The sequence below is a fragment of the Labeo rohita genome, unplaced genomic scaffold (assembly GCF_022985175.1).
Source record: "Labeo rohita strain BAU-BD-2019 unplaced genomic scaffold, IGBB_LRoh.1.0 scaffold_213, whole genome shotgun sequence".
NCBI lineage: Eukaryota > Metazoa > Chordata > Actinopteri > Cypriniformes > Cyprinidae > Labeo > Labeo rohita.
Window position 1 is genome coordinate 47,508 of NW_026128363.1, and position 62,553 is coordinate 110,060.

The 62,553-nt window shown below is 39.7% G+C and overlaps 2 protein-coding genes across 7 annotated transcripts; both read left to right on the plus strand.

The window, feature by feature from the left end:
- The first annotated feature begins 6,531 nt into the window (after positions 1–6,531).
- Positions 6,532–60,231, plus strand: LOC127159380 (uncharacterized). 6 transcript variants are annotated; one of them, XM_051102232.1, is made up of 9 exons: positions 6,532–6,637; positions 7,156–7,497; positions 7,704–7,937; positions 11,229–11,570; positions 11,777–12,010; positions 13,810–13,857; positions 13,956–14,048; positions 23,821–23,844; positions 60,113–60,231. In XM_051102232.1, exons 1-9 carry the CDS (start codon positions 6,565–6,567, stop codon positions 60,151–60,153), a joined length of 1,431 nt encoding a protein of 476 aa, XP_050958189.1. In that variant the 5' UTR covers positions 6,532–6,564; the 3' UTR covers positions 60,154–60,231. The 6 variants fall into 6 exon arrangements, with proteins under 6 accessions (XP_050958189.1, XP_050958188.1, XP_050958186.1 ...); XM_051102231.1 differs by lacking the exon at positions 23,821–23,844 and adding an exon at positions 42,608–42,631; XM_051102229.1 differs by lacking the exon at positions 60,113–60,231 and having other exon boundaries at positions 23,821–24,055.
- On the plus strand, positions 29,802–31,814 carry LOC127159382 (uncharacterized). The gene is made up of 3 exons (XM_051102236.1): positions 29,802–30,239; positions 30,330–30,612; positions 30,727–31,814. Exons 1-3 carry the CDS (start codon positions 29,983–29,985, stop codon positions 31,384–31,386), a joined length of 1,200 nt encoding a protein of 399 aa, XP_050958193.1. The 5' UTR covers positions 29,802–29,982; the 3' UTR covers positions 31,387–31,814.
- Positions 60,232–62,553: the final 2,322 nt, after the last annotated feature.

The window sequence follows — 62,553 nt, forward strand, 5'->3', positions numbered from 1 at the left end:
GTATGTCGCCATCAGAGGCACTTCAGTATAAACACACACAGAGACTGAATCACAGAATTAGAGGGTCAAACGCTCTTCCTGCTTATTCCCATGAGCACAGATCCATCAACAGAATGGGTTGTTTATTTAGTTAAAAGCAGTTTCAGATTTCACATCCATCCATGCATGAACACAACATGTATGCACATTTGTGTGTCCAGAGAAAAAGCTCCTAACATAATCTTAATTATAACTCAGACAACATTTGGAAGAAAACATGTCTGACTAAGAAATAGGATATAAAGGAAAAGGAAAGAAAATTATTAAATGGAACATGTAATGTAATATTGCATACAAAAAGCATTCTCGTCGCTTCATAAAATTCAGATTGAACCACTGATGGCAGACTATTTTGATGATGCCTTTCATAATTTTCTGGGTCCTGACAGTGGTATTTACATGGCAGTCAATGGGACAGTCACAAACCTTCCAGTTCTCATCCAAAATAACTCAAATCTGAAGACGAACAAAGCTTTTACAGGTTTGGAACAACATGTGGGTAAGTGATTAATGACAACATTTTCATTTTGGGGTGGAGTAATCCTTTAAGTCTGGGCCACGTGACAGTTTGCAAATAATGTGATGATTTTTATGTATGAGAGAGAAAAGACTATTGTTTCATAAATTAATTTAGTTTCTTCTAAAGCAGTATTGTGATTAAGTCTCATATAATAGTACTGTGATTAAGATCACAAGAGTACTCACATTCTGCTGCAGTTATGCTTACTGCAATTTAGTTGTACTCAACAGGATGTAAATGATTTAATTGCATTTCCGCTCTGACCAACATGCCAGTGTGTTACTGCTGTGAGATATGATATCATGCACTCATGCACATGGGTAACAAACATGGAGGAGCAGAAGAAACCCGTATTTGTTCTGCTGTATATACACTACTGTTTGGGTACAGAAAAGTTTGGGTCTGTAAGATGTTTTAAATATTTTTGAAAGTCTCGTTATCAAGTCTGCATATATTTGATTAAAAATACAGTAAAACAGCAACTGTAAATTATTACAAATTAAATTAACAGTTTTTTTTTTTTTTTTTTTTTTTTTTAAATATGTGATTTATTCCTGCAATCAAAGCTAAATTTTCAGCATCATTTCTCCAGTCTTTAGTGTCACATGAGCCTTCAGAAATCATTATGATATGCTGATTTTCTGCTCAAGAAACATTTATTATTATTATCAATGTAATGAAAAGTTATGCTGTTTAATATTTTTGTGGAAAGCATTTTTTTTTTCAGAACATTTACTTGAAAGAAAAAAAAAGAAAAGCAAAAAAAAAATAAATAAATAAATATATATATATATATATATATATATATATGTAACATGAATGTCTTACCTGCCACTTTTGACCAATTTAAAGAGAAAAAAAAACAAAAACAAAAAAACAAAAAACAATTGTTGTGTTTACTGAATTTACTGATTTACTGAAAAGCTGTGTAGAAAAGATTTTTAAAGTATCTACTGTGGAGAATGAGGGGACTTTTCCCCACAGCAAACACATGAATAGTTAATGTATACAATAAATATAAGTATATAATAAAATAATTAAACTATAAATAATTATTAAATTGTATTGCCCAGCCCTACTGTGCTATTACTTTTGTGCTTAAACCAAAATAAATTTACAAATTTTAAATTATTTTAAAAATGACAGAAATTAGCTCTCTGAATCATCTGAGTGTGTCAGATATAGGAGACACACAAAATGTGCAGAGCAGTGGGTCCCCAGGACCAGGATTGAAACCCATTGCTCTAGCGAAGTTACTGCTGGAGATCAAGTGCAGGTGATCTGTCGGCTTGTGCATATAGATAAATCCTCTTAAACAGAGGATACAGCAGCCTGATATGTACACGTTATACACTGAGACCCGAGTGACTACACACATACAGATAAAGACTGACATCAGTAAAAAAAAAGTTCAAAACGAGCTCAACTTCTCATCTTGATAGACTATTATGAATACAAAAACTAGGAGTGGCTATTGCCTCATCTCTAGTTGACCATGTTGACCATTGCCTTATCCCTAGAGAGAAGAGAGACAGATCCAGTCAGCAAAGCTAATGGCACTTAATCCCAGACAGAGAGAGAAAGTCTAGTGTACTCACTCACTCATGTTGAGAGCCAAACTGATATCTTCATCTTTGGAGAAGACGAGGATGAGGAAATAATAACGTGTCTGAACCTGTTTAATGGGCAGGTTGAGACTAATCTGGAAAATAAAAGGATCAAGACTGGGTCAAGGATCAAGAATAAACCCTCTAAATAACCATGAAGCAATTCGATTTACATCCCTGCTAAAAATAAAAAATAAATAAATAAAAAAAAAACATCACAGAAATTCTAACAGTTTCCACTACAAATACCATTACAACCAGTACAAACCATCAACTTGTAACCATTAAAACAATAAAAAAAAAAAAAAAAAAAAAAAAAACATTAAAAAAAGAAGTGTAGTGTAGTGTGTTTTGGGACATATTCCATTAGGATTTGGTGGTTTTAATAAGCCACCAATAGAAGATTTATTTATTTATCTATCTATTAAATAAATAAATAGGTACTTTTTAATTTTCAGAATTCAGAATGTATGTATAGTGCCACAATCAATCAATCAATCAATCAGTCAATCAGTCAATAATAAAAAGTTGCTAATAGAAATAGCACAAGTTTACCTAAACGGGGAGTCATCTCAGTTATCACCAGTAAAGTATGGAGTGCCACAAGGATCTGTCCTAGGTCCTCTGCTATTTTCAATATACATGTTGCCCCTTGGTAATACCAGAAAATTGAAGATTAGTTTCCATTGTTATGCTGATGATACTCGACTATATCTCTCAACAAGGCCAGATGAAATTTCTAAATTTTCGAAGTTAACAGAATGTGTTAAAAATGTAAATGATTGGATGACCAATAATTTTCTCCTTTTAAATTCAGATAAGACAGAGATTTTACTTATTGGACCATAAAACAGTACACAGAATCTCTTGGATTACAACTTGCAACTAGTCAGATGTACTGTTACTTCCTCTACAGTCAAAAATCTGGGTGTTATATTAGACAGCAACAGCATTTTTCCATCTTAGAAGCATTGGCAAGCTACGAAACATGTTAACTGTTTCTGACACAGAAAAGCTAGTTCATGCACTCATGACCTCTAGACTGGACTATTGTAATGCACTACTAGGTGGTTGCCCTGCATCTTCAATAAACAAGCTACAGATAGTCCAAAATGCAGCTGCTAGAGACCTTACCAGGTCAAGAAAATATGATCCCCAGTCTTCCAATCTCTGCACTGGCTACCTATTAGGTTCTGCATAAGTTACAAAATATTAATTCTTACCTACACTCTTAAAAATAAAGGTGCTTTAAAATGTTCTTCACAGCGATGCCATAGAACCATTTTTGGTTCCACAAGGAACCATTCAGTCAATGGTTCTTTAAGGAACCATCTCTTTCTTACCTTTTTATAATCTGAAGAACCTTCTTTCATTACAAAGAACCTTTTATGAAACAGAAAGGTTTTTCAGATGGTAAAGGGTCTTTATGGAACCATTTAAACAAAAAAGGTTCATGAAGCACCTTTATTTTTAAGAGTGTATAAGGCCCTTAATGATTTAGTTCCTGTGTACCTAACTAGTCTTCTAACACGCTACAATCCATCACGCTCCCTAAGGTCTTTAGTCAAACATCTCTTTAGCTAAGCATTCAAATAATGCATCTCATAATCTTGTACTGCAGTTATATCTTATGAACATCAAATGCACATTATTTTTCTTTAGTTTGGGTTGAACAAATTATTTTTGCTTGGTTGGAACAGCAGCTACACTAATTATGTCCCTATTTGTTCCTCTGTTTCTACAAGTTTCAGTCTGGATCCAGAACACCTAAGAAGCGGTGATGCCAAACCCTCAGAGGACCTCGGATGATACCAACCCTGAAACAACTTACAGCACTACCGAATTCTGCTATAAGTTCGATTGCAACATATAATTCATTACTGTTAATAGTGTTCATCATCTGTTCGTTTATGTCATTAACTGATTTTTACCGTACATCTCAGACATTTACCACTAGTTACCTACTACTAAATATATTGTTGAAATTTAAATTTTCTGTAAAGCTGCTTTGCAATGACAAGCGCCATACAAATAAACCTGAATTGAATTGCACTTAAAATGTCATGCTGCGACACCAAACAGGACTACAAGTAGACGCCAAACGCCAAAGAGTCTTCCACACTGTTTCTTTAAGACATAAGACGTAAATGAAAATACACACTTTCATATGGCATAAAACATACATTATTTTTAAAACATATATTAATCTGATTATTTTAGGTCTACACTGTGCCTTCTAATTCATTTAAAGGGGTCATCAGATGCTAAGTTCACTTTTTCATGTTGTTTGAACATTAATGTGTGTTGGCTGTGTATGTACAAATCTACCCTATAATGATAAAAATCCATGCAGTGGTTTTTAATTAATCTGTAAAAATAATATCCCCTTTTTCAAATTGAGCCATTTTCAAATGCCTGTCGTTGTGGCGTCACACCCACAGAGGTCGCTCCCACGATAGTTGATTGACATGAGCGTCTTACCTCAGATCAGCTGTCACAGCCCACCCTCTTTGTTAGACAAATATATCCCCGATTGAGTGATTGAGGTGTTTTGTTGCTGGATGTAATAATGAACATAGTGGTCATCATTTACTCCCGACATCTGAGCCGCTGAAGATGTAGTAGATTACGTTTGTTTGTGAAAGGAATGCGCCTCCCGATCTACATATATCCGTCTATGTTTGCGTGAATAATTAAATAATTAAAGCTTCACTTACAGCAGAAGTGAGTATAAGGGGGTTTTTTTTTTATGAATTTTTGCGATCGTCTTTCCTAATAATGTGCTAGTTAGCAAGTTTAGCGGCTAAACACGGGTAAATGTGGTTAAAGTAAACAGGCTCGTCTCTCCACAGAGAGAAGAGAGGGGCGGAGCGAGCAGAGCTCATTTGCATTTAAAGCAGCCACGACCAGAATGAGATGATTTTTGCGGAGCTAATTTTGACAAGGTAAAAAGGGTGTTGTTTTACACAATCATTGAGAATTTTTAACCAAAGTATATTAGAGACTTTTCATTAAGACCCTAAAGAATCATATCAACTTGTGGAAAATGGGCATCCGATGACCCCTTTAACATTTCATTTGGATTAAGATCAGTCGGAATGATTGAGGTGGGTTTTCAGTCTAACTGAGCCATTAGTCCAATTAATAATTGATTACCTGGGTGCATATAAACATAATATTAAGTTTAGGTTCACTTTGGTGGGGGGAGATCAGTGATAAAAGTGAAAAGTTAGGGTTAGGGTTGGGGTTAGACTAAAGAGTAAACTCCTTGTGTGGCAGCAGGAAGTGACGCCTGCTATCTATCTATCTATCTATCTATCTATATATATATATATATATATATCTATATATATATATCCATTTACTATATTTGATCAGCTCAAATCAAATTTGAACCCCAGGACATCTAGATAAGATGTGAGGCTGAAACATGTATAGATGCCTCATTCGACTACTCCAAGCATGTAGATGCATCCGCCCTCTTGGAATGATCAACTTGACATCATTCACCATAATAATCAATGAATATTCGAAGATCCCACAGTCATGCACAGCTGTTGGTTGCAGTAGAGATGCATTTCGAGTGCAACTTGCTCTTGAGTGTTCACAGCCATTCCAGTATGGCGGAAGGCTGAAGTATAGCAGCCCATAGAAACAGACGCTAATAGGGCATCTAGCTCTACATATCTATGGCTGAAACTGTCTGATGTTACTATGGCAACAGATTGGTAGAGCTGTGCTGATGGAGATCTCGTGTGATGATCTTGAGTAATGACAGAGATTTCATCATCTTAGTACAAACTGAGCTCCTTTATCAGGAAAAAATGTTTTTACAATCTGCAATAATCACTGAGAGCTTTGTTAATAAAGTTTTACGCAACACATGCAGGGTTTAAACTGATATTAAATATCCTAATGACAACTGGTTTATTTAGCAGTTTTTTTCCTGTATATTTGACTCACAACAGAGGTCATTTTGTCCCTCATATTTTTGTTTCAGTGGATTAATGCGAGGAAAAACAAAAAAACAAAAAACAAATCTTTAGACATCCTAGATAAACTTTGATGGTCACTTTTCCAGTGGAGTTACAGGGAACATCATCCGTTACAGTTTTGTGCCAGACCTCACTGATTAAAACTTGAGTAAATATTGACAGAAGATAAGTAAATATTGACAGAACAAAGAAACAAAAACAACTTATTAACATACTAAATAATGTCTTTGTGAAAATGTAAAACTGCAGAAAAATATTCAGTGGAAAATTCTCACTTTGAAGGAAAGACAAACTTGCAGAAAAGCAAAAAATCTTGTGACCTTATACAAAACCTCAAACTGCAAATGATCTCAACTTCCTTTTTCACTCACAGAAACTGCAGTAAGTGTATTAATATTGTGAGATGAGTGTCAGTCGGGCTCTTCTGGAAATGATTCTCATCTCTGGGCTGATGCTGCTGCTGCAAACTGCTGAATGTGAGTAACGTTCACATCAAACTCATGCTGCTGATTAAATTATATATATAAATATCTTCTATATATCTTTATTATTTTAAGTGTTTTGTTTAGTGTTTTAATTGCCTTTAACAATATAGAGTCAGTGGAGTAATTAATTTGTGAGACGGAAGAGATTAACTTCCAGTAATTGAGTTTAGCATTTGCGTTAAAGACACATGAAGTCAGAAGTTGAAGTTTGTGGTTTTAAGTTCATTATGTAAAGAAGTCTGAATTCATCACTCCCTCCTTCATCTGAATAAACTCTTCTTAGATATCTCTCTTTGTAAAGATTAACAGTATAAACATATTACTTTAGCTTGCAAACTGCGCTAACATTTTATTAAAAATGGTTCAGATACTTTTCCTCTGTTTCTTACTTTTTTTACAGCTCTCTGTCTAACTTCCTCTTTCACTCTGTCAGTTTCACTGTTCTTCCCTCTTTCTTTATAAACACATTTCTCTCTCCCCTTTTTGTGTGTGTGTGTTTTTTTCTTCAGGTCTGGATCGGTTCTGCAGGTTAAATCAGTCTTATCCCTGTTACGCAGCTCTGGGACACAAACTCAATGTGCTGATGGTGCTGGACACTAGTGAATATGACATGAAGATACAAAAGAGAATAAACAACAACAAAGAAACTGATCCAGTTTGTAGAGTAAAATATGGCAGGATGAAAAAGAAAGAATGTGATCTTTACAGTAACAGACCTGAAGTTTCAGTCATTAATGGGACTCTGAAAATAAACCGTGTGATCAGAGCAGATTCAGGGAATTACACAGTAACAGTCGCTCATCACTCATATGGCTCCCAAACATCTAGAGATCTTCAAGTAAATGTTGAAGGTACAGAAACTCTCATCAGACTCATTACAATCTCATGTTCTCCAAAGATCTCACTCTATCAAATAAATCAGCTGAATCCCTGTAAAGGTTTTTATTCCTGTAGCACACAGTAAACACACTACATACTCCAGTAATAGTATGAGTAGTGTGGAAGAACTACATTCTCCTGTGTTTATCATGTGACTGTCATGTGTCCCTCCCTCCAGCTCCTATTGGCTCAGTGGAAGTGTCAGTCAACTGCTCCTCCAGTGGGGTGATGAGGGCGTCCTGCTCCTCTGAGGGCGATCAGCTCCTCTACAGCTGGACTCTGAATGGAGATTCACTGATGGATGGAAACTCCTGCATTGATCTGAATGAGGGAACTGATGGAAACATCACCTGCAGTGTGAAGAACCACGTCAGTCAGGGACAGAAGACCATTAATGTCAAACCCTGTACTGGTGAGTTTTAGTACATGAATGTCCACGTACTTGCTAAACAACAGCAACAAGAGACAGTGATGTCATAGAAGAACCATTTTTAGTTCCACAAAAAACCATTCAGTCAAAGGTTCTTCAAAGAAGCATCTCTTTCTTACTTTTTTATAATCTGAAGAACCTTCTTTCACCACAAAGAACCTTTTGTGAAACAAAAAGGTTCTTCAGATGTTAAAGGTTCGGTAACACTTTACTTGAAGGGGTGTGCATAAGACTGACATAACACCTTCATAATTGTGACATGAGACATGTCATGAATATGAAGAAGGTTTTATGCATGTTTATGACAACTGTCATTAAGTGTCATTTGCTCAGTTTTTAATGCAAAGATGACATTGTTCGAGATGCCTTTGTTATGACAACTTGACATAAAGTAATACATCATAACCTGTTGGTGTCATTGTCATGACAACTTGACATTACCAAGACAATGTTGTCCTATACGACAGCTATATATGTTATATATATATATATATATATATATATATATATATACTATATATGTTGTACTATATGACAACATTTATACAGAAAAATATGAAAGTGAACTAAAATTTTGTTGTAAGGAAATTAATAAAAAAAATGCATGTGCATCTGTTGGGCAATTATTTGTTATCAAGTCAGATAAGAAGGATAAGTCTATTAACTGTCCAAGAAAACTGGATTCCAGTGATTGAAAAAAAAAAAAAAAAATAAATAAATACAGCACAGTCCTTACAGATGAATGGCGTGCCTACAAGAGACAGCTTACCCAGTACAGATATCGTCAATATTCTGTCTGCCATAAAAGACACTTTATTGATCCAGGGACTGTTGCTCATAATCAGCATATTGAGCATGCATGGCAGAATTACAAGTTGGAAATAAGTGATCCTGGACCACAAAACCAGTCTTAAGTGGCAAGGGTATATTTTAACAATAGCCAACAACATATTGTATGGGTCAAAATTATCGATTTTTTTCTTTTATGCCAAACATCATTAGGATCTTAATGTTCTATGAAGATGTCTTGTAAATTTCCTACCGTAAATATATATCAAAAACTTTTTTTGATTAGTGATATGCATTGCTACGAACTTCATTTGAACAATTTTAAAGTCGATTTTCTCAGTATTTTTATTTTTTTGCACACTCCGATTCCAGATTTTCAAATAGTTGTATCTAACAAACCATTTATCAGTGGAAAGCTTATTTGTTTAGCTTTTAGATGATGTATAAGTGTCAATTTCAAAAAATTGACCCTTATGATTGGTTTTGTGGTCCAAAGTCACATATGGCGTCATAGAGGAAATCGTTTTTCACACAGTGATAGAGTGGCACCACTGGTTAGGTGGGCGCCATTACGGTGGTGTCTTGGGGAGACTTTTCCATGATGTAAAAAAAAGCATGTCAAGAAAATATAACTGTGTGGGATGCTGTACTTAACTTTTTTTGCAGTGATATGGACCAAACTCTGCATGACTTAACCCACCATTGTACTGTTTTCATTTAAATTTTTGGGTGAACTGCTCTCCAAATGCAATAAAGTACAATTTTATAAATTTTATTTATTTATTTATTTATTTATTTATTTATTATTATTATTATTGGATGATTCAATTTATTTCTATAACACCAGTTGATCTTTTTTACAACATTTGAAATGGTCTATGATCTCACCTTCTGTTGGAGGAAACTTAAAAAAAAAACACATTATGAATTGAAAAACATCCATGATGCTGTTATAAAATAATTTATTAGCACTTAATGACATTATAATGACAAATTCAACTCGTACCACTGTAGTTCAGGTCAAGAAAAATATTAATGACGCTGTTATAAAATTATTTGACAGAGTATTAGCCTTAATGACATTTTAAGGATACATTTTTACCACTGAAAAAAAGTGGTCAGAAAAAAATTCATGACACAATTATAATGGCCCCATGACTGTCAAAACCAACCAAATGACAGTTTAATGTAATGTTAACCCATAAAGCTAAGTAGTTTATTAAGTTTGATAATGAATCTGCTATGTCATGTTTATGACAGATTTATGAAAGGTTATGATGTCTTGGTAATGTCAAGTTGTCATAACAAAGGCATTACAAACAATGTCATCTTTGCATTAAAAATGACATAAATGAGCGAATGACACTTAATGACAGTTGTCATAAACATGCATAAAACCTCCTTCATATTCATGACATGTGTCGTGTCACGATTATGAAGGTGTCATGTCAGTTTTATGCACACCCCTTCAAGTAAAGTGTTCTTTATGGAACCATTTAAATAAAAAAGGTTCTTCTATGGCAGTGGTTCTCAATCCTGGTCCTGGGGGTCCACTGCTCTGCACATTTTGCATGTCTCCCTTATTTAACACACCTGATTGAGATCATCAGCTCATTAGTTCAGTTCTTGGATCTCTCTCCTAATGAGTTGATGATCTCAATCAGGTGTGTTAAAAAAGGGAGACATGCAAAATGTGCAGAGCAGTGGACCCCTAGGACCAGCATTGAGAACCACTGGTCTATGGCATCGTGAAGCACCTTTATTTTTAAGAGTGTATATCTCTGGTGCATATTTTGACAGACTGTGATGTACTTTTTAGTTGCTTCTTAAAAGAAGTTTATATGTATTTTATGTGTTTATTTACTTATTTTTCAATTTTTCACTTGATAAAATAAACAGACAAACAAACATTTCAATCCAAAATCAAAAGAAATTATATCTGAATGAATAAAATAAGGACTATTTTACAACCATACATTTTATTTGTTAAGTTGTCTTGGTCTTTAACTACAAAGCCAAACTAATTTCAAAAGAAACGTGATATGTAACACATCACATTTTGTTTTGGTCTTGCTGGGATGATACAATCACCCAAAAGACAACAAATACTGGTCCACCAGCACACCAGCATCCCAAGCTGGTCCCAGTATAACAGTATGTTAGCATCTGTGGTAAAGACACGTGAAGTCAGACGTTAAAATTTGTGGTTTTAAGCTCATTATGTGAAAGAGTCTGAATTCATCATCTAAATAAACTCTTCTTAGAAATTTCTCTTTGTAAAGATTATAAACGTATTACTTTACCTTGCAAACTACGCTAACATTTTATTAAAAATGGTTCAGATACTTTTCCTCTCTTTCTTACTTTCTTACAGCTCTCTGTCTAACTTCCTTTTTCATTCTGTCAAATTCACTGTTCTTCCCTCTTTCTTTATAAACACATTTCTCTCTCTCTCTGTGTGTGTGTGTGTGTTTTGTTCTTCAGGTCTGGATCGGTTCTGCAGGTTAAATCAGTCTTATCCCTGTTACGCAGCTCTGGGACACAAACTCAATGTGCTGATGGTGCTGGACGCTAGTGAATATGAATGGAAGATACAAAAGAGAATAAACAACGACAACAGTAATGATCCAGTTTGTAGAGTAAAATATGGCAGGATAAAAAAGAAAGATTGTGATCTTTACAGTAACAGACCTGAAGTTACAGTCATTAATGGGACTCTGATAATAAACCGTGTGATCAGAGCAGATTCAGGGAATTACACAGTAACAGTTGCTCATCAATCATATGGCGCCCAAACATCTAGAGATCTTCAAGTGAATGTTGAAGGTACAGAAACTCTCATCAGACTCATTACAACCTCATGTTCTCCAAAGATCTCACTCTATCAAATGAATCAGTTGAATCTCTGTGAAGGTTTTTATTCCTGTAGCACACAGTAAACACACTACATACTCCAGTAATAGTATTAGTAGTGTGGAAGAACTACATTCTCCTGTGTTTGTCATGTGACTGTCATGTGTCCCTCCCTCCAGCTCCTATTGGCTCAGTGGAAGTGTCAATCATCTGCTCCTCCAGTGGGGTGATGAGGGCGTCCTGCTCCTCTGAGGGCGATCAGCTCCTCTACAGCTGGACTCTGAATGGAGATTCACTGATGGATGGAAACTCCAGCATTGATCTGAATGAGGGAACTGATGGAAACATCACCTGCAGTGTAAAGAACCACGTCAGTCAGGGACAGAAGACCATTAATGTCAAACCCTGTCCTGGTGAGTTTTATTACATGAATGTCCACGTACTTGCTAAACAACAGCAACAAGAGTCACAGCGATGCCATAGAAGAAACATTTTTGGTTCCACAAAGAACCATTAGGTCAAAGGTTCTTCAAAGAACTATCTCTTTCTTTCCTTTTATAATCTGAAGAACCTTCTTTTGCCACAAAGAACCTTTTGTGAAACAAAAAGGTTCTTCAGATGTTAAAGGTTCTTTATGGAACCATTTAAACAAAAAATTGATAAGTACTTCTATGGCAGTGGTTCTCACTGAGGACTATTTTACAACCATACATTTTATTTGTATTGAGTTTTTCATGACAGTTAAATTAATTAAATTGTCATTACTGTAATGTTCAAAATGTATTTATTTATTTTTTAAATTTTGTAATTGCAATTATTTACAGTCATCATTGTTTTTTTTTATTCTTATTACTGCAATTACATATGTTATATTTCTCTCAGGCACATTTCATGATGATAATATGATTATTTTCTAAATATTATATCAATTATAATTAATATAATTTTTGCAATAATGTACTGAGAATGTATAATTTTTTTTAATTTTTGTCATACGTCAGAAATGATAGTTGAAGCATGTCATAGTGCCAAATGGTTTAATGGCTCTAAAAACATTCAATGAAACATGAACGCAAAATATTACTTACAGTTAGTACAGTTTGTCAGATTTTTAACTGAAATGTGAACTGGACGTGTCCTACCCTGCTGAAAAATCCAGCATTGCTACTCACCAGCATAAGGTATGTTCTGCATGCTGGGGCCAGCTTGGGATGCTGGTGTGCTGGTGGACCAGTATTTGTTGTCTTTTGGGTGCTAGTATGATCCCAGCAAGACCACAACAAAACGTGATGTGTTACATATCTTGTTTCTTTTGAAATTGGTTTGGGTTTGTAGTTAAAGACCAACACAATTTTCTAATTAATTCTAATAAATTATTCAACAATGAGAAACACTTGTTGCTGGTTACATGTTTACACGGTAAAATCCCCAGTGTTAAAGAAACACTGTTCAGTTTTCACATGGTCCTGATCTATAGAGTGTCAAAGTAACACTGAATCAGTGTTGTAGTTAGTGAAATAAAGTAGATTCACTCTACAAGTGATGACTGAGCATTAGTGATGACACCAGGGATTAACAAGCAGAATCACTGAGAATAAGAGGAACAGCAAGAACAGAAAAAAAGTGAAAAGGTGAGCAGAAACACATCAACCTCTGTTGGTTTTCATATCTTTAAATGAAGTTGTTATACAATGTACTCAAGCTCTTTTTAACTCATTTTAAGTGATTTGTGCACAGATTTTATGAAACAGGGGACAATTACTTTGATGCTTTGAAATGTTTTACCAGTTTGCCAGTGACATTGAGTAATAATGTAATCATTGCTAAAGCAATTAAAATGTTCAGTTCTACTTCAAGTCATGTAATTCAAAAAATAATGTTTTATCCTTACATTGTTTTTCTGTTGCATCATTAATCTGTTAAATAGAGAAATGTGCAAGCAAAAACTATGTTTGTCCCCAAAACACTACATGCATACAGACAACTGGCCTACTGACACTCAACCCTGCAAGACCATGTTGGTGAACCAGAATCACCAGCTCCATTTTGCTTGAGAACAGCATGGATATACCAGCATAAACCAGCTTGGACCAGCTTGGAATCCATGCTGGTTTATGTTGGATTTTTTAGCAGGGTAGACAGATTTCATGATATTCAAACAAATTGGTTCTCATAATTGGCCATGTAATACTTCAATTATGTTTTATTACAGGACCAGCTACTGCAGCTGTGACCTCTAGTTCGACCTCTGCAGTGATCAGTAGCACACACACATCAGAAAATTATATGAGATTAACTAAACACACTGCTGGAAACATAAAAGATGGGTTTTGATTTCTGTCTGATTGTTGTTTTCAGTGTCTGTGGTGTTTGTGCTGGTCTGGTGTTTTCAGATGATGGTTTTGTTTGGTCTGTTAGGAGGTTTTCACATCTACATGAGACACACGTCAGGTGAGAGACATTTATGATCATCATTTTGACATTTAGATATTAAGAGTGTGAAGACGATGATGATGATAATGTGATGGTTTTAGGAAAGAAACAGGAAGATCAGAATCTGAGAATGAGAAGATTTAGAGAGCAACATAAACATACAGCAGAAGATTCATGAGATCAGCAGCAGATCATCACATCTATGTGAAATGATTCATAATATCACAGATTCACACATGAATCCACCTACATCTGTCAACAACAGAAGATCCTACAGAATAAAGCCAGGAGACATTTTCTACAATTATAATTATGAAGCTCTTCTTTAAGTAGACTGTTTTCTAGACATATGTTTATTTGTAACAGTTCCCTTTCGATACTACACTCGTACTGCGTCGCTAGACGCTATGGGAAAAGGTCCTTTTTCCTTCTCGACTGAAGCCTTTTTCATACACGCAGTGAAACTGCACGGCATTGGATCGTGCAGAGAAACGAAACGAACCAATGACTCGGCAGCGGTGCTGCACGAGCCTATGGCGAGAGAGCCCGCCGAAGCCCGCCAGAAGGGGCGGAGCCACTGGCTATATAAGCGGTCATCTCGCCATAGGAACCCAGATTTCTTCTCCTTCAGCGACGACTCTTCGCGCTACGAGACAGAAGCCCTCGCCGTTGACACGCACCCGCAGCGGAGTATTCAGCAGCTGTTCGCCGCTCTCGTCGCCGGCTGCATCTGCTCCCCTGCCGCCATCCGGCGACTTTTTTTCTGCTAAAAGAGCTACTAAAAGAGCAAATGCCGCGCCGTTTCTGCCGGAAGTGCAAGGCTCCCTTGCTCGCTTCCGACTCGCACGGCGAGTGCGTCTCCTGTTTGGGGCTTCCCCATGCGGAGGCTGCACTTAAAGAGACGGAATGTCCCCATTGCGGGGATATGAGTCTCTCCTCTCTGCGCTCGCGGATAGCGTTCTTTTCAGAACGCGATTCCGCACTCGCGCCCTCCGTTTCCTTCTTCACAGGAGCCTGTGAAGAAGAAACAGCGGGGCAGAGGATCTCAGCGCCCGGAGTTAGACGAGCTCACGTCAGAGAGGGTTCTCCTGTGCTTTTCGCCCGCCCAGACCTGTGTCCCTCGGCAGCCGCGAGTGATATGGTCTCCTTCGGCGGGAGCGAGGATGACTTGCTGGACAGCATGTCATTGGCTGCTTCAGATGCTGAGGAGTTATCGGGCTCTGTCAATGATCCCGCCCCCCCTGCCATCTGCTGATACCAGCGACTCCAGGACAAGAACTGGCATGGACGCCGAGCTCTCCGCGTCCTGACCAGAGCTGTGGACGAGCTGGGACTGGAGTGGTCTCCCCCAGAGGAGCCCCCACGCAGCCTCCTCGATGAGTGGTTCCTGCCGGGGCGCCCCCAGGCCCCTCGACAGCGAGCTTCTCCGTTCCTCCCTGAAGTTCACGAGGAACTCACTAAATCCTGGCGCGCCCCCTACTCTGCGCGCCTGCGCCCTTCGTCTTCCTCCGCCCTCACCTCTGTCGACGGCGCCGAAGACAGGGGATACGAGAAGCTACCTCCCCTGGATGGATCAGTGGCCGCCCACCTCTGCCCGCCCACTGCCATCGGCTGGAAGGCAAAAGCTTCTCATCCGTCCAAGCCGTGTAGGACGACTTCGGCCCTCGCCGGACGCGCCTACACCTCGGCCGGACAGGCTGCCTCAGATCCTCCAAGTGTTCCAGGCAAAACTTCTCGCGCAGTCAGACAAGTCCCAAGCCTGCACCGCCCCAGCAGCCTGCGAGATCTGCGCCGTCCGCTTCCGCTGCTGCCGCAGCCCAGCCAGCCAGGGCCGAGCCGAGACTGCCGTCCCGCTCGACTAAACGCTACCCCTTCCCCAAGCGTCAAGGGCCGCGACCCAAGCTGGCACTGGACCCGGCGCCTCCGCCGTCATCCTGATCCAGGCGAAAGGAAGAGGAGGGGGAAAAGTCTCGCGCTAGCCGGACCGCCCCCCCAAAAGGCCTCTGTTAAGCCTCCAAGCACCTCGCTTAATGCTGGGTGCCGAGGTCGATGTGTTTTATGTGAAATCTGTTGTACAAACTGGGTCCAACCTTCTTGTGCCCACACAACCTATCGCTGTAATAGCGAACAAAATAAAACACAAACATTTTCAAAAAGAGAGCAAATTTCCTCTTCCAAATACAAAGGGTGCCTCATCTCAGCCACCCGAACCTATAATACCTCTGGCCACTCGGGTGGACGCCTGGCAGGCTATCCCCGGAGTGTCAGAATGGGTCATGGGGATAATAAAGGAAGGCTATTCACTCCAGTTCGCTCGAAGGCCCCCGCGCTTCAGCGGCGTGGTCCCCACCTCGGTAAGGAGCAAGGACGCGCACGTCCTACGCTCAGAGGTGTTGACATTGCTGGGGAAGGGCGCCATAGAGATGGTCCACCCAGCTCAGAGCGAGTCAGGCTTTTACAGCCGCTACTTCCTCGTCCCAAAAAGAGATGGAGGTCTGAGACCCATTCTCGATCTGAGGCTTTTGAATCGGGCCCTCATGAGACGGCCGTTCAAAATGCTAAACTTAAAGCAGATCCTCTCGCACATTCGCCCAGGGGACTGGTTTATTTCACTGGACCTAAAAGATGCGTACTTTCACATCCAGATAGCCGCCCATCACAGACGATTCTTGAGATTCGCCTTCGAGGGTGTGGCTTATCAATACACGGTCCTGCCCTTCGGCTTATCCCTGGCTCCCCGCACGTTTACGAAGTGCATGGACGCAGCTCTTGTCCCTCTGAGACAGAAGGGAATCCGCATCCTCAACTACCTCGACGACTGGCTCATTCTGGCCCAGTCCGAGACGGAGCTACTATCTCACAAAGCCCTTCTCCTCAGCCACCTGGAGTGCCTGGGACTCAGGGTCAACTTGACCAAGAGCGCGTTGCGTCCCAGCCGGCAAATCTCGTTTCTGGGAGCAATTTTCGACTCGACTCGGTCAAGGGCTATGGTCGTGCCGGAGCGAGCTCTGACAGATGCCCCCAACAAGGGTTGGGGGGCGCTGTGCAATGGCAGCCCGGCTTACGGCCTGTGGTCGAAAGCGGAAGAGGGGTTTCACATCAACTGCCTGGAAATGCTGGCAGTATGTCATGCCCTCCACTCATTCCTGCCAAACCTGATGGGACACCACGTGCTGGTCCGATCGGACAACATGACGGTGGTATCCTACATAAATCGCCAAGGAGGTCTTTCCTCCAGACGTCTCTTCACACTGGTGAAGGGCCTTCTGGAATGGGCTCAGCTCAACCTGGCCTTGCTGAGGGCGGTTCATGTACCGGGCAGACTGAACCAAGGGGCGGATATGCTATCACGAAGCAATGTTCCCTCAGGAGAGTGGATGCTTCACCCACAGACGGTTCAGAAAATCTGGGAGATCTTTGGCAAGGCAGAGGTCGACCTCTTTGCCTCAAAGGACAACTTTCATTGCCCGACATATTTCTCCAAGGACAGGGATGCGTTGGCTCACGACTGGCCCAACCTCCTTCTGTATGCTTTTCCCCCGACATCCTTGATCCCTCAGGTTCTCAAGAGAGTCAGGGAACGGGCTCACAGGCTCCTCCTGGTGGCTCCTCTGTGGAGGAACCAACCATGGTTTTCAGAACTGTGCCAGCTGCTTTGCACAGCCCCCTGGCCGATCCCCCTGAGACGGGACCTCCTCTCTCAGGCGAACGGAACAATATGGCACCCCCAGCCCGGTCTGTGGGCTCTGCACCTCTGGTGTCTGGACGGGATCCTGGGTACCTCCCAGAAAACGTCCTGAACACGATCTCCCAGGCTAGAGCTCCGTCTACAAGACGCCTCTATGCCCTTAAGTGGTCTGTCTTTTCCACCTGGTGTTCTACCCGTGGAAAAGATCCAGCCTCCTGTGACATATCAGTGATATTGTCTTTCCTCCAAGAGCTGTTGGACAAAGGCCGCTCCCCGTCCACACTCAAGGTCTATGTGGCTGCTATAGCGGTTTTTCACGCCCCGATAGCAGGCCGATCGATTGGCAAAAACAACTTGGTTGTTCAATTTTTGAAGGGGTCCAGGAGGATGAATCCTTCTCGTCCTCACACTATCCCTGCTTGGGATCTGTCCACCGTCTTGAGGGCTCTGAAAGGCCCTCCCTTTGAACCATTGACAATGGTGGACCTTAAACCCCTGACGCTTAAGGCCGCCCTGCTGCTAGCCTTAGTGTCGGTGAAACGTGTGGGAGATCTGCAAGCACTCTCCATAAGCCCCTCCTGTCTTGAGTTTGGGCCAGGAGACTCCAAAGTCATCCTGAAACCAAGACATGGGTATGTACCTAAGGTGCCCTCCACTCCGTTCAGGGCTCAGGTTGTTACGCTTTCTGCGCTCCCTTCCTCAGAAGGTGATCAGGAGTTGAGCCTGCTCTGCCCGGTCAGGGCATTGAGAATGTACATCGAGCGATCCGCCCCCTTTAGGCAGTCGGAGCAGCTCTTTATCTGCTTTGGTGGCCGCAGCAAAGGGCATCCGGTCACAAAGCAGAGACTCTCTAGATGGATAGTTGATGCTATCACGCTAGCCTATTCCTCCCTGGGCCTGGAATGTCCCGTTGGAATACGTGCCCACTCAACTAGAGGCGTCGCCTCTTCTTGGGCGTGGTCTAGCGGTGTGTCTATTGCAGAAATTTGTGCGGCGGCCGGCTGGGCCTCGCCGTCCACCTTTACTAGGTTCTATAGCCTAGACATTCCCGCCTTACAAGCGGGAGTCCTTCTGCATAAGTAGTCACAAGAGGAGGGCCTCCGGCTGGGCCGGGTTTTTTTTTACTTGTCATATTTAGGCCCCTCTGGTGCCTTGACATGTGTTTGGCCGTTCTCTCCATGGCATGGCGTTTATGGAACGGTTCCCATAGCGTCTAGCGACGCAGTACGAGTGTAGTATCGAAAGGGAACGTACTCGGTTACTATCGTAACCTCGGTTCCCTGAGATACGGGAACGAGTACTGCGTAACATGCCATGCCATGTCGCTGCACGACCTAGTCGTCGCTTCAGTCGAAGTAACCTGGGTTCCTATGGCGAGATGACCGCTTATATAGCCAGTGGCTCCGCCCCTTCTGGCGGGCTTCGGCGGGCTCTCTCGCCATAGGCTCGTGCAGCACCGCTGCCGAGTCATTGGTTCGTTTCGTTTCTCTGCACGATCCAATGCCGTGCAGTTTCACTGCGTGTATGAAAAAAGGCTTCAGTCGAGAAGGAAAAAGGACCTTTTCCCATAGCGTCTAGCGACGCAGTACTCGTTCCCGTATCTCAGGGAACCGAGGTTACGATAGTAACCGAGTACGTTTTATTGCTTATTTTATTCACTTGTTTTTATACTTTGAATGATCGAGCAGTATTTTATGTCATTACACTTCTGTTCATTCATGATCAAAGTTTATTTCTCATTCCTGCTCTTGCTCTTTTACTTTATTCTGTGACTTTTGGTTGATTTATTTCATTTACAGTGTCTGTTTAGATATTTTATCAGTTTGAAGACCTTGATCCATGTCTTAGTTTTGGGGTGTTTTTTTTTTTTTTTTTTTTTTCTTCTGTTTGCATGTGCAGGTTTTTTTAAAGGTGTATTTTAACATGTTTAACCACATTCATGCATTTGCATAATATCTTTGTGTCATTATAGAATATTAATTAACATACCGTTGTTTAGGAATTGTAAATGGAGTCTGTGTTGAATATGTTACACTTTTTTTTGTTAAATGAAAATAAAATGCTTTGAAATGTAACTACAGTCAAAAGTCACAAGGTCATTAGATTAAAATTTTTATTTATAGTCACTTAACAGTCAGTTTTAACTGACAGAAAGCACACATCAATGAATTTAAACACACATAGTGACATAGAATAAATCTAGACAGAAATCAAATTAATTTTAATAAATGGGTTCAGCTGTAATGTCTTGATTATGTATGCATGGTAACCCTTGTTTCCTGATGGAGGAAACGGAGACTTTGTGTCAAAGTTCTGATGCTAGGGGTCACTCTTGGGAGTCCAGACATCTTTGACATCATTAAGAAAAGGCCAATGAAACTGGTGAGCAAAATTTGCATAGCAGGCCACAACCAGGAAATCTGGGTATAAATAAACCAGCGTGGCATTTGTTCACTCGTTCTGTTCTGAGAAGTCTAGAAGCGTCTCAACCCACTCAGAGGCAGTTCAGAGTTGTGGCATGTGGGTCACCTCAGCTGGAGCCTTTTCTCATTCTGAGGAAAAACAGGAACAAGTAACAGCTGAAAGTCATGGTAGGTAATGTTGGGAAAGCATCTTTTCCTTGATGGATACTTCCCTGTAATCCCTGGATTCTTGTAGCGAGTTCCTCTGCTGAACTCAGCGACATAAGAGTGCTTGAGTAGTTAATGGTAGTCCAGGTTTCATAAGAAGAAACTAGACTGGACTAAATAAATGCACAGTATCACCTCAGAGAGGGGAAGGTGCTAAGTGCAAGCTCTACACCCTACCAGCCTCATGAGTTCAAGAGCTGGTGCTCAAATCTCTGGATGAATCTCATTCCATTTGCAGATAGTAGAACCTGTCAAATGTATTAGGTGTAGCCCATCCTGCAGCTCTACAAATGTCCACTAGTGCAGCACGAAGTAGCAATGCCTCTGGTCGAGTGCGCCCTCATTTGAACTGTTTGAGGTGTTTAGATAAACGTTTTCAGTCTGATTGTGCCATCAAACATAAACTCTCAAACTATAGCTCAAATATCCACCTTTTTCTTAAAAGGTAAGCCTGTGGGTGAGACGTCCAGTTCATTAGCCACTATAGGGAAATAATGAAAAGAATAACAACATGCTGTAAACAGTAAAACTCTTTTCACTACAAACCAGTGTGCTCATAATTAATACAATACATTAAAATAATATGGTAAGACACCAGTTTGCAATATCAAGCAGCAAATCGAGCTGTTTTGTACAGATAAAAACAGCTGGTAGCAGATGAGACCGGAAGCCAAACCCAAAATTTACAAATGACTGCACCCACTCTTTAGGTAAAAAACCAAAAAGGTGGATAGGATATGTGCATGTGAGGTTTTGAACGAAACAACACTGTATGGTGTAATTAGGTGTTTAATTATATTTTCAATACTTGGTCAACTTAAATCAAATCTGAACCCCAGGAGATTCAGGACATGAACCAGAGGCTGAAACAGGCTGGTTACTATAGCAACACATTGATAGAGCTGTGCTGATGGAGACCTCGTGTGGTGATCTTGAGTAATGACAGAGATCTCAGTGATCATTTCACTACAAACTCAGCTTCTTTATCAGGGAAAACGTTTTTACAAACTGCAATAATCACTGAGAACTTTGGTAATACATTTTTAAACGTCACATGCAGAGCTTAAAATTGACATTTCAACTATCCTTATGATAACTGGTTTATTTAGCAGTTCTTTCTTGTGTGTTTGTATCACAGTGCAGGTCATTTTGTCCCTCATATTTTTGGTTCAGTGGATTATCTTCAGTGCTCAGTTTTCCAGTTGAGTTCAACATTGTCCATTATGATTTTGTGCCAGACCTTGTGGATTCAAACTTGGGTAAAAGTTGACAGAAGACATGCAAATCAAGGCAGATTTAGTTTTCTTTAGTAGATTTAGTCAGCAGTAGTTTTTATCCTCACGACAGACAATTTTGCAGCAATTTTTGTACCTTATTGGCTTGTGCAAAACGATAAACACCAAACTGCTTCAGTAGTGAGCTCTCAACTTCCTCTTGTCTCTCACAGGAACTGCAGTAGGTGTATTAATATATTGTGAGCACAGATGAGTGTCAGTCAGTCTCAGAGCTTGCACTTAGCACCTTCTGTCAGAGACAGAAGTGATTGTGTGACTGAAGCAGCATCAAACTCTTGGGCTCTTCTGGAAACTGGACTTTAGAGAAATGATGTTCATCTCTGGACTGATGCTGCTGCTGCAAACTGCTGCATGTGAGTCACTTTCACATCAAACTTATCAAAATCAGTCTGCAGTAATGTAGTAATAGTGTTTTCTGTTTTGAGTGTTTAAAAGTTTTATGTAGTGTTTTATTAGTGTTTTCTTTACAGTGTAGCATCAGTGGAGTAATTAATTTGTGAGATGGAAGAGTTTAAGTCACAGTAATAGAGTTCAGTATTCGCTTTACAGACACATGAAGTCAAAATGTGAAGATTGTGGTTTTAGGTTCATTATATTCATCTCTCCCTTCATCTGAATAAACTCCTCCTAAAATTCTCTCTTTGTAAAGATTAACAGTATAAACATATAACTTTACCTTGCAAACTAAGACAACATTTTATTAAAAATGGTTCAGATATTTTCCCACTGTTTCTTACTTTTTTTTTTTTTTTTTTTTTTTTTTTTTTTTTTTTACAGCTCTCTAACTTCCTGTTTCACTCCTTCAAATCCACTGTTCTTCTTTCTTTCTTTCATACACATTTATCTCTTTGTGTGTTTTGTTCTTCAGGTCTGGATCAGTTCTGCAGGTTTAATCAGTCTGATCCCTGTTATGCAGCTCTGGGACACAAACTCAATGTGCTGATGGTGCTGAACACTAGTGAATATGACATGAAGATACAAAAGAGAATAAATAAAGACAACAATAATGATCCAGTTTGTAGAGTAAAATATGGCAGGATGAAAAAGAATGAATGTGATCTTTATAGTAACAGATCTGAAGTTACAGTCATTAATGGGACTCTGATAATAAACCGTGTGATCAGAGCAGATTCAGGGAATTACACAGTATATCTCTATCGTTCAGATGGCACAGACACATCTACACTTCTTGAAGTAAATGTTGAAGGTACAGAAACTCTCTCATCAGACTCATTACAATCTCATGTTCTCCAAAGATCTCACTCTCTCAAATGAATCAGTTGAATCTCTGTGAAGGTTTTTATTCCTGTAGCACACAGTAAACACACTACATACGCTAGTAATAGTATGAGTAGTGTGGAAGAACTACATTCTCCTGTGTTTGTCATGTGACTGTCATGTGTCCCTGCCTCCAGCTCCTATTGGCTCAGTGGAAGTGTCAATCATCTGCTCCTTCAGTGGGGTGATGAGGGCGTCCTGCTCCTCTGAGGGCGATCAGCTCCTCTACAGCTGGACTCTGAATGGAGATTCACTGATGGATGGAAACTCCAGCATTGATCTGAATGAGGGAACTGATGGAAACATCACCTGCAGTGTGAAAAACCACATCAGTCACGGACAGAAGAACATTAATGTTAAACCCTGTCCTGGTGAGCTTTAAACACATGAATGTCCACCATATATATAAAAACCACAGCAACACCAATAATGCAAAACAGTCAGTTGTCTTAATTGTGCTCTTAATTCTTAAAAAGTGTCATTAATTTGATTAGTTTGTTTTATGTCAGCAGTGAATTGTGTTGATGTGGTTCAGAGAGAGAAAGCAGGTGATTCTGCACTGATGTTTTATTACAGGACCAACTACTGCAGCTGTGACCTCTAGTTTGACCTCTGCAGTGATCAGTAGCACACACACATCAGAAAATGATACGAGTTTAACTAAACACACTGCTGGAAACATGAAAGATGGGTTTTGATTTCTGTCTGATTGTTGTTTTCAGTGTCTGTGGTGTTTGTGCTGGTCTGGTGTTTTCAGATGATGGGTCTGTTTGGTCTATTAGGAGGTTTTCACATCTACATGAGACACGTCAGGTGAGAGACATTTACGATCATCATTATGGATTTGACATGAAAATATTAAGAGTGTGAAGATGATGATGATAATGTGATGCTTTTAGGAAAGAAACAGGAAGATCAGAAACTGAGAATGAGAAGATTTAGAGAACGACATGAACACAGCAGAAGATTCATGAGATCAGCAGCAGATCATCACATCTATGAGAAATGATTCACCTGTTTTTAAACTTCTGTTTGCATGTGCAGTATTTTTTAACATGTTTAACCACATCCATGCCGTTTTCTTCACAAGATCTTTGTGTCGTTATAGAATATTGACAAACACATCGTTCTTTTGGAATTGTAAATAGTCAATGCTGTATTTCTTATGCTTTTTGAGTAAAATATAGTTTAAAGAAGTTTTAAAATAAAACACTTTGAAATGAAACTGTATTTGCAGTCACAGGCTCATTCTTTTTTTTTTTTTTTAATAATCTGTGTAACGCCAAGCCAGCAGAGGGAGCCTTGACCCATGAACTGACTGTTGCTGCTCCCTCTGCTGCCTCGTTGGTAACTTCCTGTTTGGTGGCCATAAAAGGAGGCCATATTCAAACAGACACCGCAAAGTATTGTTTTGTTCTTGCAGACTCTACCAAGTGTTTTTCTCCTGTTTTCTCCTGTTTTCTCCTGTTTTCTCCTGTTTTCTCCTGTTTTCTCCTGTTTTCTCCTGTTTTCATTGCTCTGTTTTGTCATTGCCACAGTTTTGTTGTGTTATCATAGTTTGCTTTTTGTTTCACGCCATAGTTCTGTCTAGCTTTGCCATTGTTCCTTGCCTTGTTTATTTGTTACTTTTCGGACTGCTCTCTTTGGTTATTGGACTGTGCCTGTTTTGTGGATTACGCTATTGTTTTGTCTTCGTCACACTGTTTGTTGGATATTGACCCTGCCTGTTGACTACGATCTGGTTATTAAAGCTCGCACTTGGATCTTATACGCTTCCTACGAGTCCTCATTACAGAATACTTCGCCTCCCAAAGATCCAGCGGCTTTCAAAAACACAGATCACCATGGATGCAGCATCACGCCTCTTCCACCTCCACCAAGGTAACCGGCCCATTGAGGATTATGTGACTGATTTTTGCGACCTGTGCTATTTGGTATCTTTCAACGATGTGGCGCTTAAGGACATTTTTTGCCACGGATTAAATGAACATATTCATTTTTACCTGCCTGGAGGTAAAATTAACTGGTCACTGGAAAAATATATTGATTATGCTCTACTATTAAGTGGATCACCTTTTACTGTTGGGATTGCGGATGAGGGACCCTGCAATCCCACAATAACCCCCATATCACAGCCTTCTCACGCCAAGCCTGCCAAGCCAAAGCCTGCTCAAGTCATGTCTACCAAGTCAAAGCCTGCACTCGTCACATCTACCAAGTCACAGTTCGCTCACGCCATGCCTGCCGCTCCAGGGCCGGCTCACGCCATGCCTGCCGCTCCAGGGCCTGCTCACGCCATGCCTGCCGCTCCAGGGCCTGCTCACGCCATGCCTGCCGCTCCAGGGCCTGCTCACGCCATGCCTGCCGCTCCAGGGCCTGCGCACGCCATGTCTGCCGCTCCAGGGCCTGCTCACGCCATGCCTGCCCGTCCAGAGTCTGCATCTGTCATGGCCGCCCTCCTACAACCAGCTCACAAGATGGCCGCCATCCCAGAGCCAGTCAACAAGATGGCCGCCATCCCAGAGCCAGTCCACAAGATGGCCGCCATCCCCAAGCCTGTTCACAAGATGGCCGCCATCCCCAAGCCTGTTCACAAGATGGCCGCCATCACCAAGCCTGTTCACAAAATGGCTGCCCCATCTGAGCATCATCAAGTCAGAATCATCTCACCCAAATCAAATCAAGTGATGCCTGATCCTCCGGTGTCAAGTCAAGTCAGGGCTACACTTTCTGTGTCAAGTCAAGATACAGCTGTTCTCCATGAGTCAAGCCAAGACACAGCTGTTGTTCTCCATGAGTCAAGCCAAGATACAGCTGTTGTTCTCCATGAGCCAAGTCAAGATACAGCTGTTCTCCATGAGTCAAGCCAAGATACAGCTGTCCTCCATGAGTCAAGCCAAGATACAGCTGTTCTTCACGAGTCAAGCCAAGTCACAGCTGTGCCCCACGAGTCAAGCCAAGTCACAGCTGTGCCCCACGAGTCAAGCCAAGTCACAGCTGTGCTCCACGAGTCAAGCCAAGTCACAGCTGTGCCCCACGAGTCAAGCCAAGTCACAGCTGTGCCCCACGAGTCAAGACCAGTCACAGCTTTTCCCCACGAGTCAAGACAAGTTACAGCTGTTGTTCCTGAGTCAAGCCATGTTGTTCCTGAGTCAAGTCGTTACAGCTGTTTTTCTTGAGTCAAGTCAAGTTGCAGCTGCGTTTCCCGAGTCAAGTCAAGTTGCAGCTGCATCCCCTGAGTCAAGTCAAGTTTCCAAGTCAAGTCAAGTTACAGCTGCGTTTCCTGAGTCAAGTCAAGTTTCCGAGTCCAGTCAGGTTGCGGCTGTTGTTCCAGAGTCAAGTCAAGTTACAGCTGCTGTTCCCGTGTCAAGTCGTTACAGCTGTTTTTCTTGAGTCAAGTCAAGTTGCAGCTGCGTTTCCCGAGTCAAGTCAAGTTTCCAAGTCAAGTCAAGTTGCAGCTGCGTCCCCTGAGTCAAGTCAAGTTTCCAAGTCAAGTCAAGTTACAGCTGCGTTTCCTGAGTCAAGTCAAGTTTCCGAGTCCAGTCAGGTCGCGGCTGTTGTTCCAGAGTCAAGTCAAGTTACAGCTGCTGTTCCAGTGTCAAGTCAAGCTGCAGCTGTTGTTCCAGCGTCAAGTCAAGTTAAAGCTGCGTTTCCTGTGTCAAGTCAGGTCAGAGCTGCTCTTCCGAAGTCCAGTCAAGTTACAGCTATTGCTCCTGTGTCAAGTAAAGCTATAGCTGTAGCCCTCAAGTCAAGCAAAGTCACAGCCGTGGTTCCTGAGTCAAGCAAAGTCACTACCGATCTTCATGAGCCAAGCCAAGTTACAGCAGATCTTCATAAGCCAAGTCAAATTGCTGCTGTTATTCCCAAGCCAAGTCAAGCCACAGCTGACCTTCATGAACCAAGTCAAGCCACAGCTGATCTCCCTGAGCCAAGTCAGGTCACAGCTGTTCTTCACGAGTCAAGTCACGGCAGGCCTCCCTGAGTCAAGTCTGGTCACTGGAAAAATATATTGATTATGCTCTACTATTAAGTGGATCACCTTTTACTGTTGGGATTGCGGATGAGGGACCCTGCAATCCCACAGTAACCCCCATATCACAGCCTTCTCACGCCAAGCCTGCCAAGCCAAAGCCTGCTCAAGTCATGTCTACCAAGTCAAAGGCTGCACTCGTCACATCTACCAAGTCACAGTTCGCTCACGCCATGCCTGCCGCTCCAGGGCCGGCTCACGCCATGCCTGCCGCTCCAGGGCCTGCGCACGCCATGTCTGCCGCTCCAGGGCCTGCTCACGCCATGCCTGCCCGTCCAGAGTCTGCATCTGTCATGGCCGCCCTCCTACAACCAGCTCACAAGATGGCCGCCATCCCAGAGCCAGTCAACAAGATGGCCGCCATCCCAGAGCCAGTCCACAAGATGGCCGCCATCCCCAAGCCTGTTCACAAGATGGCCGCCATCACCAAGCCTGTTCACAAAATGGCTGCCCCGTCTGAGCATCATCAAGTCAGAATCATCTCACCCAAATCAAATCAAGTGATGCCTGATCCTCCGGTGTCAAGTCAGGGCTACACTTTCTGTGTCAAGTCAAGATACAGCTGTTCTCCATGAGTCAAGCCAAGATACAGCTGTCCTCCATGAGTCAAGCCAAGATACAGCTGTTCTTCACGAGTCAAGCCAAGTCACAGCTGTGTTCTCCATGAGTCAAGCCAAGTCACAGCTGTGCCCCACGAGTCAAGCCAAGTCACAGCTGTGCTCCACAAGTCAAGCCAAGTCACAGCTGTGCCCCACGAGTCAAGCCAAGTCACAGCTGTGCCCCACGAGTCAAGACAAGTCACAGCTGTTCCCCACGAGTCAAGACAAGTTACAGCTGTTGTTCCTGAGTCAAGCCATGTTGTTCCTGAATCAAGTCGTTACAGCTGTTTTTCATGAGTCAAGTCAAGTTGCAGCTGCGTTTCCCGAGTCAAGTCAAGTTTCCAAGTCAAGTCAAGTTGCAGCTGCATCCCCTGAGTCAAGTCAAGTTTCCAAGTCAAGTCAAGTTACAGCTGCGTTTCCTGAGTCAAGTCAAGTTTCCGAGTCCAGTCAGGTCACGGCTGTTGTTCCAGAGTCAAGTCAAGTTACAGCTGCTGTTCCAGTGTCAAGTCAAGCTGCAGCTGTTGTTCCAGCGTCAAGTCAAGTTAAAGCTGCGTTTCCTGTGTCAAGTCAGGTCAGAGCTGCTCTTCCGAAGTCCAGTCAAGTTACAGCTATTGCTCCTGTGTCAAGTAAAGCTATAGCTGTAGCCCTCAAGTCAAGCAAAGTCACAGCCGTGGTTCCTGAGTCAAGCAAAGTCACTACCGATCTTCATGAGCCAAGCCAAGTTACAGCAGATCTTCATAAGCCAAGTCAAATTGCTGCTGTTATTCCCGAGCCAAGTCAAGCCACAGCTGACCTTCATGAACCAAGTCAAGCCACAGCTGATCTCCCTGAGCCAAGTCAGGTCACAGCTGTTCTTCACGAGTCAAGTCAAGTCACGGCAGGCCTCCCTGAGTCAAGTCAAGTTACGGCAGACCTCCCGGAGTCTAGTCAAGTTAAGGCAGACCTCCCTAAGTCAAGTCAAGTCATGGCAGACCTCCATGAATCAAGTCAAGAAACGGCTGTCCTACCAGAAACTTACCAGGTCCCCTCTGAGCTCCCAAGCCCCGCAGAGCCCGCGCTCCCAAGCCCCGCAGAGCCCACGCTCCCAAGCCACGCAGAACCCACATTCCCAAGCCACAAGTCCACAGCATCCACACCCTCTAGGCCAACAGACATCCCACTATCTACTGTGCTGCCTGTAATGGCCGTTGCCATTTTCAGTGTGTGGGCTGCACACTGTGCTCCAGAGGCCTCGTCTGTCCACGAGTCTGCCCCAGAGGCCTTGTCTGTAACGCCAAGCCAGCAGAGGGAGCCCTGACCCATGAACTGACTGTTGCTGCTCCCTCTGCTGCCTCGTTGGTAACTTCCTGTTTGGTGGCCATAAAAGGAGGCCATATCCAAACAGACACCGCAAAGTATTGTTTTGCTCTTGCGGACTCTACCAAGCGTTTTCCCCTGTTTTCATTGCTCTGTTTTGTCATTGCCACGGTTTTGTTTTGTTATCATAGTTTGCTTTTTGTTTCACGCCATAGTTCTGTCTAGCTTTGCCATTGTTCCTTGCCTTGTTTATTTGTTACTTTTCGGACTGCTCTCTCTGGTTATTGGACTGTGCCTGTTTTGTGGATTACGCTATTGTTTTGTCTTCGTCACACTGTTTGTTGGATATTGACCCTGCCTGTTGACTACGATCTGGTTATTAAAGCTCGCACTTGGATCTTATACGCTTCCTACGAGTCCTCATTACAATCGGTTAATAGAAACAGAAAGCACACATCAATTTAAATGTAAAAACAAACAGCATATGAAAACAATAAATCTAGATAAAATAAAATAATTTTTGAAAATGGGTTCAGCTGTAACTCTTGTTTCCTCCTGCAGATGTCGCTAATAACGAAGAGAGTGTATTTGTCTTTGAAAGTCAGTTATAACGGTTATATATGTTAATAACTGATTCGAGCTACATGCTCTAATGCAATGGTACTTTACAGTTTTTTACAGACGCTAGGACACATTTCTCAATACTTTGGTCACTTTTGCAAAACTCTTCACACAGTGAGCACAACAGAAGTCTATGTGGGCTAAACTGAGGATCAATTATCATTGTTTTGGCACAAAATGCATTCAATGACTACATCTCTCAAATTTCATGAATTCTTTTCTCACTCAGACACAACAACTGCCAAAAATCTTTGTAGGTACAGGACATTTTGCACGTGCTTACATACTGTTTTCAAAACTGTTAAACTTGTGTTCAAAACAATAACAATGCAAAACTGAATAAGACAGCAAAATTCAACAGCAATATTTTATTGAAACATATTTTAAATCTTAAAATGCAGTTTAACCAGCCACAGCTGATTCTCATTGTAGATTAACATCTACACAGGTGTTACTCTTTCAATTTCATTACAAAAGGAGACAACTGCTGAATAGGTTTGTATTGTGATGTAAACATGGACCCAGCCAGAAATAGAGAAGTGGCTGAAAGAGGAAGAAGAGTGGCTGGGAGGGGGCGAGGAATACGTATGCGTGGTGGAAGAAGAATAAGAGGAAGATCAAGAGCTGTAGTCTCAGATGAGATCAGAGCTACTGTAATTGATCATGTAGTAAATCATGGTCTCTCAATGAGAGAGGCTGGTCAGAGAGTGCAGCCAAATCTGCAACGCTCTACAGTGGCATCTATTGTTAGAGTTTTCCGGCAAACCAACAGGTAACTTGTATTCTGCAAGGGCATTTGACTCAGTTGCACATTTCAGAAGTAAATAAACTTTTGTGTAATTGTTTTTGCATTTCTGCTTAGGACTCAACGGTTACCTCACACAGGAGGGAGAGGAAGGATGTTCACTGATGTGCAGGAAACTGCCATTGTTGATATGGTCATCAGAAACAATGGGATAAAACTCACTCAGATTAGACACAGAGTCTTGGCAGACAATGTTACTTTTGCAAATATTCACAGTGTAAGCATAACAACAATTTCTAGAGTCCTTAAAAAACATCAGGTCAGGATGAAACAGTTGTACACTGTGCCTTTTGAGAGGAACTCTGAACATGTCAAGCAACTCAGGAACCGATATGTCCAGGTAAGATCACAATAAAATACAGAACTGTTTTTGAACAAAACCAAACACACACAAAGACGATTTTTACAAATTTACTACTGTAACAGCTTATGTTGCCTTGTGAATTTATTTTAGAGAGTCATGGAGATTGAAGGCAGGCAAACACACCACATTTTCATCTTTGTTGATGAGGCAGGTTTCAACTTGGCCAAAACACGGCGACGAGGGAGGAATGTGATTGGGAAGAGAGCCACAGTGAATGTCCCGGGCCAGAGGGGTGCCAACATCACAATGTGCGCAGCAATATCCACTGATGGACTGCTGTTACACAGACCACTAACTGGGCCATACAACACTGAACGGCTCCTTGCGTTCCTGCATGATCTCTATGGAAGGGTTGTGCTAGGTGAGGAAAGGGATGCGGAGAGAAGGAATCAGCCAACATTTATAATTGTATGGGACAATGTGGCATTTCACCACTCCCATGCAGTCACCGAGTGGTTTGCGGCCCATCCCAGAATGGAGTCACTTTTCCTCCCACCTTACTCTCCATTCCTCAACCCTATAGAGGAATTCTTTTCCTCATGGCGGTGGAAGGTTTACGACCATCATCCACATGATCAAATGTCCCTCCTGGATGCAATGAATGCTGGATGCCTGGACATATCAGCAGAAGATTGCCAGGGATGGATCAGGCATGCCAGAAGATTCTTTCCTAGGTGTATTGCCCTAGATGACATAAGATGTGATGTGGATGAGAACCTGTGGCCAAATGGAGAAGACCGAGTAGATTAGCATTACTATTGTATCTGTATCAGTGCGTGGTGTGTATACAAATTCTTGTATTTTGGAATTTACTTAGTGCAAAAAAAAAATAAATAAATAAACAACATAAAATATTGACGAATTCTGCATCATGTCTGATTCATTCCAGTAACATATATTGCAGTTATAAACAATATATATTGCAATTATAAACAGAGATGTGTCCTTGTTTTACACAAGAAAACACTGTGTCATGCTACATGTTGTTAGTGTTTTTTTAGGTCATTGTTTTGTGGGTGACAAAGTGTGTTTGTCAGCTGTCAACCTTTGCTAGTGTTCTGGAAGAATGAGTTTATTTGAGACCTGAATAAAGTGTTTTGGTAGTTGTAGTGCATTTTGAATGTGAAATGAACTGCTTTGCCAAGCTGAAAGTCGGTTAGGAGAATTGTGTGAAGAGTTTTGCAAAAGTGACCTAAGTATTGAGAAATGTGTCCTAGCGTCTGTAAAAAACTGTAAGATAGTTATTTTCTGTGGCCAAGAAAATACCATTTCTTAGAGTTGATATAAAAATTATACTGAAGGTTCGCTGGGTGAACAGATTAGTTGATGGAAAATTAATTCTGCTACAGTTACTACTGGCAGCTGATATAGATATCGTGACACTGATCTAGGTAGTTTCTAATAGTTAGGAATATATGGTTTCTGTTTGGTTACCATAGCTAAAACAATGGAGTTTGGACTGCTTGAATGACATCCATGTTAACTGTTTTGCAAAAGGGTGGGGTAAATGTGTCAATCCAATGAGAAAGGGTTAACACATTTGCAAGACGTGTCTTCTGCTCTGCTGAGATAGTGATATATATATATATATATATATATATATATATATTCACACTCTGCATCTCTCAGATTGGCTGATGCACCCATGCCTTCTGTGCACTTTGAAATGGCTTATATTTTGCATCACAAGTTCATCACAGAGCAAACTGTGTCTTAGTAAGTGAGAATGTGTTTAGAGTTTTGCCAAAAGAGTGCAAACAGTGTCTAAACTGCCTAAACTTGTTTAAGGTTTTGCAGAAAGAGTGATTTATTTGACAAATTGGTTTAGGCTATTGAGAATTTGGTTTAGAGTATGGGGTTTAGTGTTTTAGCAAATGTGAAAAACATTAAACAATAATCTGTGGTTGAAACATAAAGTTGCATGTCATGTTTTTCTGTGTGGATAAATCTGTACCTGGACCTTCTGCTGTGTTTACTGAATGGACTTGAGATAAACATTGTATTTTCCACAAAACCCAACCCGACAACTGAAAATATAGATCATTTTTTAGACTTACTGTGTAGTGAATCTTGATAAAGCAAGAGCTTGAATTTGATCGCTGATGTAGGTCTACTCTCTCATTTATTCATGAATGAATCAATAATCTAATAATTATTCAGTAATTATTAATTAATAATTTGTTAATGTAACTAAAAATCATCTGTAATGTAGCTTATAAAGAAGTTTAAATAAATCAAATTGTAAACCATGAGATGAACGCGGTGTAATGAGTGCAGCTGTAGTTGTCATTTCCTCCTGCAGGTGTCGCTCTCTACATGAGCAGCTCTGAGCAGCTACAAACTCAACGTGCCCCATGAGTCTCAACTAAACTGAAGATCAAGACCAGGCGGGCTGAAGGTCAGTATCACCTCTTTATTCACACATGAACTGACTGGACCCAAGTCAAACACTACAAACATCATCACACTCAATGACTTCTGTAACACTCATATGTAGATGCTCCAAACACAGACAGATAATGTGCTTACAGGTGAAGAGTTTACAACGTTCATGAAGAGAAATGGCATTCAGCATGTACCATCAGCTGGAGAACACTACTGCTGTGCCCTGTGTTATCTGCTGGAACGCCACTCTCTCGTGAACGCGGGTATGACAGTTAGCTGAAGCTAGAGATTACAGCTTTTTTAATGTGGATACTTTTCTTACATAAATGCATCACATCGCTTCAGAAGGCCTTTATTAACCCAACAAAAATAAAGTCCTGCTGAAAATGCTGACCACCATTTACTGCTATTATGAAGTTTGGAAGAACCAGGACATTTTTTAATATAACTCTGATTACATTCATCTGAAAGAAGAAAGTCATATACAACTAGAATGGCTTAGAGGGTGAGTAAATCATGGGGTAATTTTCATCTTTAGGTGTACTATCCCTTTAAGAGGGAGGGGCTGTAGTATCCTAGAATAAGCACTAGATGTAGTTTTTGTATTACAACTGTTGTGTTCTTACTTGGTAGTTTAGCTGAAGAAGATTTTCCATGCGGGAGACATGGGGCCTGTCCAAATACCCACATTTTCAGTCTTGGACACTTAAGAGCACGTGCACGCAACAGGAAGTAGATGCGCAAGACTGTCACAGGTCTTAAGAATACCAAAGTGTAGTGCTCTTAATGCACACTAAATCCACCGCTGTGGAGTGCTATTCAATGCTAAGTGTATCCCATCATGCATCATGTTCTGGAAATAAATTGTGAGACTTTTTACAGAGATCTTACAAGATGTTGTGGAAACCCTTTCAGTGTAAATTAAATATTAATAACAGATATTACATTAATTTTGGTAGTAAAACATAAAGTGTTGCACATTTTAATGGTGCAAAGATGAGTATGTGTATTTTGTACAACATTAGCAACTGCTTTTTATCACTTAATTAGAAGCAACACAATTACTAAATTGTGTCATCTGTTATAGAAACTACTGATCAGACGTTAACTTAAAATAGAAAGTACTGAAAATCAAAATAAAGCTCTGTAAACACTTGCATTTTTCTAACACTATAAGTGTGTCCCATTGGGTAATGAAAAATTCTACACACACTTTTGGTTTTCACACCCACTTGAACACTTGGGCCAAATACAGGAAATACATCATATGAGTAGACAAGTGGTCAAGTGCAAAGACCACAAGTGTGAGTATTTGAAATGAGCCCACACAGTGTTTTGGCTAGTTGCATAAACTGCTTAGAAATTCATAACTTTTTGTAATTCTCTACAAAAAGGTAGATTGGTCTAATTTGAATCTGAAAAGTAAGACTGATGTAAGTAAGACTTCCTGTCTAATGCTAGTTGATCAAACTAGTTTAGACAATGTCTTAACATTGTGACTATGTTTATGCAACTGTCCCTTTATATCTGTTGCTGTGATTGCTGCACACAGAAAGTAAAGTGTTAACTTCAACTCATTACAAGTAACAGTGTGATCTACACTGAAGATACTACATCATGCAAATATTAACCAAAAAACAGGGGGGCAGTCAATCAATGTGAGGTTCAGGTAGTGACATTAGGTGAAGTCAAGTCAAGTCAAGCTTTATTGTCATTCCGCTACATGTGTGGACATACAGTGGAACGAAATGTTGTGTCTCGCAGGACCACGGTGCTACATAAATAAACATAAATATGAACATGCATACACTAGACGTAGAAACAATTTTTTAAAACTATACATGTAACTATACATAAACTATAAATAATTGACAATACATACACATAACCTAGGACAGACTATACAAGTACTTTACATAATAACTGTGCATGATAATGTGCAGAAGAGGTATTTACAGGTTAAGAAGCAAATAGTGCAATATGATTTGTGGTGCATTGACAAGTAAACATTTGTCAAGTCCTTATTAGGTCCTTGTAACGTGGAGGGTTACAGTTTTTCTCAATTGCTAAAACACTATAACCAATCTTTTGAACTAAAATTTCAAAACCATAATGCCATTTTTCAAACAGCACACCCATTTCCCTGAACTATAAACACTATTCCCCTGCTTTAACACATGAGTCAGATTTGGTGAACTGTTACTGCAAAACTCTGCACACAAATCCCTACATTTCTCAGTGCTTACACCATGTGGTCATTTAGAAAGCACTAGCATTCAATATTGTTCACTCAAGTCTGCAAAGTTTGAGCTCAATTAGCACACAATTACTCAAAATTTATCACACACCAATCAGAACCTTCGATAGAGATATAAGGGCCAAAGTCAGTTTACAGTTTGTTGCTTTTCTCAGATCAGAAAAATAAAATTCTCAAAACTACTTCTTCAACCTCCACATCATCTAGTCACTTGTGCACATCATAAAATGGTTCTAATTTTTTTTAACAAGTTGCATTACATGTATATAGTTCTCTGTGCTATAGTCTTACCCCTCAAAACATCAAGTCATTAGCTCATTGTATATGTCTTTGCAGTAAATGCTAAATTTTTGATCTAGTTGTCATAAACTGTCAAGCATATTCTACACATTTCTATTAGAATTTTTGTAAATTTGCCATGAATTGTTCAAGTGAATATTGACTTTCACTAATGTGGAGTCTACAGATCAACCAACGATAAAGCAGTTCTCTGAAATAGCTCAAAGGTACATCTCAACATCTCATGAACCTTCAATTGGAAAGCATATACAGACAGAGAACACAAGAGTTACAAATTCTGACAGTGGACTTTCTAATTTATATTTCCGCCTTTGCCCATATTTTCTTTTTCTTTTCTATTTCACAATGACTTTGTAATGTATTTATATTTTATTTTATTTTTTTATGTTGATATATATATTTTATATATATATATATATATATATATATATATATATTATTATTATTATTATTATTATTATTATTCCGTCAGACCACTAGTAAAAGTGTAACTGTGAATCCTATCCGGTCTTTTTCAATCAATATCAGTATGCAGATACAGTAATATGCAATTTCAAAGACGAAGAGTAGGAGGTGAAAGAGAAAGAGGAGGAGAAGGAGGAGGACGACGACGACAACAACGTGGAAGAGAAATAGGAAGGGCAAGGGCAAGAAAACAAGCAGTCTTATGTATTTTAGTTGATGCGTGCCAGGGTTGGGTCAGGCATGCAAGAGGATTTTACCCCCGCTGCCTGTCCAGGGCCAATTTAGTCTGTAATGTTGAGGAGGTTGCTGGGGCAGAATAATTATTTTTGTTGTTGTTTGATGTTTTGTGCTGTACTCTACAGTACAATAAATTAAGGATTAAAACACTTGCAATGTGTACATTTGTTGTGTCCATCATCAAAAGTTTTACCAGTTTTCGTAGTATTGTTTTGAATTGATCTTCTCAGTGTGTAAAACTGTGTTGTAGTGTGTGTGTGTGTGTGTGTTTTTGAGGGTTTGTGTGTCATGTCTGAGAGCAAAGTTTGTTTTTTTTAGCAAGATTGAGTGGTTTTGAGTGGAGAGCTTCATTTTGACCTGAATATAGTAAGTTCGGGGAATTGAGTTAGAAGTTACGGATTTGTGTTTAGAGTTTCGCAAAAGCGAGCCATAATTTCAAGAAATGCGTTTAAGCAATTGAGAAAAACTGTAATAAGAAAGTGTCTGGTGCATAAAGAGAGAAATGAATGTTTCTACAGGTGGTTTGTCTAGCCCACTCACCTGTATGTAGTGTTGGGGGTACGCATTACAAGTAACGCAAGTTACGTAATAATATTACTTTTTTAAAGTAACTAGTAAAGTAACACATTGAACTTCTAAGAAAATATCTGAGTTACTTTTTCAAATAAGTAACGCCAGTTTCAAATAAGTCTCCTGTGGGGAAATTGGGAGTAAACATGATGTTACTGTATTCTAGACTAAATGTGAACATGCATTAATTCATCTCACTCACAAAAACAGATTCAGTATTCCTCAAAATGAATAAAAACAGTGAAATGCAAACTCAGAATATGACGCAACCCTGCAATAATTAAATATGTTAAATAAAACAAATAGCCTTTATGTATTTATTCTCATTTTATTAACCAGTGTCTTTGCTGCTGACCTTCGATGATGCAATTCAACCATAATAAGCAAAAATTACTTTAAATAAACTAACATTTGTGCTTTTTTATAGCTGAAGAGTGATCTCCTGCATAAATGTACTTTTCTTTCAGCCTGAGGTGAATTCATTTCACTTTTGGTGTAAAAGAGCTTTTACATTAGAATTGTTTTATATTGAAAGCAATGAAGCAAGCCCTGCCCAGATTTAAAAAGTAATGTAAAAGTAACGTAATGCATTACTTTCCATAAAATGTAACGAAGTAACATAATTAGTTACTTTTTCAGGGAGTAACACAAAATTGTAATGCATTACTTTTAAAAGTAACTTTCCCCAACACTGCCTGTATGTAGCACACTCAGAGGAGTACAATGTTTTCTGTGTAACATGTAGTGTTAATAGGAAAGTGTCTGGTGCATATACCGATGATCTTTGCAGCTGTGTTCACTGTCCGTTGTAGGGTCTTGCGGTCAGCAGCACTGCAGTTCCCATACCAGTTCCCGTACATTCAATGGTTCCCCTGTAGAATGTGGTGAGGATGGGTAGAGGGAGACTTGCCCTTTTCAGCCGGCGAAGAAAGTGTAGGCGCTGTTGTACCTTCTTGGAGAGTGACGTGGTGTTGGTGGTCCAGGTGAAATTCTCTGTGATGTACACCCCCAGGAATTTGGTGCTGCTGACTCTCTCCACAGCCGAGTTGTCGATGGTCAGTGGGGGGTGGTCAGCAGAGTTCCTCCTGAAGTCCATCACAACCTCCTTTGTCTTACTCACATTGAGGGACAGGTTGTTAGCGCCACACCATTTCGCCAGCTGAGCCACTTCCTCTCTGTAGTGTGTTTCATAGTTGTTGCTGATGAGACCTACCACCGTTGTGTCATCAGCAAACTTGACCTGTCTTGAACTTGTAAAAAATATACATATTAAATATTGCAGTTTGCATGCTTTCTTTCATTGTGATTATACTGGCCAGGTTTACAAAAGTTGAATTAAATTGACAGCATATCTATTCTTAGTGCTGTCTAGTGCATTTAGTGCAAGAGACTGCGATTGTGGAATGCAGATTCCAGAATTTTCCCGATTTTTCTATCGAAGGCCACGTGACCAGTCCGCCTGTCGATCGCTTCTTCGCGATCTCCGGGACCTCATCTACGATATGACATCTCGTTTTGGCCTTTCGGATAAAGGGTCAGCTCATGAAAAATCTTCAAAGTTGCAAAAATTTCTTGCAGTACCACTTTCTACCTGGGCGCTGTCGCTCCATCAATAAAATTTGGAACTTTTTGGAATTCAGACATCATAGTTGCAATGGCATTTAGTTACACTGCTGATAATAAGTTTCTTCAAGAAAGTGATCAAAAGTGTACATAATACAAACATAACAGTGGGACAGCCTTTTTGGAATCCAGACATCATTGATGGAATTCCACCTGGTTACTGCTGGTAGAGATTTTTTTTTTTTTTTTTTTTCAGTAAAAAGTGTACATAATACAAACATAACAGTGGGACAGCCTTTTTGGAATCCAGACATCATTGATGGAATTCCACCTGGTTACTTTATTTAGGGCATCTGGAAACAAAGATTGCATTTTTTCAACTGTATTCACATGTATCTGTGATGATCATACTGGCCTTGCACTAAAATAAACATGGAATAAGGTGAATTGCAGTTTTTCTCGATTGCTATAGCACTATAACCAATCTTTTGAACTAAAATTTCAAAACCATAATGCCATTTTTCAAACAGCACACCCATTTCCCTGAACTATGAACACTATTCCCCTGCTTTAACACATGAGTCAGATTTGTTGAACTGTTACTGCACACAAATCCCTACATTTCTCAGTGCTTACACTATGTGGTCATTTAGAAAGCACTAGCATTCAATATTGTTCAGTCAAGTCTGCAAAGTTTGAGCTCAATTAGCACACGATTACTCAAGTGGAAACACTAGGAGTCAAAATGTATCACACACCAATCAGAACCTTCGATGGAGATAAAAGGGCCAAAGTCAGTTTACAGTTTGTTGCTTTTCTCAGATCAGAAATAAAATTCTCAAAACTACCTGTTCAACCTCCAAATCTAGTCACGTGTGCACATCATAAAATGTTTCTATTTTTTTTTTTTAACAAGTTGCATTTGCTTTGGTACATTCATGCAACTGATTATGCAACTGATTTGTCAGCGGTTTTCTTACATTATCAGTTCCTATTGTCATGTTGTTCAAAATGTATTACATGTATACAGTTCTTTGTGCTATAGTCTTACCTCTCAAAACATCAAGTCATTAGCTCATCGTATATGTCTTTGCAGTAAATGCTACATTTTTTATCTAGTTGTCATAAACTGTCAAGCATATTCTACACATTTCTAACATCTTATGAACCTTCAATTGGAAAGCATATATAGACAGAGAACAACACAAGAGTTACAAATTCTGACAGTGGACTTTCTAATTTATATTTCCGCCTTTGCCCATATTTCCTTTTTTTTTTTATTTCACAATGACTTTGTAATGTATTTATATTTTATTTTATTTTTTTATGTTGATAAATATATATATATTTTTTTCATCAGACCACTAAAGTGTAACTGTGAATCCTATCCGGTCTTTTTCAATCAGTATCAGTATGCGGGTACAGTAATATGGAATTTCGAAGACGAAGAGTAGGGGGTGAAGAAGGAAGAGGAGAAGAAGAAGGAGGAGGAGGACGACAACAACGTGGAAGAGAAATAGGAAGGGCAAGAAAACAAACAGTCTTATACATTTTAGTTGATGCGTGCCAGGGTTGGATCAGGCATGCAAGAGGATTTTACCCCTGCTGCCTGTCCAGGGCCAATTTAGTCTGTGATGTTGAGGAGGTTCTTTGGCCTGTCCCAGACCAAACACAGGATGCTGGGGCAGAATAATTATTTTTGTTGTTGTTTGCTGTTTTGTGCTGTACTCTACAGTACAATAAATTAAGGATTAAAACACTTGTAAATGCATACATTTTTTGTTTTCATTATGTGAATTTTTTTTCCAAGCAACACTTATTACCAGTTTTCGTAGTATTGGTTTGAATTGATCTCATCAGTGTGTAAAACTGTGTTGTAGTGGGTGTGTTTTTGAGGGTTTGTGTGTCATGTCTGAGAGCAAAGTTTGTTTTTTTCAGCAAGATTGAGTTGTTTTGAGTGGAGAGCTTCATTTTGACCTGAATATAGGACGTTCTGAGAATTTAGTTAGAAGTTGCGGATTTGTGTTTAGAGTTTCGCAAAAGCGAGGCATAATTTCAAGAAATGTGTTTAAGCAATTGAGAAATACTGTAAGACATTTTAATTAAAAGGTATATGTAATGTAACTTTAATAGAGGGCTTTAACTAGAGGGCTTTGAATTAAATACGTTTTAAATGAAGTTTAAATGAAAAAAAAAAAAATTAAATTATCAAATGTATCCCAGTCCTACTAAAAAAAATAATTCTGCTGAATTATTTATATGTTTTTCATGTATGTTTGTCATTATGATTTTGTTCGAGGCCTCATGGATTCAAACTTGTGTAAAGTTAACAGAAGACGTGCAAATCGTGACAGGTGTTTTCTTTAGTAGATGTTTGTTAGTCAGACTCAGCACTGGTTTGTATTTTCACCACAGGCAATTTTTCTTTGTGGCCACACAATGACAAAAAAAGCACATTTATATGTTGGTTATTTTTAAACATGGTTTTTACAAAATGTTACATGCCAAAGTACTCCAGTAGTGATCTCAACTTCCTCTTTTCTCACAAAAACTGCAGTATGAGTATTAATATATTGTGAGCACAGATGAGTGTCAGTCAGTCTCTTCTGCCAGAGAAAGAAGTGATTGTGTGACTGAAGCAGCATCAAACTCTTGGGCTCTTCTGGAAACTGGACTTTGGAGAAATGATGCTCATCTCTGGACTGATGCTGCTGCTGCAAACTGCTGCATGTGAGTCACTTTCACATCAAACTCATGGTGTTTTTTTAATTTATTTTTTAAATAGGGTTTTTAACAGTATAGAGTCAGTTTATGAGATGGAAGAGTTTAAGTCAGTAATAGAGTTTAGTATTCATGTTACAGACACATGAAGACAAAATGTGAAGACTGTGGTTTTAAGTTCATTATGTGAAGGAATCTGAATTCATCACTCCCTTCATCTGAATAAACTCAAAATTTGCTTTTTGTAAAGTATAACAGTAAAAACATTTTACTTTACCTTGCAAATTAAATTTATTTAAAATTGTTCAGATACTTTTCCACTGTTTCTTACTTTCTTCCAGCTCTCTGTCTAACTTCCTCTTTCACTCCTTCAAATTTCCCTGCTCTCTTTACTTTTCTCTGTTTATGTGTGTGTGTTTTGTTCTTTAGGTTTGGATCGGTTCTGCAGGTTTGATCAGTTTGATCCCTGTTACGCAGCTCTGGGACACAAACTCAATGTGCTGATGGTGCTGGACACTAGTGAATATGACATGAAAATACAAAAGAGAATAAACTACAACAAAGAAACTGATCCAGTTTGTAGAGTAAAGAATGACACGATTAAAAAGAATGAATGTGATCTTTATAGTAACAGACCTGAAGTTACAGTCATTAATGGGACTCTGATAATAAACCGTGTGATCAGAGCAGATTCAGGAAATTACATAGTATCTCTCTATCACTCAGATGGCACAGAAACAAGTACAGATCTTGAAGTAAATGTTGAAGGTACAGAAACTCTCATCAGACTCATTGCAATCTCATGTTCTCCAAAGATCTTACTCTCATACAAATCAGTTGAATCTCTGTGAAGGTTTTTATTCCTGTAGCACACAGTAAACACACTAAATACTCCAGTAATAGTATGAGTAGTGTTAAAGAACTACATTCTCCTGTGTTTGTCATATGACTGTCATGTGTCCCTCCCTCCAGCTCCTATTGGCTCAGTGGAAGTGTCAATCATCTGCTCCTCCAGTGGGGTGATGAGGGCGTCCTGCTCCTCTGAGGGCAAGCAGCTCCTCTACAGCTGGACTCTGAATGGAGATTCACTGATGGATGGAAACTCCAGCATTGATCTGAATGAGGGAACTGATGGAAACATCACCTGCAGTGTGAAAAACCACGTCAGTCATGGACAGACGACCATTAGACTAGTCTGTCCTACTGGTGAGTTCATTTCTTGCTCATCTACAGATATCAGCAGCACAACATTGATTGATTGATTGATTGATTGATATGTTTGTGTTGTTTTCAGTGTCTGTGGTGTTTGTGCTGGTCTGGTGTTTTCAGCTGATGGGTCTGTTTGGTCTGTTAGGAGGTTTTCACATCTACATAATGATGATTTATGATTATCATTATGGATTTGACATGAAAATATTAAGAGTGTGAAGTGTGAAAAGTGTGAAGACGATAATGATAATGTGATTCTTTTAGGAAAGAAACAGGAAGATCAGAAACTGAGAATGAGAAAAATTAGAGAACGACATGAACACACAGCAGAAGATTCATGAGATCAGCAGCAGATCATCACATCTATGAGAAATGATTCATAATGTCACAGATTCTCACATGAATCCAGCTTCACCTGTCGACAGCAGGAGATCCTACAGAATAAAGCCAGGAGATGTCTTCTACATTTATAGTTATGAAGCTCTTCTTTAAGTAGACTGAAGAAGACTGTTTTCTAGACATATATTTATTTGTAACAGTTTTATTGCTTATTATATTCATTTGTCCTTATGCTTTGAATGATCGAGCAGTATTTTATGTCATTACATGAAACTATTTCTCTAAATCAGATCTGGCAGATTGTGAAGTCATTCTGTGTGTTTATTTTCCCTATCTTCAAGAGTTCATTTCACATTCCTGTTTTTGCTCTTTTACTTTATTCTGTGAGTTTTGGCCGATTTATTTTATATACAGTGTCTGTACAGTAATTTTATCAGTTTGAAGATCTTGATCCATGTCTCAGTTTTGGGGTGGGCTGTTTTGTTGTCTTAAACTTCTGTTTGCATGTGCAGGTTTTTTTAAAAGGTGTTTTTAAACATGTTTAACTACATTCATGCATTTTTCTGCACAAGATCTTTGTGTTTTTATGCAATATTAATTACCAAGCCATTGTTTAGAAATTGTAAATGGAGTCACTGCTGAACATGTTTTAGAGTTAAATGGAAAAAATAATGGTTAGAAATGTAACTACAGTGAAAAGTCAAAAGCTCATTAGATTTAATTTTTTGTTTATACAGTGACTTTTCTCATTCTGAGGAAAAACAGGAACAAGTAACAACTGAAAGTCCTCATAGTTAATGTTGGGAAAGCGTCCTTTCCTTAAAGGTTCATGAAACCCCAGACTACTTTTTCTGAGATTTTAGCAGAGGTGTTTGTGTTGCACATAATAGATGATAATGTTAGCATTCGTTGATTTTAATTGTTGGAGAAAACTGGTTAATTTTGGGGGGTTTTTTTGTGCTACTTTCATCTTCCGGGTTTAAAATCTACATTGTGCTGCCGTAGGGCTGGCCAAAAAATATCTCATACCTGCAACAAGTGCTCCCTCGGAGAGGGTCTTCAGCACTAGGGGGAACATAGTGACCTGCCTTCGGTCATCTCTTAAGCCAGAAAATGTTGACAGGCTGGTATTTCTGCAAAAAATCTGTAGGCCTGTAGTATGTGCCCTTTCTGCATAGGCTTCTTTTTTCCCCATTTGTTTGCACTTTATGATAGCATATTTATTTTGAATATTTATTTTTTGTTAGCCCTTTGTCTTGGGTAAATTTTATTTCATTATTTGAGTTATTTTCATTTGAGGTTTCATTTTGAATTGAAGGCCTTGTTCACTTACTGTTTTCAAAATCAAAAGTGCAATAAAAATGTGTTTTACCTAAAAGAATGAATAATCGTGATTAATAATCGTGATTACAATATTCATAAAAATAATCGTGATTATCATTTTGGCCATAATCGTGCAGCCCTATGCTGACGTCAGAGTTTGTGACGTGGCCATGGACTATAGTACATCGATGACGTGTCGATGTCTCATAATTATTCATGAGGCTGCGTGTTCTTATCCTATGAGAAGAGCTTCACCTAATTATTTACGACAGCGTGTGTTAATTTGCTATGACAGATGCTTCAGACTGTGAGATGGTGTATATCAACTGAGAGAAACTTTCATGGATCAAAGGAGAGTGTTTGTTTTTGTTTGCTTTGTAAGAGTTCAGCACAAACGCGATTCATTCATAAAGTGAGTGTAATAGCGTTTTTTACAACTCCTTGACACAACCCATCAAAAGGATTATAAACGTGGCAAAATAAGCCTTAAAAAGTTAACAGAGGTGCAACAGCACGTTCATGTATATGTTTTCGATGCAGAGTGCAAATGGCTGTGCAATTATTTGTGTTGTTAACTCAATAGGAGCGAAATGAAACCGTCTGAACTAAGTTGACTCTCTCCCCTCTTCCCCCTCCGCACTACAGCACACCACGCCCACTTCTGCAGCATTTTTTAAAACTGTGGTGAGAACTAACCAGTGCTGAAACATGTGGGTTTCATGACCCTTTAAGGGATCCTTCCCTGTAATGAATTCTTGTAACAAGCTCCTCTGCTGAACTCAGCGACATAAGAGTGCTTGAGTGATTAAAGGTAGTCCAGGTTTCATAAGAAGAAACTAGACTGGACTCAATAAATACATATTATCACCTCAGAGAGGGGAAGGTGCTTAGTGCAAGCTCTACACCCTACCAGCCTCATGAGTTCAAGAGCTGGTGCTCAAATCTCTGGATGAATCTCATTCCATTTGCAGATTGTAGAACCTGTCAAATGTATTAGGTGTAGCCCATCCTGCAGCTCTACAAATGTCTGCTAGTGCGGCACCATTTGCTAAAGCTGATGAAGTAGCAATGCCCCTGGTTGAGTGTGCCGTCATTTGGACTGTTTGAGGTGTTTAGAGGTTTTCAGTCTGATTGAGCCATCAATCCAATTATAAACAGATTATTTGGGTGCATGTAAACATAGTTTATCTTTGGTGGGGTGAATCACACAAAACTCACCACAAAGAACATCTGCCTCTACTCCTTGTGTGACAGCAGGAAGAGACGCAGTATAATGGTGTTTGCAGTATCAAGCAGCAAACAGGCTGTTTTGTACAGATAAAAATAACTGGTAGCGGATGCGACTGGAAGCCAGACCCATAACATTTACAAATGGCTGCATCCACTATTACAGTAAGAAAAAGTTAGGACATGTGCATGTGAGGTTTTGAATGAAACAACACTTTATGAAAACTGTTCTGAAAAGTAAGACTACTGTTCTACTGTTAGTTGATCAAACTAGTTAATCAACTAGCAGTGACTATGTGACTCTGTTTATGCAACTGGCCCTTTATGTCTGTTACTTGTTCTGTAAAAAAAGAGTATTATTGAATTCTGTAAATGTTGTGACTTTTGACCCCTCTCCCCCATTGGTTGGTGGGCGGGGCACCTAGTCGAAGCGTGGTGATGGAGAATTGTACGTGATTGTACACAACCTGTTTTGTTTTGTAAACATTTTAATTTAGCTAATCAGTAAAATAAAAAGGTGCATAAATTCAGAAGAACATTGTGAATGTATGGTTTTTTTGGCAAATACATGACAAAGTTTGGCGACGAGGATGGGATTGATGTGTCGAGTTGCAGCTAATCAGTAAAATATGAAAAATATGCGAAGAGGTGGGTCGCCAAGACTGGAATTAAGAACCACTGGTCTAAAGGATAGAGGGAAGAAGATGAACCATGGGTAAAGTGAGATTGTACAGTGACTGTTTATTCAGGAATGAAGAAGCTGACCATGACAGAATATGAAGCAGAGTTGCATTATTTAGCACAAGACTTTTCAGAGAAACTTTAGACCAGATGTTTGTTTGTGGCATCAATGATGATCGGATTCAGAGACATCTACTTTCAGTAATGTTATTTGAGACTGCATTTAAAATTGCAGTAGCCACTAAAGCCACAAATAAAAATGTGTTTGATTTGTAAAAGAAATCACCCAGTGTCATGTAACAGCATCATGTTCAAATCAAGGAAAACTTATCATAGAATGAAGAGATAAACAAGGAGACAAAAAAAAAACCAGAGAATGATAAAGATGCTGCGGGAAAAACAAAAAAACAAACAAACAAACAAAAAACACACAAGGCCAAGAAATGCAGATTAAAGAAGGACAAATGTTATGTGTGTGGGAAAATAGGGCATTATTCACAGCTGGACAAAGCAGGGCTAGCTGTGATTTTTGGCATTCAATGATTTCACAAGTACTTGTATAGTCGTGTCTTCATAAGCCCTTCATTAATCATTCTAATGAAATGAAGCAGTTCCTCAAATGGGATCACCCAGTGCAAAGGTGGGCTGGATGTTACACTGACCAAAATTATAAACCCAACACTTTTGATTTTGCCCCCATTTTTCATGAGCTGAACTCAAAGATCTAAGACTTTTTCTATGTACACAAAAGGCCTATTTCTCTCAATTATTGTTCACAAATCTGTCTAAATCTGTGTTAGTAAGTACTTCTCCTTTGCCGAGATAATCCATCCACCTCACAGGTGTCACGGTCGTGTGTAAGGAAGGGGCGAACGAAGATGAAGGTCAAAGATAAAGTCTTTATTATATTCCACAGGTAATTCCAAAACAGGTAAATTCACAGGAGGAGGGTAGATACACGCATACATTGACGAGACCAGACGACAAACACTGAACTGAATGCATCTTATAAAGACAGGTGATTACGATGAACATAATTAAGGCACAGGTGATACAAGGTTAGCTAATGATGATTAAACAAGGACAGGAAACAGGAACAACCAAATATGGGAAACAGAGGGAGAAACCAACTCAAACAGTCCAAAGGGGTGTGACAACAGGTGTGGCATATCAAGATGCTGATTAGACAGCATGATTATTGCACAGGTGTGCCTTAGGCTGGCCACAATTAAAGGCCACTCTAAAATGTGCAGTTTTATCACACAGCACAATGCCACAGATGTCGCAAAAATTTTGAGGGAGCGTGCAATTGGCATGCTGACTGCAGAAATGTCCACCAGAGCTGTTGCCCGTGAATTGAATGTTCATTTCTCTACCATATGCCATCTCAAAAGGCATTTTAGAGAATTTGGCAGTACATCCAACCGGCGAATTCACTTTAAAATTCACTTCTTTTTTTTTTTTCCTGATACCTGGGCGGCCACCACCCTTACAGAGTGGCGCCTGAACAGGGACCTGGATTTGAAATCTGAAAGTATGGACTTGAAAACTTGAACTTGAAGACCTTAAAACTTGAACACTTATTTTGTAAATTGTTTGTGTTGGGGAATTATTGAAACCAAATGTAAACTGTTTTGTGAACAAAAACTACTGTATTCTTGTAAATGTTGTGTTTTTGGTTGACGGGAGAGACATCAGTTTGAAAAGGGTTTTTTTTTTTTTTTTTTTTTTTTTTTTTTATTTGTTGTTGTCTGCGTGTGCAAAATCATTTAATTGTGAAAGTTTTAAAAGTGATTGTGACTTGTTGGACACTTGAGTTGAAAACATAATTCCTGAAAAAAAATCCTGTTTGTTATTTTTGATGGAAAACCATGTTTAACTGACTGATGGTGTTGAAAGGACAATAATTGTTTGAATTAAAGTTGTTCTTGTATATGGTAAAACCTTTGAAGTTTGGTGAAACTTGTAAAAATTGTGGTGTAAGAAAATACTGACACAAACACATTTACTGATTTACATTTACTGATTTTCTGCCCAACACTTCTTACAATCAAACACACACCACAAACATTGCGGCTACCCCTCCTTCCCCATCTACTTGAAGAAGTGGAACCTCCACCAGACATCTCAACTCCAGTATGGCCACCAGTAGGACGACCTCGGATACCTTCAGTACCGCCACCTGGTGTCTCTGTATTGTATGATACCCCTATTCTAGGGATGCACCAGTATCGGTATCGGGCCGATACTGAGCTTCTGTACTCGTACTCGTACTCCTTAAAATGCCCCGATACCAAACGCCGATACCACATCATGTGACAAGTGCGTATGCAGGCAAAGAAACACGGACAACAAAACAACAGACAGCAAAATGGAGTCATTAGAGATTAAGGATGTCTACGAAGTATATGTATGCAAGTAATATAATAATGATAAACATTCATTATTAAGCTTGTATAACTGGTGCGCGTCAGCTGATAGGCAAAGCATGCAGATTGGATTGAGCGCGCGGCGGCCAAGATGTGCGGGCTTGTCAAGCTAATATCCCGCCTTGACATCACTAGAAAGTTTGTAGTTCGGTGAGATATGTCAAAAACAATTGAAGTAAATCAATGCACAAGTTATTTAACGGTATAGAGAGGGAGTGAGAGAGAGAGAGCGCGAGAACGAGAGAGACCGCGTGCTGTTGCGTGATGTTTGTATTGATGTTCGCATATTTAGCACACACATCTTTTGGATTAAAACAAATTCGTAAATATAAAAAAAATATAGGGGCATTTGCTATAAACATCATTTATTTTCAACCTTAAGCATACACGACTGTCTGGCGAAAGTGAAACTATAGCTGCCTGTGTGAAATGCCATAGGCAGTATGTACTTGCGCATGTTTTGCTTGATTCACGAGTGTTTCTTTGTGTTTATTTGAGTCGCTTTGGATTATAGCCCAAATAGCAGCATATTTCAGATGAAAAAAACGTGACTTATTTTTCTGAAAATATCAAAGTTAGGAGATTCGTAATGAGTAGTTCGCGTGATTACAGTACTGAGCCGCTGCAATGGAGCAGTTTCATGCTATTAAATTGAAGATGATGTACCATAGAGCAAGAAAAAAAAAAAAAAAAAAAACAGTGAAAGTAACAAAATACATTTTAATGGGCATAATTAAGTGTAAAAATAAAAATAACTAAGGGATATATAGTCAAGCCAAAAATTATTCAGACAGCAGATATACACCATCTTTTGATATATATATATATATATATATATATATATATTTTTTTTTACTAGTGGGTGCAGGATACAGTTTATGATAATGTGATCTAAATAAATTTTGGTTTGACTGTATCTATTTTATAAATGAGGTTGACCAACTAACATTATACATATTTTTTTAGTTTCTGTACCCTATATTTTAAAAATCTACCAGTAAATTTTAAAATATCGGTATCGGTACTCGGAATCGGCAAGTACCAAAAATAAAAGTATCCGTATCGGGCGAGTACTGGTAAAAGTGGTATCGGTGCATCCATACCCTATTCCATTTAACCCTATGCTTCCTGTATGTCAATGTCTTCTCCTGCTCTGGTTGGTAGCACTCCTGTGCAAACTCTCACCTGGGCACCGCAAGTGGATAACATGCAACTCTGCACGTCATCCGAAGGGGAAAGTCCTTCCTCAGTTGCACAACGTGACCTGCCCAACGTTCTACCAACTCCTGGAAGGGAAATTCAACAGTTCACTGCTCAGGTACAAGGAAACTGGGATATTCTGTTTGACTTCATGAAAAAACAAGAAAAAACAGTGAATGATCTTACTCAAGAAATAAAACTCACTTCTTCCCATCACAAAAGTCAACTTGCTGACCTTGCTGCAAAAGTGGAGGATAACAAGAGTCAAGTCTTCACTCTGCTGACCACCACCAAACAAAAAGAGGAATCTGAAACAGACAAGTTGACTAAAGCTATGAATTACTACAAATTAACTACAAAAGGTGGAATCTACCTTGGTGTCTGAAATGTGTTTCATGGTGGATCAACTCCAGGCAGATGTTTAGCAGGACATTAAAGCTGTTCAAGACACATTTCAAACAAACCATGACCACACTACTTCAGAGCTTCAGCAATGTGTCACCCAAATTGACAAGTTTTCTACATGTGTAAAGGAGTTGAGAAATGAGATGGAGAAAGGTTTTCAAGGTCTCAAAAAACAAATGGAGGAGCAACAAAAATTGCCATCACCAGTTCCCAGAGATGCTCACAAGTCTCTGAGCTAGAGTCCAAGTCAAGTCTCAAGTCTCTGAGCTAGAGTCCAAGTCAAGTCTCAAGTCTTTGAGCTAGCGTCCAAGTCAAGTCTCAAGTCTCTGAGCTAGAGTCCAAGTCAAGTCTCAAGTCTCTTTATTATATTAAGTCTCTGGTTATAATAAGTGTTGCATCACGTACAGCGACCCATCCAACACTGCATAGCTATATATAAGGAATTCAAAGCATGTAATATGTTATAATGACTTCTTTATCTATTAGCATACAGTATCAGCTGTGATTTTGGTATATAATCAGTGTAAACAGGCTATTGCAACATGACAAAAACACCAAGAATGCTTTACTTTTAAGTTAATATCTGTATTTTGCCTTGTAGCATGAACACACAGTACAGTACAGACCAAAAATTAAGAAAGACCAAATATGGTCAAACATCACATTGTAGCTAAATGCAAAACACTATTGCAACAAACCAAATGATGTGAAATATATGAAGAGTTCAGATGCAAAAGCCTCTAAGTGCCATCTGGAATTTTCTTTAGAATGATCATTTTTATCAAGCTTGTATATTTAAGTTCAATAATTTCACTTAAATGGCAATGAAAATGACCTATTAATTGTCATTTAAGTGAAATTACTTAAATTACTTAGCCAGCGGAATAAAGAGTGACTGTCTTTATGAATGGGAAATTGAATCATTTCACTAGATTCGTTTTAAAAACGAGTTCATTCATAAACGAAACACCGCTGTGTTTGAATGGAGATGCGCAGCGTCAGTTGTGACTTGTTTCAGACTACTTTTGACGACGAAATAGAGCAAAATCAGGCAATAGTGTTATAGTCAGACAATGTAAGTCACTTAATAATAACATCTTGTTTATTTAACTGCTGTATTAAATCAGTATCTCATTTACTAACTCCCTTAAAATTAGTAAAAGCTTAGTTCGCGATATCATAAAGCTCTATTATAATCAACGACGCTGTCTATACTGTCACTAATCTGTCTCTTATTTACACTTATTATTTACAAAATGTGTGGCCGCGCCCGCGCGCAGCAGATACACGTCACGTGTTACATGGGCAGGTTATAGGTAACGGAGGGAGGGGAATAACAGCGAGCTCATCAGTTGTTTCCTAAAAATAAACATTGTTCACGAGTCCCGCAGCTCGAGTCCGAGTCGAGTCTGAAGTCTTTCGAGGACGAGTCTCAAGTTGAGTCTGAAGTCACTGTGTGTGCGACTTAAGTCGCACTCAAGTCCGAGTCTCAAACTCGAGTCCCCATCACTGCCAGTTCCTAGCACCCCCATTACTTCAACTCTGCCATCTGAGCCTTCAATGTCTGTAACCCCTCTTCCATCATCTGTAGTAAAAAGTGACCATATCAAGTTAACTTTTCCCACCTTTGGAAGGCCATCAGACGATGCAGACCCCCTACTGTACTTAACCAAATGTCAGGATTTCTTAGCTCTTCATCCCCTCACTGATGCAGATATCCTGGCCACCTTCCGTACTGTTCTACATGGAACCGCTCGTGACTGGTGGGAGGTCAGACGTTCCAGCATATCCACGTGGAGTGAGTTCGAGGCTGCATTCCTTTCTGCATTCTTGTCTGAAGATTATGAGGATGAATTGGCTGAACGGGTCAGAACAAAAATCCAGGGTGAGAAAGAATCTATAAGAGACTTTGCATTCTCCTACAGAGCCCTTTGTAAAAGATGGAAAGCTGATCTAACTGTAGGTGAAATTGTAAAGATGATACTTAAGAACATCAAGCCTTACCTTGCCAGCCAACTGTGTAGTCGAGTGAATACTGTGGAGGAACTGGTCAAGTTAGGACACCAACTGGAAAAAGATTATGAACAACAGCTTCGATATGAAGGTTGAATGGGCCCTAACCATCCAACCACATCACAAAGACCTTCATCAAACCGAGCTGCTGAGAAAATCCCAGTTCATTGTTGGAGATGCAGTGGACAGCATCCGCCAGGCAGCACCAAATCAACTCCAAACATGGTCCCGTGGTCCTCTCTATCTGGCAAATGGAGAAGCAGAAACTCCATTAGGATGGGTGAATACCACCATACGACACGACCAAGCTTTCACTATACCTGCTGCTGTTCTATCATCAAAAGCCCTTGCCTATGCTGTAGTTTTGGGGTTGGACTTTATTTTCTTCAGTGGAATGCATATTAATGTCACTGATCAAAAATATTCTTTCAAGTTTTCACCTGCAAAAGAATATGCCTTTCAACCAGGCAATGCCAGCTTGCCAATTGTGAATCCACAACAAGAAAACCTGCAACAGCAGAAAACACAGAATCTGTCCTTATTGAGTTCTATTCCACCTCCCTCCCTTCAACTGTTAATTCAACAACCTTACAATGTAGATGAAAGAATGTTAATCAAAAATGCAGTGGATGAGGCTCATTTACCTCCAGATGGTAAACAGCAGTTGCTCAGCATCCTGGAAAGCAACCCTCGGGTGTGTACTCTCCGGACTGGACGTACTGATGTTCAACACCACATTTATACCACTTGCCAAATACCCATTAAACAAAAACCATATTGGTTATCCCCTCTTAAGCAACTTGCCATGGAGAGGCCATTCACGCCAACCCTGTGCCTAGAAACCTGAAGGAGGTTCAAAGGTTCCTCGGATTGACTGGGTGGTACCATCAATTTGTCCCGACTTTTCAAGAATAGCCTAACCCCTCAACTCACTGAAAAAGAAGGGACATCGTTTTCAGTGGACGCCACAGTGTCAACAAGGATTTGAACAATTAAAGTCTTGCCTCACCTCACCTCCCATCCTTGGCCATCCAGATCTTCAGCTCCCCTTCACCGTTTACACTGGCAGTGACACTGGTTTGGGTGCCATTTTGGCACAGCGGAAGGATGCTGGCAGAGTTGCTATTGCCTGTGCAAGCAGAACTTTGACAGGAGCTGAACTTAACTACACAGCCACTGAAAAGGAATGTCTGGCAGTTGTGTGGGCCTTGAAAAAATGGCAACACTACCTGGAACACAAACCTTTTACAGTCGTCACAGACCATTCCGCCCTGCAATGGGTTATGAGTTCCACCAAAACCACCAGCCGTCTCATCCGTTGGGTCCTGCGATTGCAGAAATTTGATTTCATCATCGAATACAGAAAAGGGAAACTCAATGTAGCCCCAGATGCATTATCCAGGTCTTCTCCAACCTTAAGTTGCAGTCTGTACACCAGCTTTAAGGAACCAGAGCTCCCGTTGTCAGATGTTGTCTTGTGGGAGGAACAGCACAAAGACCATGAAATTATAAAACTGTTACAAGCAGTGGCAGAGAATAATGCAAGTCTGATGGACCAATATGAAGTTGTTGAGGACAAATTGTATCATAAAACTTACCTCCCAAATAACCAGTTGCACTACCGAGTGTATGTTCCCAGCAGTCTCCGGCCCTCTCTGTTGCAGCATTACCACTCCAGTCCTCTTAGTGGCCATGAAGGGATTTACAAAACATACAAATGACTCCAGGAAGTGGCTTTCTGGCCAGGCATGTGGTCCGATGTGAAATGTCATGTCAGAACCTGTGTAAAATGTCAAACATTAAAGAACGATAATCAAAAACCTGCTGGAAAATTACAGCAAATCACCACAACCCATCCAAACCAAATGTTGGGAGTTGACATCATGGGCCCGTTACCACAAAGTTCAAACCAAAATGAATACCTGCTAGTTTTTGTTGATTATTTATCTCGATGGGTTGAGTTATTCCCCATCCGTCAGGCCACGGCTCAGACTGTTGCTGCCATCTTTAGAAAAGAGATTCTGACTCGATGGGGCATGCCGGACTTCCTTCTCTCAGACAGGGGCGTTCAGTTTGTCTCCGCTGTGTTCAGAGAACTGTGTGAAAATTGGAACATTACTCCCAAAATAACTACAGCATACCATCCACAAACCAACATGATGGAAAGGGTGAATCGGCCCCTAAAAAGCATGATGGCAGCCTACGTGGATGATAATCACAAGAAGTGGGACCAGTTCTTGCCCAAGTTCCGTTTCGCCTTGAATTCAGCTATCCAAGAGACCACTGGACTATCCCCAGCGGAACTCCAGCTTGGCAGAAAACTCCATGGACCAATGGACAAAATGCTTCATGGCCCTAATGTGACTCCAGACACTGCTTTTTATGATGTTGTTCATCATCTCCATCAGCTGCAAAAACAAGCCAAAGAAAGTAGTGAAAAAGTCAAGTTGAGACAACTGAGAAACTATAACAAGAAGAGAAGAGAGTTGACATTTAAAAGCAAAGACAGAATATGGCTACGAAACTTTCCACAGTCAAGTGCAAAACACAAATTTAGTGCAAAGTTGGCACCCAAGTGGAAGGGGCCTTACCGTATTCTGAAGCAGCTGGGTCCGCTAAACTATCAAATAGCCCTGGAAGACACTGGGGAAGATGTACGTACAGCACATGTCTGCTATTTAAAGATGTGTTTTCCAACAGCCGAAGAGTTGGATTGCTTGGAAAAACAAAAACCCAGTGAGCTATTCCAAAAAACCTCTGAAGATGAAGAATTCCTGGGTTTCTAATGCATGTTCTCTTAAAACAACCATGGGTTGTTTTCTCCCAGAGAGGGAGAGTGTGGCAATGGAAATAAATAAATAAATAAATAAATACATTTAAAAAATAATAGGAAAAAAAACTGCCACACCACATTATTTAGTTTGTTTGTTTGTTTGTTTTTTTTACATTCACTTTCACTTTGCAAGTTTTGGGGTGGAGTGTTTCAATTAACGGCAGAAGGAAGTAATATAAAGGGAAGTAAGACAGAACTGAGAGGAGATTGCATCATCAGTAAGGTTTGTAGTGCAAGGGAGATTGGGATTTACCGTGTGAAATAAAAAAGATGGCCGCTTGTCCAACTGTTGCTTCCCGTGGGCGATGACTGGTGCGTCGCGGAGTCCCACTTGACTCTTGATGCGTTGCACGTCAAGATCGTCGGATTTTAACGATGATGTTCTCAAGACAAGTAAAGGCTGCTTATCCCTCCTGTCCTTGTGTCTGACGACAGCTATAACACTCTCCAGCTTCCTACATTCCTGCAAACCGGGTCAGTACCTGTACGCCGCCATTACACGCACTCATTCACTCACGCTCACACTCGCATAACATTCACTCCTGCACATTCAATGTGTCTGTGTTTCAGGATTGTTTGATTAATTATTTTGCTTTTTGATCTTTTGATTTGTTTAATATTATTGACTTTGAATTGTGAAATTAATGTTTATTCCATGTTTCCTTTTCTCCTTTTTCCCTTTCTCTGTGGACATTTTATGAATGATTGGACGTGAATCTGCTAAATCAGAAACTTGAAATAGTGACGCAGTTTCTGCGGGGATTTTAAATTTGATCTGATGAACTGTTTTTCTTTTTCGTTTGTTTTTTATTTTTTATTATTATTATTATTGCTATTTTTTGTTCCTTTTCAAACAAAACTTTTTTTTTTGTATTGTGAATAAATACCTGGTGAAATGTGAACAGAGTTTTCCCCATTTCTGTATCTCAACATTGTAACAGGTGGTTTCTTTCTTTTTTTTTTTTTGTCCCTCTTTTTTGGCTATCCTGGGTTATTTTAAAATTGTCAGGATAAAACCTGGCTGGCGCCCGAACAAATTCACTTTAAAATTCACTTTTTTTTTCCTAATGCCTGGGTGGCCACCACCATTACATAACCAAAGAATTTCTGCACAAACTGTCATAAACTGTCTCAGGGAAGCTCATCTGCATGCTTGTCGTCCTCATCGGGGTCTTGACCTGACTGCAGTTCGTCGTCGTAACCAACTTGAGTGGACAAATGCTCACATTCAATGGTGTCTGGCACTTTGGCAGATGGCAGACAGCGTGTATGGCGTCGTGTGGGTGAACAGTTTGCTGATGTCAACGTTGTGGATCGAGTGGCCCATGGTGGTGGTGGGGTTATGGTATGGGCAAGTGTATGTTATGAACAACAAACACAGGTGCATTTTATTGATGTCATTTTGAATGCACAGAGATACCATGACGAGATCCTTAGGCCCATTGTTGTGCCATTTATCCACAACCATCACCTCATGTTGCAGCATGATGCGGCCCCATGTTTCAAGGAACTGTACACAATTCCTGGAAGCTGAAAACATCCCAGTTCTTGCATGACCAGCATACTCACCGGACATGTCACCCATTGAGCATGTTTGTGATGCTCTGGATCAGCGTATACGACAGCGTGTTCCAGTTCCTGCCAATATCCGGCAACTTCGCACAGCCATTGAAGAGGAGTGGACCAACATTCCACAGGCCACAATCAAGAACCTGATCAACTCTATGCGAAGGAGATGTGTTGCATTGCGTGAGGCAAATGGTGTTCACACCAGATACTGACTGGTTTTCGGCATCTTGATATTCCACACCTGTGAGGTGGATGGATTATCTCGGGAAAAGAGAAGTACTCTCTAACACAGATTTAGACAGATTTGTGATCAAAATTTGAGAAAAACAGGTCTTTTGTGCACATAGAAAAAGTCTTAGATCTTTGAGTTCAGCTCATGAAGAATGGAGGCAAAATCAAAAGTGTTGCGTTTATAGTTTTGGTCAGTGTACAATCATATCACTGGAAAGTACCACCAAAATGCTGATGCCCTGAGCTGACACCCAGTGACAGGTGACATAATACTCTGCCAGGTCCATGAGTACATACTGAAGGGTTGGCCTGAGATAATAGAGCCACAGCTGTTACCATATTACCACAGCAGAGATGCTCTGAGTATCAGAGATGGATGTTTGACTTGGGGAGTGAGAGTCATCGTACCATCACAAGGTTGAGCTGCTTTACTGAGTCATTTACACCAAACCCATTCTGGCATGTCAAACTGTGATCAGATAAGAACTCACAGTGTGGATGGAATAAACACTAGGTGTCATTTTTGTATTACAACTATTGTGTTCTTACTTGGTAAGTTAGTTGAAGTTGATGTTCCATGCACGAGACATGGGGCCTGTCCAAATACCCACATTTGCGGTCTTTGCCACTTGAGAGGATGTACATGCAACAGAAAGTAAGGGCACAACACTGTCCCAGAACTTCAAAACGCCAAAGCACAGTGCCCTTAAATGTATCCCATCATGCATCATGTTATGGAAATAGACTGTGAGACTTTTTGCAGAGATTTTGTAAGATGTTGTGGAAACCCTTCCAATGTAAATTAAATATAAATAATAGGTACTACATTTAATTTAGTAGCAAAACATACAAAAGAATTGCACATTTTAATGGTGCAAATATGAGTATGTGTATTTTATACATTGCAACTGCTTTTTTTCACTTAATTAGAAGTCTGTTATAGAGGCTGTTGAACAGATATTTAGAAGCCTGTTTTAAATGCAAAGTATTGAAAATCTTAATAAAGCTCTGTAAACACTCGCTTTTTTATCGAACTATAAAAATCCATCTATAAATGCCCATCAGGTAGTTCTGCACACACTTATGGGTTTCACATGCGCTGGGTCAAACACAGGAAATATGTCCTATAAGAAGATCTAAAGTAGATGCAAAGAATGCAAGTGTGAGTATTTGGTCAAACATTTTTACAAACTGCAGTAATCACTGAGAGCTTTGTTAATACATTTTTAAACAACATATGCAGGATGTAAAACATTATAAATGTCCTTATGACAACTGAATTGTTTATGTTTTTCCTGTATATTGGACATTGATTTTGTGCCAGACCTTATGGTTTCAAACTTGTGTAAAAGTTAACAGAAGATGCGCACATCATGACAGATGTTTTCTTTAGTAGATGTTTGTTAGTCAGACAATGGTTTTTATTCTCACCACAGCAAATTTGTACTTGTGCCCACACAATGACAAAAAAAGCAAATTTATATGCTGGTTAATTTTGTAACTTAGTTTGTGCAAGACGATAAATTCCAAACTACTCCAGTAGTGATCTCGACTTCCTTTTCTCACCCAGAATCTGCAGTAGGTGTATTAATATATTGTGAGCACAGAAGAGTGTCAGACGGGCTCTTCTGTCACAGAAAGAAGTGATTGTGACTGAAGCAACATCAAACTCTTGGGCTCTTCTGGAAACTGGATTTTAGAGAAATGATGTTCATCTCTGGACTGATGCTGCTGCTGCAAACTGCTGCATGTGAGTCACTTTCACATCAAACTTTTAAGTGTAAAAGTTTTGTGTAGGGTTTTAATAGTTTTCTTTACACTGAGTTAGTGGAGTAATTAATTGAGAGATGGAAGAGTTTAAGTCAGTAATAGAGCTCAGCATATTTGTTAGACACATGAAGTCAAAATGTGAAAAATTGTGGCTTTAAGTTCATTATGTGAAGGAGTATGAATTCATCACGTAAACCTTCATCTGAATAAACTCTTCCAAAAATTCCTTCTTTGTAAAGTATAACAGTATAAACATATTATTTCACCTTGCAAACTAACCTAACATTTTATTAAAAATGGTTCAGATACTTTTCTTACTTTCCTACAGCTCTCTGTCTTACTTTCTCTTTCACGCCTTTAAATCCACTGTTTCACCTTTGTTTATGTGTGTGTTTTGTTCTTCAGGTCTGGATCGGTTCTGCAGGTTTAATCAGTCTGATCCCTGTTACGCAGCTCTGGGACACAAACTCAGTGTGCTGATGCTGCTGAACACTAGTGGATATGACATGAAGATACAAAAGAGAATAAACTACAACAAACATGATAATGCAGTTTGTAGAGTAAAGAATGACACGATTAAAAGGAAAGAATGTGATCTTTATAGTAACAGACCTGAAGTTACAGTCATTAATGGGACTCTGATAATAAACCGTGTGATCAGAGCAGATTCAGGGAATTACACAGTATCTCTCTATCGCTCAGACGGCACAGAAACAGCAACACATCTTGAAGATCTTAAAGTAAACGTTGAAGGTACAGAAACTCTCATCAGACTCATTACAATCTCATGTTCTCCAAAGATCTCACTCTCTCAAATGAATCAGTTGAATCTCTGTGAAGGTTTTTATTCCTGTAGCACACAGTAAACACACTACATACTCCAGTAATAGTATGAGTAGTGTGAAAAAATTACATTCTCCTGTGTTTATCATGTGACTGTCATGTGTCCCTCCCTCCAGCTCCTATTGGCTCAGTGGAAGTGTCAATCATCTGCTCCTCCAGTGGGGTGATGAGGGCGTCCTGCTCCTCAGAGGGCGATCAGCTCCTCTACAGCTGGACTCTGAATGGAGATTCACTGATGGATGGAAACTCCAGCATTGATCTGAATGAGGGAACTGATGGAAACATCAACTGCAGTGTGAAAAACCATGTCAGTCACGGACAGACGACCATTAATGTCAAATCCTGTACTGGTGAGGTTTAAACACATGAATGTCTACCAAATATATAAAAACCACAGCAACACCAATAATGCAAAACATTCAGTTCTCTTAATTGTGCTCTTAATTCTTGAAAAGTGTCATTAGTTTATTTTATGTCAGCAGTGAATTGTGTTGATGTGGTTCAGAGAGAGAAAGCAGGTGATTCTGCACTGATGTTTATTACAGGACCAACTACTGCAGCTGTGACCTCTAGTTTGACCTCTGCAGTGATCAGTAGCACACACACATCACAATATGATACGAGTTTAACTAAACACACTGCTGGAAACATGAAAGATGGGTTTTGATTTCTGTCTGATTGTTGTTTTCAGTGTCTGTGGTGTTTGTGCTGGTCTGGTGTTTTCAGATGATGGTTCTGTTTGGTCTGTTAGGAGGTTTTCACATCTACATGAGACACACGTCAGGTGTGAGACATTTATGATCATCATTATGGATTTGACATGCAAATATTAAGAGTGTGAAGATGATGGTGATAATGTGATGCTTTTGGGAAAGAAACATGAAGATCAGAAACTGAGAATGAGAAGATTTAGAGAACGACATGAACACACAGCAGAAGATTCATGAGATCAGCAGCAGATCATCACATCTATGAGAAATGATTTATAATGTCACAGATTCACACATGAATCTAGCTTTATCTGTCAACAACGGGAGATCCTACAAAATAAAGTCAGGAGACGATTTTGATAGTTTTAGTTATGAATCTCTTCTTTAATTAGATTAAAGATTTTTTTGGTAACAATTTTGTTGCTTATTTTTTTCATTTGTCTTTATGCTTTGAATGAACTAGCAGTATTTTATGTCATTACTTGAAACCTCTTCTGTTCATCCATGATATTTCTTTAAATCAGATCTGGCAGATTAAGTAATTTTCTGTGTTTATTTTCCATATCTTCTAGAGATTGGTTTATGTCACGCTTCTGCTGTTGCTCTTTTACTTTATTCTGTTGGTTTTGGTTGATTTCTTTCATATGCAGTGTCTGTTGTTTGATGCGGGTCTCAGTTTTGTGGTGTCTGTTTTTTTTTTTTTTTTTTTTTAATGTTTTTAAACTTCGGTTTGCATGTGCAGTTTTAATTTAACACGTTTAACCACATTTGTGCAGTTTTCATCACAAGATCTTTGTATCGTTATAAAATATTGAAAACATGTTGTTCTTTAGGATTATAAATGGAGTCAATGCTGTATTTGTTGTGCTTTTTGAGTTAAATGAAAATAAAACATTGAAATTAAACTCTATTTGCAGTCACAAGCTCATTCATTTGTTTAAATAGTCAATTAATGGTTTAACTAATAGAAAGCACACATCAATGAATTTAAACAGACATAAATACAAACAACATATGAAAACAATAAATTTAGACAAATCTTGTTTCCTCCTGGTTTCGCTAATAACAAAGACAGTGTATGTTTCTTTGAAAGTCAGTCATTAAATCATAGATTTATAGTGCTCCTGTTTTAATGTTTATTTACGATTATTTGCAGATTTTCTCTCTGTCACAATAATCTTTGGTTGAAACACAACATTGCAAGTCACATTCTTGGTAGTTTGACTGTGTCATTTGTGCTTCATCACTGTTCTTCCATGTGGATGAATCTGTAGCTGGACCTTCTTCTGTTTACTATGAACGTGAGGTGAACATTGTATTTTCCGCAAACCAACCCTACAAGTGAAAATATAGATAATTTTTTAGACTTACTGTAGTGAATCTTGATAAAGCAAGAGCTTGAATTTGAACATATTTTAATGTAATCTCTCCTTTATTGCTTCACTGATGTAGGTCTACTCTTTCATGTATTCATGAATTAATCAACAGTCTGTTAATTATTTGGTAATTGTTGATTAATAATTTGTTAATTTAACTAAAAATCACCCGTGATGTAGTTAATAAAGAAATTCAAATAAATAAGATTATGCTTATTGTAAATAATGAGATGAACGCGGTGTAATGAGTCCAGCTGTAGTTGTCGTTTCCTCCTGCAGGTGTCGCTCTCTACATGAGTAGCTACAAAGTCAACGTGTCCCATAAATCTCAACTAAACAGAAGATTGAGACCAGACGGATTATACTCACTGCCCTGGTGAAAAAAAACAGCATATGCTGGTAGGTATGTTTTGATGCAGGGATGCTGGTTAGGTAGGGAGTTCAATCATGTTTCATGCATGATTTATGTTGATTGCCCGAAATATTGAGTCTGTGTCATATGTTACATTGTTTGAGATTGTTTTGGAATTATGTTTATCTGTGTATGTTGTATTCTTGGTTCAGTGTTGAGTGTTCAGCACGTGCGTTTTTCAGTGTGTGCGTGTGCACGAGTTAAATGGAATAAGAGAAAAAGTTATATCAAATTAATATTTCAACCACAATGAAATCTCAAGTATTTCTCTTGTGAAATCTGCTCTTTAAAAGGGTCATCGGATGCTAAATTCACTTTTACATGCTGTTTGAACATTAATATGTGTTGGCAGTATATGTACAAATCTACCCTATAATGATGAAAATCCATGCAGTGGTTTTTAATTAATCTGTAAAAATAATATCCCCTTTTTCAAATCGAGCCATTCTCAGATGCCTGTCGTTGTTGCGTCACACCCACAGAGGCCGCTCCCACGATAGTTGATTGACATGAGCGTCTTACCTAAGATCAGTCGTAACAGTCTGCCCTCTTTGTTTCAATGCCGGAGCAGTAAGGTTAATTAGACAAGAATATCTCCAATTGAGTGATTGAGGTGTTGTGTTGCTGGATGTAATAATGAACATAGTGGTCGACATCTGAGCCGCTGAAGATGCAGTGGATTACGTTTGTTTGTGAAGGGAATGCACCTCCCGATCTACATATATCCGTCTATGTTCACGCGAATCATTCGTGATCCAGCTTCACTTACAGCAGAAGTGAGCATAAGGGTTTTTTTATGAATCTTTGCGATCGTCTTTACAAATAATGTGCTAGTTAGCAAGTTTATCG

Bases quoted from the DNA above. Each gene is read 5' to 3' on its own strand.
- LOC127159380 (XM_051102229.1), top strand. From the start codon at position 6,565: ATGAGTGTCAGTCGGGCTCTTCTGGAAATGATTCTCATCTCTGGGCTG. The intron at 7,938-11,228 runs GTGAGTTTTAGT...TTTGTTCTTCAG, and splicing joins TAATGTCAAACCCTGTACTG to GTCTGGATCGGTTCTGCAGG. The intron at 12,011-13,809 runs GTGAGTTTTATT...GTTTTATTACAG, and splicing joins TAATGTCAAACCCTGTCCTG to GACCAGCTACTGCAGCTGTG.
- LOC127159382 (XM_051102236.1), top strand. From the start codon at position 29,983: ATGGACCCAGCCAGAAATAGAGAAGTGGCTGAAAGAGGAAGAAGAGTG. The intron at 30,240-30,329 runs GTAACTTGTATT...ATTTCTGCTTAG, and splicing joins GTTTTCCGGCAAACCAACAG to GACTCAACGGTTACCTCACA. The intron at 30,613-30,726 runs GTAAGATCACAA...AATTTATTTTAG, and splicing joins TCAGGAACCGATATGTCCAG to AGAGTCATGGAGATTGAAGG.